Here is a 72,089-nt window from a genome sequence, read left to right on the forward strand (position 1 = left end):
CCTAACTGAGTTGACTCCTGACTTTGCCTTCCCAGTGGTTCAGGTCCCACTGGACCCCACTGCTCTCAGTAATAAGGTGGGAATGAGGTATATAGTCTAGGCTTCAGATTTGTTTGGAGACAAAATTTATTAAAACAGGAGTACAAAAAACCCATGAAGGGAATTGGCATGAACCTCTCCAGAACACTTAAGAAATCATCTGCTGTTTACCTCCTCTCCTGTCATGAAAGTGGAGGGCCTATTTAATCAATTAATTCTGTGCTCATCACACTCTTAAAAAATGTATTTATTTATTTGGCTGCACTGGGTCTTAATTGCAGCATGTGGGATCTAGTTCCCCAGTCAGGTATTGAACATGGGTGTTTGCATTGGCAGCATGATGTCTTAGCCACGGGACCAATAGGGAAGTCTCTCATCACAGTCGTGGGGAGTGTAACGGGTCATAGACCTCCTCTGAGGCCCCCTCAGAGTTGAAGTATGTGATGGCTACAGTAATCCTCCTGCAGCTAAGATATGGTTTATTGGTAATGACTTACTCAACTTCCCTGCAAACATAGGACTTCTCCCCTGTGTGTGTCTTCTGGTGTCTGATGAGATATGACTTCTGACTGAAGCCTCCCTCACACTCCCTGCAAACAAAGGGCTTCTCCCCTGTGTGTGTCCTCTGGTGCTTGATGTGACTGAAGCCTCGCTCACACTCCCTGCAAACAAAGGGCTTCTCCCCTGTGTGTGTCCTCTGGTGCTTGATGTGACTGAAGCCTCGCTCACACTCCCTGCAAACAAAGGGCTTCTCCCCTGTGTGTGTCCTCTGGTGCTTGATGTGACTGAAGCCTCGCTCACACTCCCTGCAAACAAAGGGCTTCTCCCCTGTGTGTGTCCTCTGGTGCTTGATGTGACTGAAGCCTCGCTCACACTCCCTGCAAACAAAGGGCTTCTCCCCTGTGTGTGTCCTCTGGTGCTTGATGTGACTGAAGCCTTGCTCACACTCCCTGCAAACAAAGGGCTTCTCCCCTATGTGTGTCCTCTGGTGTCTGATGAGAATTGACTTCTCACTGAAGCTTTGCCCACATTCCCTGCAAACATAGGGCTTTTCCCCATTGTGTATCCTCTGGTGTGTGATGAGACTTGACCTATCCTTGGAGCCTTGCCCACACTCTCCATGCTTAACTCTTATAATTCTTAAGACACCTGCCCCCATACATAATTTGCCTGTGCCCTCTGTATTCAGTTTCTGGCCTGTGCTGGGCTCCTCCATCATTCTCTCGCTTACCCAGGAATCCCCCATTTGTCCTTTGGGTGAGTAGGAAGAAGCCCTTGAAACCCTCCTCATGCTTTTCAGCAAAGTTTGGGGCCTTTCCCTGACCTCTCCATCCTCAGGTTTGTCACGCCAGCTGTGTGGATCACAATATTGCTGCTCATGATTTTGATTGCCTGGGCAGGAATCCTTTGTTCGGAGACGGTCTCTTGCAGATGTCCTCAGGAGGATCTGAGAGGGGTGATTGCATTCGACATGTTGCCTGAGGAATTTCTGACTGGAGAAGGCCAGGGAGCAGGAGGCACATGGGTGGATTTTGGGCTTTGGTTCTGCTGAAAGAGGAAGCTTTTGGTCAGGTAGCTGCTAAGGCCTGTCCCAGATGTCCAAGGAGCGGTGGCTACATGGGCGCAGGAGGGTCTAGAGGAGCTATCCCACGTTAAAGGTCAGAAAGGGGGGCGGTGAGGAGATAACCCTTGTCCAAGGTAAGGAGCAGCGGCTGCACTTTGCTGGAGCAGCCATGAAGAGATAACCCCACACCCAAGGTAAGAGAAACCCAAGTAAGATGGTAGGTGTTGCAAGAGGGCATCAGAGGGCAGACACACTGAAATCATACTCACAGAAAACTAGTCAATCTGATCACACTAGGACCACAGCCTTGTCTAACTCAATGAAACTAAGCCATGCCCATGGGGCAACCCAAGATGGCCAGGTCATGGTGGAGAGGTCTGACAGAATGTGGTCCACTGGAGAAGGGAATGGCAAACCACTTCAGGATTCTTGCCTTGAGAACCCCATGAACAATATGAAAAGGCAAAATGATAGGATACTGAAAGAGGAACTCCCCAGGTCAGTAGGTGCCCAGTATGCTACCGGAGATCAGTGGAGAAATAACTCCAGAAAGAATGAAGGGATGGAGCCAAAGCAAAAACAATATCCAGCTGTGGATGTGACTGGTGATAGAAGCAAGGTCCGATGCTGTAAAGAGCAATATTGCATAGGAACCTGGAATGTCAGGTCCACGAATCAAGGCAAATTGCATGTGGTCAAACAGGAGATGGCAAGAGTGAACGTTGACACTCTAGGAATAAGCAAACTAAAATGGACTGGAATGGGTGAATTTAACTCAGATGACCATTATATCTACTGCTGCGGACAGGAATCCCTCAGAAGAAATGGAGTAGCCATCATGGTCAACAAAAGAGTCCGAAATGCAGTACTTGGATGCAATCTCAAAAACGACAGAATGATCTCTGTCCATTTCCAAGGCAAACCATTCAGTATCACAGTTATCCAAGTCGATGCCCCAACCAGTAACTCTGAAGAAGCTGAAGTTGAACGGTTCTATGAAGACCTACACGACATCTTAGAACTAACACCCCAAAAAAGATGTCCTTTTCATTCTAGGGGACTGGAATGCAAAAGTAGGAAGTCAAGACACACATGGAGTAACAGGCAAATTTGGCCTTGGAATGCAGAATGAAGCAGGGCAAAGACTAGTAGAGTTTTGCCAAGAAAATGCACTGGTCATAGTAAACACCCTCTTCCAACAACACAAGAAAAGACTCTACACATGGACATCACCAGATGGTCAACACCGAAATCAGATTGATTATATACTTTGCAGCCAAAGATGGAGAAGCTCTATACAGTCAGCAAAAACAAGACCAGGAGCTGACTGTGGCTCAGATCATGAACTCCTTATTAGCAAATTCAGACTTAAATTGAAGAAAGTAGGGAAAAGTACTAGACCATTCAGGTATGACCTAAATCAAATCCCTTATGATTATACAGTGGAAGTGAGAAATAGATTTATGGGCCTAGATCTGATAGATAGAGTACCTGACAAACTATGGAATGAGGTTTGTGACATTGTAGAGGAGATAGGGATCAAGACCACCCCCATGGAAATGAAATGCAAAAAATCAAAATGGCTGTCTGAGGAGGCCTTACAAATAGCTGTGAAAAGAAGAGAGGTGAAAAACAAAGGAGAAAAGGAAAGATTTAAGCATCTGAATGCAGAGTTCCAGAGAATAGCAAGAAGAGATAAGAAAGCCTTCAGTGATCAATGCAAAGAAATAGAGGAAAACAACAGAATAGGAAAGACTAGAGATCTCGTCAAGAAAATTAGAGATACCAAGGGAACATTTCATGCAAAGATGGGCTCGATAAAGGACAGAAATGGTCTGGACCTAACAGAAGCAGAAGATATTAAGAAGAGGTGGCAAGAATACACAGAAGAACTGTACAAAAAAGATCTTCATGACCCAGATAAACATGATGGTGTGATCACTCATCTAGAGCCAGACATCCTCTAATGTGAAGTCAAGTCACTAGAAAGCGTCACTACAAACAAGCTAGTGGAGGTGATGGAATTCCAGGGGAGCTGTTTCAAATCCTGAAAGATGATGCTGTGAAAGTGCTGCGCTCAATATGCCAGCAAATTTGGAAAACTCAGCGGTGGCCACAAGACTGGAAAAGGTCAGTTTTCATTCCAATCCCAAAGGCAATGCCAAAGAATGCTCAAACTACCGCACAATTGCACTCATCTCACATGCTAGTAAAATAATGCTCAAAATTCTCAAAGCCAGGCTTCAGCAATACGTGAACCGTGAACTTCCTGATGTTCAAGCTGGTTTTAGAAAAGTCAGAGGAACCAGAGATCAAATAGCCAACATCTGCTGGATCATGGAAAAAGCAAGAGAGTTCCAGAAAAACATCTATTTCTGCTTTATTGACCATGCCAAAGCCTTTGACTATGCGGATCACAATAAACTGTGGAAAATTCTGTAAGAGATGGGAATACCAGACCACCTGACCTGCCTCTTGAGAAATCTGTATGCAGGTCAGGAAGCAACAGTTAAAACTGGACATGGAAAGACAGACTGGTTCCAAATAGGAAAAGGAGTACATCAAGGCTGTATATTATCACCTTGCTTGTTTAACTTCTGTGCAGAGTACATCATGAGAAACGCTGGGCTGGAAGAAACACAAGCTGGAATCAAGATTGCCAGGAGTAATATCAATAACAGATATGCAGATGACACCACCCTTATGGCAGAAAGTGAAGAGGAACTAAAAAGCCTCTTGATGAAAGTGGAAGAGGAGAGTGAAAAAGTTGGCTTAAAGCTCAACATTCAGAAAACTAAGATATGGCATCCGGTCCCATCACTTCATGGGAAATAGATGGGGAAACAGTGTCAGACTTTATTTTTCTGGGCTCCAAAATCACTGCAGATGGTGACTGCAACCATGAAATTAAAAGACGCTTATTCCTTGGAAGAAAAGTTATGACCAACCTAGATAGTATATTCAAAAGCAGAGACATTACTTTGCTGACTAAGGTCCATCTAGTCAAGGCTATGGTTTTTCCAGTAGTCCTGTATGGATGTGAGAGTTGGACTGTGAAGAAGGCTGAGCACTGAAGAATTGATGCTTTTGAACTGTGGTGGTGGAGACTCTTGAGAGTCCCTTGGACTGCAAGGAGATCAGCCCTTGGATTTCTTTGGAGGAAGTGATGCTGAAGCTGATACTCCAGTACTTTGGCCCCCTGATGCAAAGAGTTGACTCATTGGAAAAGACTCTGATGCTGGAAGGGATTGGGGGCAGGAGGAGAAGGGGACGACAGAGGATGAGATCGCTGGATGGCATCACTGACTCGATGGATGTGAGTCTGAGTGAACTCCAGGAGTTGTTGATGGACAGGGAGGCCTGGAGTGCTGCGATTCATGGGGTCACAAAGAGTTGGACATGACTGAGCGACTGAACTGAACTGAACTGAAGGCCTGCCCCACTAATCATCTTAGTGCTGACAGTGCAAGATCTGTCTCCCACCAAGTGTGCCTTTACAGTCCACTTTTCCATTCCATTCTTATTCTCTGCATCTTCTACAGAAATCCAGGAAGCCTGTGTCAAGGACCTTTTCTTCATATTGCCCAGACTAGGGACCTTCCGGTAGCGTCAGAGGCAGTGTTTCTCCTGATAGAGGTGGATCTGCAGGGACCTTTCCCTACGTATAAGTATCTGAAAATTCATGTCGCAGTGGTCACAGGTATTTTATCCTACTGAGAGATAAGATTCTTGATGACTTAGGTGGAATCATCCTGAGTGGCTCCCTGTGAGGGGAAAAGGTCTATTAAGTTAGGGGTGCCTGTCCTGGAGCTCTCTGAATATGGGAGGCAGCACAGGGGGTGATGTTCTAGCATGTGCAAGTAAAGCTGAATTTGAGGGTCCTCATTCAAAGAGCAGCCTTTGTATCTGGGTCTCTACACGAAGTGGGATGCAGACTGGATGAGACCGAGTGGCCCAGGTCCCATGGACTAGAGGTCTCGGGTTCCTGTTGCCCCCATTAGTTCATGAATTGCTTCTCTCTCAGTTTTCCATAAATCATAAAAGATGTGTTTTTTCTCAAGCCTCACAGGTATTCATATCTCATTTATTTCATTGAGTCTAGTCCATTTAAAATGTACTAGGAAATCCTGTTTAAAAATACATCTCCACCCAGACTCTTCACATCCTGCTGCTGCTGCTACTAAGTCGCTTCAGTTGTATCCAACTCTGTGCGACCCCGTAGATGGCAGCCCACCAGGCTCCCCCATCCCTGGGATTCTCCAGGCAAGAACACTGGAGTGGTTTGCCATTTCCTTCTCCAATGAGTGAAAGTGAAGACTCTCAGTTGTGTCCGACTCTTAGCGACCCCATGGACTGCAGCCTACCAGGCTCCTCCGTCCATGGGATTTTCCAGGCAAGAGTACTGGAGTGGGGTGCCATTCTTCATACCCTGACTCCCATGTGTCTTTAGTCAGCCCACTGTCCCCTCTCATCTGGTAATGAACTGACCTCTGAAGGGATTCCCCACTGCTGTCCCTTCCCAAAAGTGAACCGAAGCATCGTCTTAGAACAGAGAACATGCCACTTGCAGCTGAAAGCTGCACTGTTGTTCCATGTCACCCTGGAAGATTCCAGGTGCCTGCAAATAGACATGGGCCCTGAGGCTTCCATGTTCCATCCATCCTCCTTCATCTCCCTCTGTACTTCCTCCTACAACCACTGGCATGGCCTCTCTTCCCGATCCTTGGGCTATGGCACTGGCTGATCCCCTGCCTTGAATCCTTTCCCACAGGTGTTACCTCTGGAGAGACCCTGCCCCACCATCCTCTGCCACACCCCACCCGCTGCTCACACTGATCCGAGGCCCTTTTCCTGGACTGATTTTTCTCATAGCAACCAGCAGCCTGTCTGGTATTAATTATGTTGCCCCAGAAGGTGGTTCCATCTATTTCAGGGCATGGAGCCCAGTCTGGCACAGAGTATGAACTCACATGACAGTGAACTGAAACAGTGACTGAATGCAAATCATTGCACACCTGTCACTTAGAAATGTGGAGGAAATGAGGAAGAAACAGCTAAAGATGAGAGAGCTGGTAGGTGCTAGAAAATTTGCTTTTTGCCTCTAAGCCTTTCAGCAGAATGTGATGTCATGTATTTTTTGCATGAAATATTAAAAATGAGAACAAAAAGTTTTCATATAATTTTTTCCTAAAAGTCATATGAAATGAATCAATTTCTGAGGCATTTTAATTGAGACTTGACTGACTTTACACTGGATTGCACTCTGCTTCAGAGCCAGACCAGGGAAGCTTCCTAGGATGGGGTGGGGTGACTTTACACTGGATTGCACTCTGCTTCAGAGCCAGACCAGGGAAGCTCCCTAGGATGGGGTGTGGTGACTTTACACTGGATTGTACTCTGCTTCAGAGCCAGACCAGGGAAGCTTCCTAGGATGGGGCAGGGTGACTTTACACTGGATTGCACTCTGCTTCAGAGCCAGACCAGGGAAGCTCCCTCGGATGGGGTGTGGTGACTTTACACTGGATTGTACTCTGCTTCAGAGTCAGACCAGGGAGCTCCCTAGGGTGGGATGCTTGAAGAGTAGCGCTCCCCTCTGCTGGCCATGAGCTCACTCTTCCACCTGCTGCCACACTTGATGCTGAGGTCTTGGCTGTACTTGTCCCTGTACCAGACCAGCAGCTCACAGCCTGGCCTGACCACCCGACAGGTTCAGTAGAAGATCTGCCTGTGAGTCAGGAAGGCTACCAGGTTCTGCTCCTTGTCGTCCCGGGCACCGTTCACATACCTGGAGTTGAGGCCAGGAAAAAGAAAGAAACCACAAGTGAAGAGTCCCCTATAGCTGTCAGACCTGATCCCAGCGCCTGGCCTTCAGTCCCTGAGGCTGCCACAGCCCCCACCACCCCTCCTGGGGACTTTCTGTTCACACTTTTGACCACACCATGTGAATTCTTATCTCCAGATCCTATTTCCGGTCCTATTCCTGGCTGGAACGCTTTTCTCTCCTTACCTAATTAGCCATTTTCCAGAGCCCAGTTCCACATGTGTCTTCACCTGGACTGACCATAAGACTGGTGACCTCTAGCTCCTCTAAACTCAAAGTTCTCTTTCATTCCACAGAACTTGGTACTTCTAGGCTAGCATACACTCCTTAGCACTCACCCCAGCCTCCCTTCTTTTCTGAGGCTTTTCTCCAGTCTCCCCACACGTATACAGGGTCCCATTCGCTTGCCGACCCTTTCCTGTGGAAACTTGGAGCGTGCTGTGACTTAGCTTGAGACACAGAACAGTAATATATGCTTTCTGCCTCCCCTGATGAAAGGCCCTCAGAGAAAGGTCCTGACCCCTATTCCTTCCCAGGCCTCAGGGCCCACTTCTCACTAGAGCTTAGCCTGGGGAGGTTGCTGCCCTCATGGGCTCAAGGTCCCTCATGCTAGGTTATCTTGGCACTGTACAGTTCTTCAAAAGTAGAAAAATTAAGGTTACGTATTCCTAAAATCAATTGGTTAATTTCTATCTGAAGTATGTCCTCCAAAAGGACATGGGTTGTGTGATCTGCTTCAGTAGTGAACTCTACTGTCTTGGAACACAGAAAGTGGTTGGTAAGGGTCAGTTAGGTGAGTTTAAAGTGTCCCTGGTGAATCTAGACTCAAGTTGTTTTCAAGTACCCCAGTTTTGTTGAGCATAGAGACTTACATTTTGAGGGCATATGAAATGGCAACCCACTCCAGTATTCTTGACTGGAGAATCCCATGGATGGAGGAGCCTGGTGGGCTACAGTCCACAGGGTCACAAGGAGTCGGACATGACTGAGGGACTTCACTTTCTTTCACTACATTTTTATTTCTTTGATTCTATTGTTTTTTAAAGGAAAGAACATAGTATGGTGGAAAAAGAGGAAAGATGTGAAAGCTATTGAAGGAGGCTAGTTGAGAAGGAAAAGGGTGTGGGCTTGGAGGAGCGACCTTTATACCTGCAGGCTCACTGCACTCACCTCAATCCAGTTGGCCCAAGACCTTTCCTTTCCATCCACATACTCATAGCAGTTTCTCCCTTTGGTGATCTGAGTGTCAGAAAAAGGGTTTAAAACTTCTCTCTCTTTTTTGGTGGGAGGTAACAGAAGAATTATTTCCCTCTGCTATCATCAGTGCTCTTCAGCCTCCATGAATTAGTTGTCAGTTGTGACCACGTGGTAAGCTCCTGAATCATCACCTCCATGTCTGAGTCTGTTGGTGCACTCAGGGCAAGGACTCCACACGGGAGAAGCCACTTCTGTGTGCCTGTACCACTGTGCTCCCACCTCTCCTCTGATCTTTAGATAGAAGTCCCGTGTTCATGCACAGTGTACACAGTACACAGGGCTGGCCATATTATCCTCATCCACGTCCTCACATGTAGATGTGAGGTCCCCCGCCACATGCACCAGTGATTGGAGGTCAGAGGAGAGGGGATGAGGGGTGTTCTCACCAGCCAGGAGTATCCACTCTTGGCAGCCTCTTCATCGTCTGTGATCTGGCCCACGTAGGAGCCAAAGTGCAGGCCTAGCAGCAGATCAGACACCTTGTTCCACACTCCAAGCCCAGCCTCAGGGATGCCTGATGGTCTGATACTTAACCCAGGGGGCAGACTGAGGGCTGAGTGATTGGCATGCCCTTTCTCCTCTGCACAGTCCTTTACAAAGGTCGGGAGCCCGTGACAGCACAGCTGTCAATGAAGTTCTCCGCACTTCTCACAATCTGGAGGTGAGAGCAACGGGGATGAGGGGAGGTATAGTGATGTTGCTGGTCATAAAGAACTTCAGAATGAAACGGGGCACTCATGGCATTTGGCCTTGATCCTGTACCTCAAGTCGTAAGAGGAAAGGGATGATTGGGGAACCAAATGGTGAAGTTATTTTATTGTGCCAAGGCCTCATAACCCCTTCTCCGTGAGTGGGCCCATGGGGTCACTCACAGAGGTAGTCATCCTGGGGCTCACTTGGTACACATGCCTCACTCTTTCTCGTAGGCTGTATATCTTCACTTCAGTCTCCTTTCTTCTGAGTTCTGAGTTGGAGAAGAGAAGCTGACCAAGGCTGGTGGGGTCTGGAGAGTTAGATCCCGTTTGATCAGAAACTGGTATTGCCCACCTGTTCATTTGTATACTTCGTTAAAAAATTTTTTACATTTATTTTAAAAATTTTTATGTGTGTATTTTTATTCATTAATGTTACATTATTTATTTATTGGCCACACTGCATGGCATGTGGGATCTTAGTTCCCTGACCCAGAATGGAACCCAGCCTCCTGCAGTGGAAGCACAGAGTCTTAACCACTTAACCACCAGGAAAGTCTCTTCTCTATACTTTGTTTTTTCTCCCTTTAACTACTGGTTCAGAGAGACTGAGGCTACACACTGACTAAAGATGCCCAGTTTAATGTTAGCATCCTGTACTTCCTGTTAGTAGGTTTAATTTCCAAACGTTCTTACTTAGAAAATAGTTCATGGACACATCTACTCAGAAAATATATGTTGAGGGCACGTTACAGATAAGGCATTGTGCAAAGGCCTGGGCATAAACACTAACAAAGCATGTTCCTATTATTACAGCTAGATTTATTGAACAACTTCAATGTGTCAACGCTTTTATATTTAATGCTTTCAAACACTTTACAGTGTGCTTGAAAGTAATAAGAAGATTGCTTATTTTCAGTTTATAGATAAGCAGTCAGAACCTCAGAAAATATGTAAGATTTCCCTTTCCAAAGGCCACAGTGCTAACTTCAGGTCTCAGATCAGTCCAGCTTAAATCCATACCTACCCAAAGTCTACCCTACATACCTGGGCCATAGTTATTAGCCTTTCTAGAGGAATTAGAGGAAGTGAAGTACCCAGTTATTTCCCACTTTTTGTCTAGGGTGCTGTTCAGAGGTACTTGGTTCTCTGGGAGGGGGCACTGGTATCTGGGCCTGCTTGGGGCCACATGTCTTCAGCAATTTTGATGCTCCTGGCAGTTCCTTCAAACTAGATTTGTTACTTACATTTGTTTGACATTCCCTCTGTGTGAGAGTCACATAGTAAAAGACAACATACATTTCTTTAGTTCTTTAGGACTTTATGAAGTGTTTTCCCAAGCATGATTTATGTTAATACTTTGACAATTCTTGGAAATATCCAGTGTTGCGAGGGGAGGAGGAGTGGAAAGGGGATCGGAACACTGGAGTGTAAATAAAGGACCTAAGTGGGTAGTGAATCAAAACTAGAACTCATATCTTAAGGTTTTTTCCCTTAAACTTTCTCCATAAAAGTGAGAGCAAGGCAGGGAGAATAGCTGGAGAATCCACAAGGTCAGGAAAGAAGAGGGTAAGGGCTCAGAGAAAACCGGGGTGGGGCGGGGTTTCTATTAAATAGTGCCCCTTTGATGAATGAGGCAGTGTGGAAAAGTACAGAGGAGACAAAACACGTCTGGAAAATAAGGTGACGAAGCAGTGAGTTTGGGAAGGAGAAAGACGATTGGCAGAAACATACATAGACAATAAAGAAAATAAGCTGAAAGTTGCAGATCGCCATGTTTGGAATTAAAGTAGCTGGTCCCATCAATTCTGCTTGAATAAGGTGGTACAACTAGCTGGTTTTCCTCCGTTTCCTGATCCATAAATTGGTATACATGCTAATTCTTGATGTTATAGTGGACATGAAGTTTAATAACATTCAACAAAATGCCTGTGAGCTATTTGATACAGTATGAATGTGAGAGTCCATCCCTGCTATCAGTTTACCCCCTCAGCTGTCTCTGTATTTGAAGTCCGGCTCACAGATACTATCTTCAGCATTCCTTGACCTTCTTCCTCCTAGATGAATGTTTAAATATGGAGTCACTCATTCAGAAAACATTCAGAGGGCCCTCAGGGGCTTTTAGCTGGGCCTGAACTTCTAAGAATTAACAGATACGGCCTAGGCTCTCAAAGCTCGCGACACAGGGGCAGGCTAAACAAATGATTCTGTTTGGTAGTTAGAATAGGAAAAAAGAGTCCAGAATGGCGGTGGATAAAAGACAAGGATGGGAAAAGCCCACAAAAACAGAACAAAGGAAGGTCCGAGGACCGGAGTGAGGACCTCGGGTAGAACAAACAACACTCTTGGCTAGCCCAATTTACATAGGGCAGGCCGAGGGGGAGGAAAAAAGAGAAAAAGAGGAGCCAAAGGGCTGGGAGGGTCTTTCTCCCCCCGCGCTTGTTCTCTCTCTTCTCTTGGCATCTTCGGGCCGGCATGCCCTCACGCCTCGATGATGTATTTTCCTGTTATTTTCTAAATAAAACTGAGTTGTTTTCTAAATAAAACATGTTGTCCAAGAGCTACAACATGGTCTGTTGGAGACCCAAGAGCTATAACATGGTCTGTATGAGAGCTGAGACATGCCAAGAGCCTTAATGTCCATCGCTTCAAATTTTTGTTGAGATGAGACAGAACCAAGTCTCCTCGGTAATCTCTTACACTCCCCTGATATCTATGGTGCCGTGACGTGGGTTTAACCTGGCTGAAACAACCTCAGCGTGGTCCCCTGCAAGGACGAGGCCAAGCACAGCAGGAGCCCAACTTGGCGAAAGCTCCTGAGGTAGAGCAGAATGCGAAGAAAACCCAGCGCAGGGGAAGTGACAGGAGGCCCATCATGCTGGAAACCGGGACAGCGAAAAACAAACTCAGCAGAAAGCTCACATGGCTCAGTCTCAGATTCCAGAAGACCTCCAGTTAAGGTAGGAGATTTTTGCTCCTGTGGCTGGAGGGACATATGCCTAACAAAATCCTAATTCCTTTACAGTTTCTTGTTTCCTCAAACCCTTTCTCGAACAGGTGGGTGGCAGTGGGCTCAACTGAGGGACTCTGGAGAGGCTACTCTTCGGTATGTTCCAAAGGCACTACCTGCTGAGCCCCGCTAGCCATTACCCAAGCCAGTGGGGGGTTCTTCTGTCCTTAATCTTTGTGCCAAGGATCAGGCCAATGAAAACTGTGAGCATAGGTCAGCTATTTAGCAGATTTTCGGGCAGGCTATGAAGGGGATTCCTTGGCACGTTTTTCCCACTGCCTTTTCCTCCTGTCCTTTAGCTCTCTCTCCTGGGACTCGGAGCCTGGCCAAAATCCAGGATGCCTGGCTTCAGAACCTAATGAAGCTCAGGCTCTGATGTCTCATTGCAAAAATTCAGTGAAAGTGATTGGTAAGAGGTAGATTTGTTAGGATTCAGAGAGAAGCACACTGCACTGCAGGATGTGGGCTATTGCAGAGGGCTCTGAACATGGAATGTGGCCCGGCTGGGTTTGGCCAGCTGAGTGAATTAATATGCTAATGAGTGGGAGGATCATCCCAGCCATTGGGGAACCACCCACTCCTCTGTCTTTTGACAGTGCCTTGGAGCTGTCCTCCCACCTCTGGGTGTGTCATTTAGTTTACAGATTGGGGATTAAGGTTTGCTTGAATTTGACTTGTCATCTTAGACGCAATTGATTTTAATCAGTTTATGTTATGCCCTTGTGCTGTGTCATTCTTTCAAAGGTTGTGCTCTGTCCCCTCACCTCCTGTTTCATACTTTTTTCCTGAGCCCCATCCAGGCTCACAATGTTGCCTCTACAATCTTCTGGAGGGACAACTAGAAAATAGCTGGCCCTTGGGAGGGAAATACTGTATAATACCCAATCCTTCTAGATATTCAGCCCTTCATCTTCCGTGTTTCCTACAGCATGTACAACACCAGCATCTCTCAGTGAACCCGCTAGGGCGGGCGACAGGCACACAGTGCCTGCTAGAAGTCCACCAGGTGGCATCCCTTCAAAGGCAATTGGGCTTCCAGGGATAATGTTTGCCACTTTGGGAGTTAGCCCTGCAGGCTGTTTGGGCCCAAACCCTTACCACCCTTCTCCTAAAGTTATAAACATACCCCTGGATCAAATCTCCACTCTACTCTTATGGAATATCTGGTCTGTTGCCTCTTAACAAATTTGTTCTTAAGCCAAGTACTAACTCCTACAGTCAAGACCCTGCCCCCTTGTATGCAACCCTGCCCCCTTGTTGCTCTACCCAGTCTATTATTAAAACACCTTAATGCCCCTAACAGGGCCAGATAACCCACTCCTTTGTCATTACTTCTGTTATTACATAAAGTGGGTCTATGACAATAGAGCTTACCAGGGGAGACACCCTTACCTGCTCTTATGGAGGAGTAGGGGAAGAAATCAATGACTTAAATCCCTTAGAGTAGTAAGAGGATAAAGCTTATAACTGTTTCACTGTCTCCCAGTCTCAGGGCAAAGGCTTGGATTGCTTTACATCATGATATCTATTCCCATCTGAACAAAATGAGTTAAAATTACAACCCCTTAATCCTACCCAGTACTGGTCATGCTGGAGACCTTGGGGATGCCCAACTCCAGTCCAGGGGTCCCAGGAGGTCAACCTGCCTTGACCTGCCTCGGGATCTTGTCCTTGAAAGATTGTTACGCCTCAACCAACTTGGGGATTCGCCAGTCCAGGGGTCCTGGGAGGTCATCACTCCTTGATCTGCCCAGGGACCGAATTCTCCAGAGGCCAACCTGCCTCTACCTGCCCGGGGATTTGATCTCCAGGAGACTGTCATGCCTCAGCCTGCCTGGGGATTTGCACCCTGACCCGGGGATGCCTGGCTCTCAGGTTGCAAGAGTGCTGGGTGAGATAAGCTTCAGAAAGACTCACCTCTAAGGAAGTCCACCCATGGAAATAGAAGGAAGTCTATTACTTGTGGGACTGTGCCCAGTCTCAGTAATAACTGAGGAGCCCAACGAGTTAGTCTTCTGGAAAGACTAAAGAGGCCCTCCAAAAGTTTACCAATCTGGACTTAGACTCTTATGAGGGACAGGTGATTTTAAAGGACAAGTTCATGTCCCAGTGTGCATCAGATACCAGAATAAAATTACAACAGCTACAGCAGCAGGACCCTGCTTCCTGTTTAGATGAGATGGTCCACATAGCCAGCAATACCTTTTATAACAGAGAACAGGAGAAGGAGGCCAAGGCCCAGGAGAGGGAGAGAAGGAAAGACAAGGCATGCCCTGATGCTGGCCGCCCTCCAGGGAAGCCCTGTGGCAAACCCTGAGTCTTTAAAGGACAAGGCATGAAGCAAATGCGTAATCTGTAGACAGGTGGGGCATTGGGCCAAAGAGTGTCCAAACCATTATGTCTCCTAAAATGACTTGCTTCAAATGCCATCAACTGGGACATTGGGTGGCACTCTGCCCTTGGGACCCAAGAGCCTCAAGGTCAAGCGCCAAGCCTTCCCTCACGATGGTTCAACAGGACTGAAGTGGCCCACTCCAGCTAGCCCGCCTGTCACAGATAACCGTCACAGGGCTAGAGCCAAGGGTGCAACTGGATGTGGCAGGTAGGTCCGAGAATTTCTTGGTTGACACGGGGGCTACCTACTCTGTCTTGATCTCCTACTCCAGAGCCTTCTCCTCCCAAACCTGTACCATTTTGGGTGCTACAGGAAAAGCAACTACTAAAAGATTCACCCGAGCACTTCTTTGTTGCTGGGATGGACAAATATTTTCCCACCAGTTTCTAGTGGTCCCTGAGTGTCCTACTCCTTTATTGGGAAGAGAAATACTCACTAAATTGGGGACCACCCTTGTGATGGGAAGTTTTTCAGCCCCTAGAGCCCTACAGCTTCTGGTTACTACTGAAGAACCTATTACACTTTCTCCAATAGAGAGGGACCAAAAACTATGGGAAGACAAAATTAACCCCTAGGTGTGGGACGAGGGGACTCCTGGACAAGCCCTCCAAGCTGAACTGGTCATCATTATCCTCTGAGATCCCACTCGGTTTCCCAATCAGAAACAAATATCCCCTCAGAAGAGAGCCTTCTTCTGGGAGGGACTACAGCCTTTAATAAATAAATTCCTTGTTTGTGGGCTATTGGTACCCACCAATCAACCATGTAACACCCCACTTCTGTCAGTAAAGAAGGACAGAACCTGGCGAATGGTTCAAGATCTCCAGATCATAAATGAAGCTGTAGTCTCCCTCCATCCCACAGTATCCAACCCCTGTGTAATCTTGGGAGAAATCCCACCCAGTGCCAAGTGGTTTACAGTCTTGGATCTCAAAGATGCTTTTTTTTTTTTTTTTTGGCATACCACTGGCTAAAGAATCCCAGTATCTTTTTGTCTTCAAGTGGGAGGCCCCAGGAGAAAAACACTAACAGATGACTTAAACAGTATTACCTCAGGGGTTCAGAGATAGCTCCCACCTATTTGGACAGGCCTGTAGCGGGATCTCCTAGATCTGGACCTGGACCTAATGGGAGAATATTACAATATGTAGATGACCTACTAATCTCTCCAGATGAGAAAAATGCCCAACAACATGCAATTCAGGTTCTAAACTTTTTGGCAGAGAGAGGATATAAAGTCTCCCGTGCTAAGGCACAGATGGTTGAGACAAAGGTCACTTACCTGGGAGTTCAGTCCAGGAGGCTGTCCTCTGAGCGGGTACAAGGAATCCTGCAGTTGCCCTCCCCCACAACTCGAAAACAATTGCAATCTTTCCTGGGGCTAACTGGGTGTTACAGAATGTGGATACCAACTATGGTCTAATTGCCCAGCTTAAAGGGGCAGGATGATTCAATCCCACTGACGTGGGGAACTCCTCAAAACAAGCCTTAACTCAGGCACCTGCCTTGAGGTTGCTAGACCCAGAAAAAGCATTCCAACTTTATGTCCATGAAAGAGAGGGAATAGCCTTGGGCATGTTAACTCAAAGTTTGGTATCTGAGCCCCAGCCTGTTGCTTACTTATCCAAGAGTCTCGACCCAACTGCCTGAGGCTGGCCCCGCTGCCTTTGAAATCTTGCAGCTGTTGCAGTCATGATAGAAGATACTTTAAAACTCTCTTTTGGGGGCAAACTACCTATTTTTACCAGCCGCCAAGTGAAACAACTCCTAAATAGAGACCATTATGGATGTCTGATAAAAAAATCCTCAGATATCAAGTAGTGCTGATGGAAAATCCAGGCCTCACTATATCCCCTTGTGAGGTTCTTAATCCAGCCACCCTCCTGCCTACCCCCGAGGGCTCTCTCCCCTTTCACTCTTTCCTAGAAACCTTGAACCACTGGACAAAACCCCGAGAGGGATTGTTCGAAGATCCTCTGACCAACCCTGAGGAAATCTCATACACTGATGGAAGCAGCTTTGTCTTGGATGGAAAAGGAAAGGCCGGATATGCAGTAGTCTCCAATTTTGAGACCATGAAGGCTAAGCCTCTGCCACCAAGTACTTCAGCCCAATCCGCTGAGCTCATAGCCCTGACTCGAGCTTTAGAGCTGGAAAAGGAAAAAAAGTAGCCATCTACACTGACTCCAGGTATGCCTTTCTGGTGCTACATGCATATGCTGCTCTTGGGAAAGGGGCCACTTGACCACCCGAGGGTCCCCAATCAAATATGGTGATCAAATTCTTAGACTCTTGGAAGCAGTCCATCTGCCCACTGAGGTTTCAGTCTCCCACTGTAAAGAACACCAAAAAGGGAGCACAGAAGTGGCAGGAGGGAACCAAGCAACTGATCAGGCAGCTAAGAGAGCAGCATTACAGAACCATGACCTAATAGGGGTTGCCACCTTAGTTCCACAGACTAATTTGCCAAAAACTGCTTCATATACTGAAGGTGAGACTCTTAAAGCTAAGAGTGAGGGCTTTCAAGAAGGTCATATGGGGTGCTTGCAAAAGGAGGGACTCCTTTTTCTGCCTGGAAACCTCCAGTGGAAGTTGGTTAACTCATACATGCCACCACTCGTTTAAGGGAAAAGGCCTTCCAAAGATTACTAGAAAGGTCCTTCAGAGGAACAGGCTTCCAAATGACTAAGGCAAGTGGTCTCCCCTTGTCCCACTTGCCACTTAACCCCCAAGGAGCTTGAAGACCCCAGCTGACCCAGCCCATCCAATGACTTGGGGCCTACCCAGGAGAAGACTGGCAGATGGACTTCACAAAGATGCCAGTTTCTCAAGGGTATAAATACCTATTAGTCATGATAGATACATTCACAGGTTGGATTGAAGGCTTTCCCAACCAGACTGAGAAAGCTGAGAAAGTGGTAAAAAATCTCCATGAGATCATTCTGAGATTTGAACTTCCCAGGTCATTACAAAGTGACAGTGGGACATCATTTACTTCTAAGGTCACCCAAGGGGTCTCTAAAGCATTGGGCATTACTTATTATCTCCATTGTGCCTGGAGGCCTCAGTCTTAGGAAAAGCAGAAAGAGCCAACCAATTCTTAAAATCAGTGATAAAAAAGATAACCCAGGAGACCTCCCTGGGATGGAAGCTACTTACCAATAGCTCTCCTCTGCACCTGTATTGCCCCTAAGGAACAGGTTGGTCTTAGTCCTTATGAGATGCAATATGGGAGACCTTTTGTTTATGTCAATGACCTCCTCTTAGATCCAGAGGCTCAGACCCTCCAGTCTTATACCACAGCCATTGGGCAATTCCAACAGGATATATGCTTGTGCGGTGTGAAACAAGACCCAAAATATTCTAAGGAGTCAGCACTATATGCTCCAAGGACTCAAGTCCTCATTAAAGTCTGGGAAGATGGGTCCCCAAAGGCTCAACTCCAGCCCACATGGAAGGGCCTCTACCCTATAATACTTTCTACCCCCACAGCAGTCAAGGTACCAGGACATGACACCTGGATTCACTACTCACGAGTTAAGCTGTGGAAGAAAACAGAAGAGGACACTCAATATACCTGTGAGCCCCTGGGAAATCTCAGATACCTATTCAGAACTATATATAAGTGCCATTCTAATGAACACCCCCAAAATCTAGTTTCTGGGGATAGGATTTCTCAGGACAGCTCTAAAGAGCCAACACAGCTTGCCATGGGTTGTACTCCAGAACAGACAGGAGATAGATCTGATCCCTGAACAAGGAGGGATTTGAGCCATCCTGGCAATGGGAATTTGGAATTGGCTAATGCCCCTGCTACTCCTTGTTATGCCATATTGATGCTGCTTACGATTGTTCCATGTATTATCAATTGTCTAACCTGTTTTGTCTCTGTCCAGGTCAACAAGCTACAACATGCAGTGCCAGTTCAACAAAGATACATAAAACTACAGCCGGCCACGGAAAATATATCACTCACCCTTAGATGGACACTGCTATAAGGACTCTCTGAGGCCTAAGACCAGCAAGAGGGGGAGGCCCAATACCCCTCGCCGTCCCAGTTCAGCAGGAAGTAGCCAGAAAGACCTCGACGCCCCTGCTCCCAAATAATTGGGCCTCCCATCTCTTGAGAGGGTAATGTTAGGTAGTTAGAATAGGAAACAGGAGTCCAGAATGGCAGTGGCTAAAAGACAAGGAAGGGAAAAGCCCTCGAAAACAGAACAAAGGAAGGTCCAAGGACCAGAGTGAGGACCTCGGGTAGAACAAACAGCACTCCTGGCCAGCCCAAGTTACACAGGGCAGGCCCAGGGGGGAGGAAAAAACATATAAAGAGAGGAGCCAGAGGGCCGGAGTTCTCTCTCTCCCCCCACGCGCTCATTCTCTCTCTCTCCCCTCTTCGCGACTTTGGGTCAGCATGGCCTCACGCCTCGAGGATGTATTTTCCTGTTATTTTCTAAATAAAACTGAGCTGTAACACAGAGCTGTAACACTTATCTGTCCAAGAGCTATAACACGGTCTGTTTGAGACCTGAGAGCTGTAACATGGTCTGTCTGAGAGTTGTGACATGCTGAGGGTTTTAATGTCCATCACTTCAAATTTTTGATGAGATGAGACAGAACCGAGGAGACTACCCTCCCCTGACAATTCCACGTATAAGAGTTGCCTAATCAGAGCTCAGAGGAAGGAGCTGTTACGTCCTCCTACAAGAATGAACATTTGAAATCAGTTCCAGGTGGTGAATTTTTACTTCTACCTATGTGAAGTCCCTTCAGTTATTTTCTTACATGTTGGTTTTCAGTCATAAAATCTGAGGCTTGTCAGAGTTGAGAGTTGATTCCTCTTTCTTACTGGAGTAGGATGCTCTGAGGTTGGCGATCCTATCTCCTTCATCTTGGACCACCTGCTCTATAAATTTCGCTTTGTATCTGTAAGCTTCCCTTAGGGATATCTTAACATATCCCTCACTTTAGCACAGCACAAAAGAACTGAGGTTGAAACCATCCCTCGAATGAGTGATAAAAAGATGTATGAATAAGACAGTGTAAACTTTATAGAATTATGGAAGTTTTAAGTAGCTTGTAAGGGGTTTAGAGAAGGTGCTTTGGATTAGATTACATGCAGTACCAGTGATACTGTGATCTCAGGCATATAATCAAACATTTCTTTACCACAATTTCTTGATGTATAAATGGTGATAGTTATAGTACCTACCAGTAAGTGCTGTAGGATTGTTTTAAGGTTTAAGTAAGTTTACTCAGGTAAAATGCTTAAAGTTTGAAATTCTGTGAAAATAATGTAACGATATTGTTGCTGTTCTTCAGTTCAGTCACTCAGTCGTGTCAGATGCTTTGCGACCCCATGAATCGCAGCACGCCAGGCCTCCCTGTCCGTCACCCACTCCCAGAGTTCACCCAAACTCATGTCCATCGAGTCGGTGATGCCATCCAGCAATCTCATTCTCTGTTGTCACCTTCTCCTGCCTTCAATCCCTCCCAGCATCAGAGTCTTTTCCAATGAGTCAACTCTTCACATGAGGTGGCCAAAGTATTGGAGTTTCAGCTTTTAGCATAAGTCTGTCCAAAGAACAGCCAGGACTGATCTCCTTTAGAATGGACTGGTTGGGTCTCCTTGCAGTCCAAGGGACTCTCAAGAGTCATCTCCAACAGCACAGTTCAAAAGCATCAGCTTTCTTCACAGTCCAACTCTCACATCCATACATGACCACTGGAAAAACCATAGCCTTGACTAGACGGACCTTTGTTGGCAAAGTAATGTCTCTGCTTTTGAATATTCTATCTAGGTTGGGCACAAGTTTCCTTCCAAGGAATAAGCGTCTTTTAATTTCATGGCTGCAGTCACCATCTACAGTGATTTTGGAGCCCCCCCAAAAAGTCTGCCACTGTTTCCACTGTTTCCCCATCTATTTCCCATGAAGTGATGAGAACAGATGCCATGATCTTAGTTTCTTGAATGTTGAGCTTTAAGCCAACTTTTTCACTTTCCTCTTTGACTTTCATCAAGAGGCTTTTGAGTTCCTCTTCACTTTCTGCCATAATGGTGGTATCATCTGCATATCTGAGGTTATTGATATTTCTCCCGGCAATGTTGATTCCAGTTTGTGCTTCTTCCAGCCCAGTGTTGGTGATGATATCAGACCTTGTACTAAAGACAGCACAGGAAGGCAGTGGTCTCTAGGATCTCTGTGTATTCTCCTATTCTTACCTCCACGAGGAGGATTTTCTTGTCACAGGATTTGGGAAATATTTACCTTCTGGTGTTTACTGTGCTTCACTCTGAAGGTCATCCAAGAAGGTTTACCTAAAAAATGATGAGAATCAGTGTTTTGGTTGGTAAATGTTTACAAACTCTGGGCATTCTAATTAAGAACACAGAATTCTGAGCTAGAGAGTGACAAGGACGAGGATTACCAAAGGAGGAATAGTAAGTAATTTCTGTACCATCAACTGCTATGTTTCCACTAGGAGTATCACATAATTTAAAAAGAAAAACACACAAAACTTCATCTATGCTTCATCTGATGTTCATAAAGTATCTAATAAATTTACTAGCCTTTCATGACAAAAATACTCAACAAAGTAGGAATAGAAGGAAGTGGCCACAATACAATAAAAGTCATATATGAGGAGCCTACCTCTAACATCATATTCATCAGTGAAAAGCTGAAAACTTCTAAGATCAATAAAAAAGGCAAGGATGCCCATGCTCAACACTTTTGTTCAACATAATATTAGCAATCCTAGCCAGGGCATTAGATTAGAAAAGGAAACAAAATGCTTCCAATTTGGAAAGGAAATAAAATTACATCTGTTCACAGAAGACATGACTTTATGTGTAGAAAAAGTCTTTAAAATTCCACAAAAAACTTGCACAGAAAGTTTCAGGGTACAAAATCAACATTCAAGTATCTTTCCATGCATATTTGAATGGAAAATTCATTGTTCACTGACCATTCCAAAATGGAAAATAAGCAAACAGTCCTATTTACTTTTAACTTTTTTAAAGCTATAGTCAAGAGCTAAGTTTAAATTTTTTAAAAAAATATTTATTTTTATTTATTTGTGCCAGGTCTTCATGGTGACGTGTGGGGTCTTTAGTTGTGGCATGTGGGATCTAGTTCCATGACCAGGGATTGAACCCAGGCGCTCTGCATTGGGAGTGTGGAATCTTAACCACTGGACCATCAGGGAAGTCCCAACAATCTTATTTATAATAGCATCAAAAAGATGAAATAATTAGGAGTAAACTTAAGGAGGTGAAAGGCTTACACAGGTGAAAACTACAAAGTATTGCTGAAAGAAATCTGACGCAAATAAATAGAAAGGCCTCCCATGTTTTGGATTTGAAGACAATATTAAGCTGTTCATACTATCCAAAGAAATTAAAAGATTCAATGCAACTCCTATAAAAATATCAATGGATTTTTTTTCAGATATAGAAAAATCCATCCTACAGTTAACATGGAATCTCAGAGGACCCACGAATAACCAAAACAATCTTAGAACAGCAAAACTGCAGGCTGCTGATTTCAGAACATATTACAAAGGTTCAGTAATCAAAAGAGTGTAGTAGTGGCATAAAGTGCGTGCTAAGTTGCTCAGTCGTGTCTGACTCTTTGTGGCCCTTTGGACTAGCCCACCAGACTTCTTTGTCCATGGTATTTTTTCAGGCAGGAATACTGGAGTGGGCTGCCATTTCCTTCTCCAGAGGATCTTCCTAACTCACGGATTGAACCCGTGTCTCTTGTGTCTCCTACATTGAAGGTGGATTCTTTTATCTGCTGAGCCATTGGGGAAGCCCGCTGACATAAAGACAGATTTATCAATCAATGGAATGGAAGAGGTAGCTAGAAGTAAACAAATAAACTCTTGGATACATGATCTAAAGATCTTCATCAGGGGTGTCAAGACAATGGGGAAAGCTTAATCCCTGTAGTGAATGGCACTGGGAAACAAATATCCACATGCAAATAATGAAGCTCTTACATCATGTAGAAAAATCAACTCAAAAATGTAAGACTTGGTAAGACTCTTAGAAGAAAACAAGGGCGAAACGTCATTAATTTAATCGGTAATGATTTCTAAATATGATACTAAGTGCACATATATTAATAACGTAAAATTAGACAAATGGAACTTACTAAGCTTAAAACTTCTTTGCAGCAAAGGAGACAATGAACAGAGTGAAAAAGATGGTAGAAAATATTTGTAAAATACTTATCTGATAAGGGGTTAATAAGCACATACCTATATCAAGGCTGCCTATAAGCCAGGAAGAGAACTTGATTAACCATGATGGCACCCTGATATCAAACTTCCATGCTCCAGAATTGTAGGAAAACAAATTTCTGCAGTTTAAGCCACGTGATCTGTTCTGTTACGGCAGCCTGAACTGACTAACGGTGGGAGAAGGAATTAAATAGACATTTCTCCAAAGAAGATAACACAAATGGCCAACAAACATATGAAAAGATGCTCAGTATTACTAATCAATGGGGAAATACAGAACACAAGCACAATGGAAATTATCTCGTTTTATGATGGTCAGTATGAAAAAATATTAGCAAGTTTGGTAAGGATATGGAGAAACTTACACACTAACACACAACGCACTATTGTTCGAAGTGTAAAATGTTGCAACCTTTATAGAAAACTATGGAGTTTCCTGTGAATATTAGAAACAGAACTGCTATATGACCTAGCAATCCAACTCCTAAGTATATATTTATAAAAAATTGAAAAGATCTTGAATAAATATATGCACATGTATGGTCATTGCAGCATTATTCACAATTGGCAAGATGTGGAAGCAACCTCACAGTTCACTGGTGGATAAAAAGATACAGATTATATATAAAATATATCTCGTATGCATATTATACGCACATCACATAATGGAATATTTTTCAGCCTTAAGAATGAAATTCTGTCATATGCTACATCAGGGATGGGCCTTGAGAACATTATTAAATGAACCAATAAAAAAAGACATATTGCATGATTTCACTTGGGTATCTAATCAAATTCATGGAAACAGAATAGAATGGTGGTTGCCAAGGCCTATGAGGAGGAGGAAGTGGAGAATTGTTGCTCAATGGGTACAGGGTTTCAGTCATGCAAGATGAAAAAGTTCTACAGATTTGTTGTACAGCAATGTGTATATAGTTAGCAATAGTGCACCACACACACAAAAACTGTTCAGAGGGTAAATGTGTAAAGTTATGGCGAATCGTGGGGTACCTGTTCCCTATGAAGAGTATCTCTTCATACCAAAACCTTTGCAGACATATGTTTGGTTTTCATGTCTCTTACACTACTATTAATAACCTAAGGGAACAAATGGACTTCTCTGGTGGCACAGTGGATGAGAATCTGTCAATACAGAAGACACAAGTTTGATCCCTGGTCCAGGAAGATTCCACATGCTGTGGGGCAACTAAGCATGTGTGTCATAACTACTGAGCCTGTGTGTGCTCTGCAACCAGAGAAGCCACCACAAGGAAAGCCTGTGCAACCCAAGTAGAGAGTAGCCCCCACTCACTGCAACCAGAGAAAGTTGATGCACAGCAGCGAAGACCCAGCGTAGCCAAGAATAAATTAATAAGAAACTAAGAGAATAGAAATCCATATATGGAGCATCATGGAACTAATCTAAATTGTTTTCTCCAGTCTAGGCAGATTAACTCTTCTAAACTCTCTACTCTGAGCAGCAGAAGAGGAAGTGAGCTGCTCACTTCTATTTTACAATGAGTATACTTCATTTTGTTTACCTGACGCTGTCTCTGGTCAGCAGTGAAATGTGGGAAAGATCAGGGAGACTAAATAGTTATCTCAAACCCTTTCCCAGAATCAAGACAAAGAATTAGGTTCATCTTAGCATAAGAAGATCATGTGGTGTGGTTAAATATATATGCATAAATAATGTATCTTGACATAATATGTTAATATCTTTCCTCTTCCAAGAGATTTAACACAGTGACTGAATCATTATGAGCTTAGTATTAAAAAGTTCTCTGGTGAATTTATAGTTTAATTAAGGTGGCTTTAATTGCCCTTTCATTAAGAATGTTTAACAAAAATAATCATTTTTTAAAAGAGAATGATAAATTTTAAACATTATTGAGAATTATACTGGAAAACCTATACATCCACCTTCATTCAGGCTTACATCAATACTCTGCCACAACCACGTCAGGTCTTTTAATTTCTATTTCAGAATTCAAAACTAAGATAAAAACAAAAAAACTAACCAACACACAGTGAAGCCACCTGCCAGCCCTTACTCCTCTGGTGCTGAATTTGATGGTACTTATTCACATTTAGATTTTTTAATATTCTCCATTTTTTGGCATTTTCAATATAAATTTATTTAATTGGAGGCTAATTACAATATTGTATTGGTTTTGCCATACATCGATACGAATCTGCCATGGGTGTGCTCGTGTTCCCCATCCTGAACCGCCCTCCCTCCTCCCTCCCTGTACCGTCCCTCTGGGTCATCACAGTGCACCAGCCCCCGAGCATCCTGCATCATGCATCGAACCTGGACTGGCGATCCGTTTCACATATGATAATATACATGTTTCAGTGCCATTCACCCAAATCATCCCACCCTCGCCCTCTCCCACAGAGTCCAAAAGACTGTTCTATACATCTGTGTCTCTTTGGCTGTCTCGCATACAGGGTTATCGTTGCCATCATTCTAAATTCCATATATATGGGTTAGTATACTGTATTGGTGTTTTTCTTTCTGGCTTACTAAAGCCATTCTTTTTAATGGCTGAGTAATACTTCATTGCGTATATGTACCACAGCTTTCTTATCCATTCGTCTGCTGATGGACATCTAGGTTGCTCCCATGTCCTGGCTATTATAAATAGTGCTGCGATAAACATTGGGGTACACGTCTCTTTCAGTTCTGGTTTCCTTGGTGTGTGTGCCCAGCAGTGGGATTGCTGGGGCGTATGGCAGTTCTATTTCCAGTTTTTTAAGGAATCTCCACTGTTCTCCATAGTGGCTGTATTAGTTTGCATTCCCACCAACAGTGTAAGAGGGTTCCCTTTTCTCCACACCCTCTCCAGCATTTATTGCTTATAGACTTTTGGATCGCAGCCATTCTGACTGGCGTGAAATGGCACCTCATTGTGGTTTTGATTTGCATTTCTCTGATAATGAGTGATGTTGAGCATCTTTTCATGTGTTTGTTAGCCATCTGTATGTCTTCTTTGGAGAAATGTCTGTTTAGTTCTCTGGCCCAGTTTTGATTGGGTCGTTTATTTTTCTGGAACTGAGCTGCAGGAGTTGCTTGTATATTTTTGAGATTAATTATTTGTCAGTTGCTCCATTTTTAATGTATAAATAATTACATATATATGCCTATATATATATAATTTGTTTCAACAAAAGTTCTCATATTTATTACTGAGCCAAAGCACCAGTGCAGAAACACTGACACAAAGAAATCATTTTTTCAGTGAAACAAATGGATGCATTAATGATGTTTTCAGAGTCATATGGTAAGATGCAAGTGACCTCGACAGCACAAATATGTGTGCCACCTCATGTGTGGCTCCTTATAGACCTATAGCTTTGTTTTTCTGCAATGTCTTCCCTTGGAGTTTTATCTGGTTTTATTACCAGTTTTCATTAGAATCCATTAGGGAATGGGATGATTCTGCTTTTGTTTCTTGGTGAGGTATCACCTGATCCTGAAAGTCTTGTCAGAAGACATGGTGAGGAGCAGAGTAAACTGCACATAAAATGGCAGAGAAGGGGAGGCTAATTATTTCACGTATTTAAAAACTTCATATGGATAGTCTCACTGTATAATATATTGTTATGCATCTTGCTAGTTTTCTGAAAATTATGTTTTCGTTGCTAATGTCTGAGATGCAACTAAGACATAAACACAGGTTAGTTTCAGGAAGACACCTCTAAATCCTCCTGGCCCCTCACCTTGCTGCCTTGGTGTCCATTCTTCATCAGAATCCTCAATGTCATCTACCTGGGGTTTGATGACCTGCCTGCAGTGATGCATGAATGCTAGTTGAGTGGCCCTGAGACCCAGAAAGAAGCAAAATTTTTGCTTTAAGAAGGAAGAACAAAGCATAGAGGCAATGGAAAGTGTCACAAAGTCAGGCCAATTAGTAGGGCTTGGAGAATCTAGAACAGGGCAAGAGGTGAGCTGTGCACTGCCAGGGCCAGCCCCACATTGATAAAAAAGAACAAAAATTTCCTCCAGGTTAGTCTCCACACAAAAGGAGACTGTGAGCAGATGTAGCCACCTAAGAGAGGGCCAAGTTAACATGGAGACTGAAGACCTGTTTCATGTTTCCCAGGCTCACAGGCGCCCAGCATTTCCTGTTACCTATAGTAATCAGTGCTTCACAGTTCCTTTTTGCATTCCTATAACAGATTTTTTCCCATTCTCCCATCTCTGCGCATTCTTCCTTGGAGAAGTATATGGAAATGTCTTTGAAAGCATCTTTGACCTTAAAGAAAATCATAGACTTCATCAGTGACTTACTAATATGAGTCAGCCCTTAGAGCTGGGCCTTCTCCTCTACCTATGGGCAGGGAGTAGCCTGATGCCACTGGGTGTCTGTGAGACAGGGATGAAGACTTTCCTTACTGACTGTGCCCTGCTTAACTGAGCAAACACTGAGTATTTCCTAACTATTCCTGGACACAAAGCACTTGACGATGCTAGTATCCTGTTCTGCCCCACTCCACCCCACCTGTTCCAGACAGGGCCAGGCACTCCCATCCTGTGTATCTTCACAGAGAAGTTCACTCAGCAGTGCAGGCAAGCAGTCTATGGTCTTTAAGGGACAAGCTCCACATCCTTCCTATAGAGCCGGCTTAGAGCCTGGCTTTGCCACCTCCACCTCTCACCATGGGCTTCCACTCTGTTCTCCCAGCATCTCCCTCAGTGCTCTCCTCTGGGGATATGTAAGGGTTCATGGCCTTGGGTGCCTGTGGAAGACGCTGACATAGACCAGACCACTATCCAGAGCCAGGCCTGTCTTCCTTGGATGGAGTGTTTGGGGCAGGAAGGTGTGGGGAAAGTCAGGGTGGGGGTCTTGGTGGGATGGACAAATCCTGATAGGCTGTGACAGACCAGCCTAATGTGAGCAAGATTTTGCTGCCCTACAACTCGACCCCTCTGAGGAAAGGCACTAGGAGGGATGTGTCTGTGGGTGACAGAGGAAGTCCTAAGGAGACCTGGAAGTTCCTAACTGCTGGACTGGTGTCAGGCTGAAATCAGGGCTCTGTTCCAGTGCGAGAGGGAATGTTTTTCCAAGGGTTTTGGTGGCTCTGCCTGGGGACTCTGGGAAAATCTGAGCATAATGTGTGTTCTGCATCTAAGGGACAAACCACTTGACTTGAGATCAGGGTCACAGGGCTGGGGGAACTAGGGTTCCTCAAACAAAGGGGACTGGGGGGTCTTTTGGCTGATGTAGAATGCTCAGGTTGAGAGAACTTGGAATCTCTTGAGGCTGAGGAAATCGGGGATTTCTCATTAAGGAGCTTTAGGTTTCCCTCCTACAGGATAGTTGGGGTCTTGAGTATGAAGGGATTAAGAGTTCCCAGGCTGAGGTATTCAGGGACTCTGAGGTTAGGGAAATTTGGTCTCTCTGCGGGTGCTATTTTTAGGGTGCCTCAGGCTGAGGGGAATTGGGGTTACTTCAGGTATTTAGGGATCTCAGCACTAGGGCATTTCTTGTTTCTGTGGGTGAAAGGATTTGTTGTCCCTGAAGCAGACGAGACACGAGTTCCCTTCAGTTTAGGACCTGGGTTCCTCAAAGCTGTTGGGATTTGGGGCCTTCCAGCCTGGAATTTGCGGAGAAGGCAATGGAAACCCACCCAGCACTCTTGCCTGGAAAATCCCATGGATGGAGGAGCCTGGTAGGCTGCAGTCCATGGGGTCTCTAGGAGTTGGACACGACTGAGCGACTTCACTTTCACTTTTCACTTTCATGCATTGGAGAAGGAAATAGCAACCCACTCCAGTATTGCCTGGAGAATCCCAGGGACGGGGAAGCCTGTTGGGCTGCCGTCTATGGGGTCGCAGAGAGTCGGATACCACTGAAGCGACTTAGCAGCAGCAGCAGCCTGGAATTTGAAGATGTCAAGCAAAGGGTTTACGAGCGTTTCGCAGGGCGCGTTCCTGTCAGTCTCCCCGCTGTCCTCCGGCGCTGCCCACCCCGGTCAGGCGAGAGCTCGGCGATAGGCGTCATCCAGTCCTCCCCGGCTGAGGCGAAGCGAAGGGTGAGCAATTGGCTTGTACAGTCGCGTCAGGCACAAGCCACCAATCTGCGTTGCGACTGAAGCAGTCCAGCCAATAGGAGCTGGGAGGATGCGGAGCGCGCAGAAGGTCCCGCCCCACCGATTGGGGATTGGCTGCTCTGGGTCCCGCGCTTGTCTGCCTAGAGACCTCCAGCGCGCAGGCGCACCTTGGTAGGTTTCATAGCTTGTTTTCAGGCAACGCGTTTTAATCTTGCGCTTTAAGTGGGCGGTGCGTCCTCAGGGTGGATGTTTTCGTTCAGTGCCCTGAATTAGAATCTTGGCTCTAGGAGACTGTAGTCGTGCTCCTGAGCTTTCTCCTGGCCCACCTGTGCCCTACCTTGTAAAATCCAGTTTTGGCAAGAACTGTATGTGATGAGTACTGCTTTATTCTGGCGACAACTGTGTAATTAACTAAATTCTGATGAAACACGAGAGAAATAGCATTTGGTCAAACATTTCAACGCAACGAATGGAATGGTAAGTATATTAGAAAAAACTTGGAGGATTTTTAACCTCAAAGTAGAAGTGGCACTGATGAGTAATCTGTATGTTTAATGTAGGTATTAAAAGGCTTCAGAAATGAGATATAAATAAAACCCCAAAGCCCTGCTAGTGTTTTCCATAGAACAAGGCATTGAATTGGGTCTACAGAGGTGAGTTTGCTTGAGACCTACTGGCTTCAGAAGATAAAATAGGGACACTGTTTCTGGCCCTTACATATCTTTTCTCATAGAAAAATAACATGATTTCCATGTATTGGAAGCAAGATGACTGACTGGAAATTATCAAGTGGGGCTGTTGCAGGTAGAAGGACCACTTCTAGGGCTTGAAACTGGGCTCTTGTCTAACAGCCGGAAATGAATTGTGCTGACAAAGCAAAAGGATTTATTGGGAAGCAGCACCCGGATGGAGAGCAGTAGGGGTAAGGGAACCCCAGAGAACAGCTCTGCCAGGTGGCTCGCAGTCTCAAGTTTTATGGTGATGGGATTAGTTTCCGGGTTGTCTTTAGCCAATCATCCTGACTTAGAGTCCTTCCTGGTGGTGCACACCTTGTTCAGCCAAGATGGATGCCAGTGAGAAGGATTCTGGGAGGTGGTCGGACATGTGGTGTCTCATTTTGACCATTCCCTAACTCTTCTGCTTGGTAGTGGCCTATTAGTTCCCTGTTCCTTACCAGGATCTCCTGTCATAAATCAGCTCATGCAAATGATTACTATGGTGCCTGGTCAGGGTGGGCGGTTTTAGTCCGTGTGCTTCCCCTAACAGGGTCATGAGTGCTGGTTAGGAGTCTGGATGGAAAGGTGTTACCAGAAAAGTGGGTTTGCCTCTGGGTGGTGTTGAGCCGGAAGATACAACCCAGCCAAAGCTCATGGGAAGGAAAGGTATATTACTTGCAGAAGTATGGAGAATGCCAGGGAGTTTTCCAGAGCAATCTCTCTCCAAACGGCAAAATCAGGGAAGCTTTAATCTATGGGAACAGGCATGTTGAGGCCTCCGTTGTGGCTCAGATGGTAAAGAATCTGCCTGCAGTGCAGGAGACTGGGGTTTGATCCCTGGGTCGGGAAGATCCCCTGGAGGAGGGCATGGCTATCCACTCCAGTATTCTTGCTTAGAGAATCCCATGGACACAGAAGCCTGGTGGTCCACAGAGTCGCAAGGATTCAGACACGAGTGAGTGACTAGGATTTTCACTTTACAGGCGTGTTCATGCAGGGCCTCTGCCCATGGCAGAGTCCAAGCTTCAGTTGATTGAAGTCTTGAGAGTCAGAACCAGTCACCATCAGCATGGGTTACATTCCAGCTGATCTGGTCTTGATATAGGTATAGATATCTGTTCTTTATAATCTTTCCCCTTTTAAGTTATTACAAAATATTGAGTGTAGTTCCCTGTGCTATAGAGTAATCCTTGTTGTTTATGTTTTACTCTAATTTTTTAAAATGTTGATTTTTATTCGTTTATTTTATTTATATTTTTGGTTGTGCTGCGTCTTTGTTGCTGTGCACAGGTTTTCTCTAATTGCAGCAAGTGGGGGCTACTCTTTGTTTTGTTTCTAGGATTTCTTACTGCTGTGGCTTCCCTTGTTGTGGAGCACAGGCTTTAGGGCATGCGGCCTTCTGTATTTGCAACACAGCAGTCGTGGCTCCGAGGCTCTAGAGCAAAGGCTCAGTAGTTGAATGAGAAGCCCTCACACTGCAGTGAGGAGAAGTCCCCGCTCTCCTCAACTAGAGAAAAGTCCACGCAGCACGAAGACCCAGCACAGCCCTCTGGTTTATTGCACTGCAGCCTTCTTTCTGAAATGCAAAAAGAAAGAAAACTGCAAGGGGTGGTCTGCTGTAAAGGTAAGCACCAGGGTGTAAGTAGCATGGAGTTAAAGGCAAATAGATGGAGGATGTAGCTCACGCAGAGTTACGGGGACAGAAAAGCAAATTTATTTGCAGACTACAGATTAGGAACAGTGAAGTAAAATCTAGGAGGGATCAGGCCTGCTCAGTGTTCTCTTTATCTTCTTTATTCTCAGGAAAGAAAAGAAAATCATTCCTCTTTTTTTTTCTTTTCGCTGTGACATTGATGGAAGTAGCTTAGACCAGAAGGACTGGCCTTCAGGAGCCCAGCTTCATTTTCCCGTTTTTTTTCATAAAAGCACTGTAGCAGAGTTTGAGACAACACCAGGAGAAAAACAGAAGTTTAATAACTTGTATATGTCATGTGTATAAGGGAGCTACCCAGGAAACCTGAGTCACTTCCTGAGATGTCCAAAGCCATCAACTCAAATACCATTTCAGATAAAAATAAAAGAAAGACCTTGGGGAAGCGGGGGAAGTCCATTATGACAGGTTATCATGCAAAACACAGTAAAGAAGCATATGATTTTTGCAGATTTAAGTCAGGACCTCTCCATTGATAAGTTCTTTGAGTTTTAATTATCCTTCTATTTCTGGTGCAAAGAGGGTAAGCCCTTAAATATGGAGATTTCTCTTTTGTAAATGTCCTTCACAAAAGGGCAATCACTTCTTTTTCTGAGATTCCTGTTTTTTTTTTTTTTTTTTTTTTTTCATTAGACTGAATAATCCTTATGCCAGAGAGGCGTATTTTGGGGTGGCATATCCTACTCACCTTGATATGGATATACCCTACTTTGCTTATGCATTCATCTGTTGAAGGATATACTGTTTTTTTCAAGATTTTAGCTATTATAAATAATGCTGCTGTGCATAATTCCATTCTTGTTTGAATTTGCGATAAATTTTCAAAGCATTTGAGTCAATATTGAAAGCATGATTGTTGGATTACATTGTTTAGCTTTGGAAAACACTGCCCAACTGTGTTACAAAGTGGCTGTATGTACATGCCAGCAGCAGTGAGGGAGACTTCTTTTTCCTCACCCTCCAGCAGTTGATATTGTCATATATATGGAGTTTAGCAGTCCTAAACGGTCTGGTGTGATATCGCATGATTTTAACTTGTTATTCTTTAACAGTATGATTTTTTTTAATCTAATTCTTGTAAGATATTTACTGTCTATATATCTTTTTTGGCCAGGTGTCTGTTCACATCCTTACCCAATTTTTTATGGGGTTGTTTTAGAGGTCTTTATCTGTTTTGAGTCCAGACGCTTTATTAGGTATGTAGTTTACAAATATTTTTCTCCCAGTTCATGGTTTGTTTTTTGACCTTATGAATCAGGTCTTTCGGAGTCAAAATATTTAATTTTATAAAGTCCACAATATTTTTTTCTTTTATGCACTTGCTTTTTGTGGACTAACCTCAAAGCTCATGATCTGCAAACCAAAACCAAGGTCATGAAGATTTTCTTCTTTGTTTTTCAGTAATTTTAATAGTTTTGTATTTTAAAGTTTGTGTTTATACTCATTTCATTTCATATGGTTTCCAGTTAATTATTCTGTAACAATTTTGGAAAAGTTATGGGCTGTTTGGTTCTGTTTCAGTTTGATTTTCCCCAGTTTCATGGAGGCAGCAGAACTGCCCCCAGGGGGTAGGGCCTCAGCTGAAGGTGAGAGTGGCTTGATCTGTGCTTTCCCATTGGCTGGCAGGGAACGTGAGCCCACCTCCTTGAGCCACCCTGGGGCTGTGCGTTCTGCCTGAGGACTTGGCTCCCAGCATAGCTGATGGGAGCCCCATCTCCTCAGAACCTGCCCTGGCTTTGGTTTCTGGAACAAGGGTAGGGGTGGTCAAGTCCATGCTAATGGGAGCTGGGTCCCCTCAGGACCCACCAGGGCTTCAGCTTTGGGACATTGTGGGGTCCTGTTCACTCAGACAGGAGCCTGGTCTCCTCAGGACCTGCTGGTAGGAGGTCCTGCTGAAGAAAAAGGTGAAGAAATGTGAGGAAAAGTGGGGAAAATGTGCCTGTGTGTGGCTGACTGCTGAGGAGTGTCTGTCTTCAGAGGGCCAGGTGGGGAAGGACTTGGTGTGGAGAACCCAGTGTATGGCCGGTTTTGTGTGTGTGGTGCGGGTAAAGTACAGTGCTGCTCTTCGGCATGTGGTGCGCAGTTTGCTGAGCACCATTTATTGAGGGGACTTTTCTTTCCATGGTGTTTGTCTTTGGCTCCTTAATTCTTGTGAGTTAACAAGAGTACATGCTCTTAGAACTTTTCTGGGTTCTCTATCCTGGGCCTCTGGTCTGTGTGCCTGTTTTTGTGCCAAGTCCACACTTCTTTATGATAGCTTTGTAATGTAATGTGAAGTCTGGAAGTGAGATGCTTCCAGCTTGTTCTCCTTTCTCAGGTTTGCTTTGGCTATTCTGGGTCCATTGTGGTTCCTCACACATCTTAAGATTGTTCTGTTTCTGTGAAAAATGTCATTGGAATTTAGGTTGTTGTTATTTAGTTGTTCAGCTGTGTCCAACTCTTTACAACCCCATGGACTGGCCTGCCAGGCTCCTCTGTGCATGAGATTTCCCAGGCAAGAACACTGGGGTGGGTTGCCTAGCTCTTCTCCGGGGATATCCCTCACCTATCACCCTCTAATTCTGCATGAGCTACACTCTGCATCTGTTATCTTTTAATTTTATGCTAGTCACATCCTGATGCTTAACTTTACAGCACTTTATCTGTAAACACCCCTTGTAGTTTGTTTTTCCCTCTTTGCATTAAGGAAAGAAAGCTGTAGTGCAATCCACAAAAGACAATGGACCTAACTGCTGGGACAGAATGCCAGACCCAAGTTACCGGGCTACCTGAAGCCAGCCTATTGACTGTTTTGAAACAATGCAGAAAGAAAGAATGCAGGATCCTTACACCTTTGCTCTTTATCTCCAACCTCTGACTGTGAGTCCCGACTGTATGATCTCCTTGATTCCCCGTGGCGGGGGCACAGTTCCTGAGGCACTAGCCTACTGTGTTCTCTACTCTGCCAGCTTGGGGATCAAAGCCATTTTTCTATTTCCTCCAAAATAAAAATTATTTCCCCAAAGGTGTAAGGATCATGTATTCTTTTTCCTTTTTGCATTGTTTCAAAACAGTCAATAGGTTAGTCTTCTGAAAAGAAGAAAACTTAGTTATCAATTCAGACTAGATTAGGAACAGTTAAAGCAGAAAGGGACTCAAAAGGCAAAAGAGAAAAAGAAAACTCTTATTTCACTGCAACAGAAGCAATATCTTTTAAGTTTGCTGTTGTGGGAAATGGCCACAAGGAAGTAGGATTTCTTCATGCCCTACTCCTGTTACTGCAGTAACCAGAGCCTCAGGGTTACTACTAGGTCACGGTTGTAAGATAGAGTGGCATGTGCCAGAAGAAACCATCAAAAGTTGTGTCACATTAATCCTTGGTTTGGCTTTTTTTTTTTTTTCCCAGTTAATGTTTACCTTTTTTTTGGGAGGATAGTTGACTTACGTTTATGTGATTAACAACCAGATATGATATTACTACACTACCTAAGGGGCTTCCAAGGTGGCTCAGATGTTAAAGAATCTGCCTGCAATGCAGGAGATGCATTTTTCATCCCTGGGTGGGGAAGATACCCCTGGGGAAGGAAATGGCAACCCATTCCAGTATTCTTGCCTGGAGAAATACATGGACAGAGGAGCCTGGTGTGGTACAGCCCATGGAGTCACAAAGAGTTGGACACAACTTAGCAACTAAACAACAACAACAATGCTGGCCTGGATTCTTAAAAAAAACTGTGAATTGGTCTCTTCAGCCTTTGCATGTTCCAGTCCCCTACACTTAAACACTCTTGGATGCCTCTTCCCACGTGTCATTTTCTGCTCAAATATCTATAATGGTGGGATTCTATTGTCTGCTCTTCAGCATCCCTTAAGGCTCAAATCTGCTCCCCTAAGAGTCTGTTATGCTCCAAAACACTGGCTCACTCATTTGTTAAGTACACATATTGCTTTCTCTTCTTTGGAGCTTTGTTTATGCCTGAAAATGTTCTCTGTTCTGCATTACTACTGTTAAAAACCTTACCTATCCATTTCAAGCATTATCCATGTTCATAATTCTAATTTCCTCCTACCATCTCCCCACTCACAGCAGACGGCTCTTACTTGAGTTCTCTTAACACAGTGCACTCCTTTGACCATTTCCTTCTTGTTTGCCTTTAAATGTATGCTGCCTTCAACCATTTTTCCACTTTCAACTGGATTTTAACCCTACTTTTGAAAGGGGATTACATGGTCCTCAGTTCTGGACCATCCAAAACTTCCAACACAATGCTTTGCAGGTCGTGGACATTCAGCAACCTTCACATTGGAGAGACAGTAACACCAAGTAGGAATGTGTAAACTGTAGAGTCAGGTGGACAGGGATTCCAGTCTCAGGGAAATTTCTCAGTAGCTCTGAAATTTGGACAAGGTAGTTAACTTCTTTGAGACTCAGATTCATTTTCTATGGGTATAACATTGTATCTGATACCCAGGAAAATACATGTAGAGTTTAACATTCATTAAGTATCTAATATATGGCAGTGGCAAGTGTTTGTTTCACTGAATTTTTCTTCTGGAATACCTTTACTTCCTTCTAACTAAAGACACTTTAACTCTCTTTTTTAGTCTTACTTATGCTTACAATAATTTGCCAGCAAGGCAAAATTGGCACAAAGAAAGCCATTTTATAGATAGACCTGCTATTTTATTTACAATAAGGTCTATGTTTATTTTGAAAATACTGTGAAGTGAAAGTCGCTCAGTAATGTCCAACTCTCCAGGCCAGAATACTGGAGTGGGTAGCAGTTCTCTTCTCCAGGGGATCTTCCCAACCCAGGGATCTAACCCAGATCTCTTGCATTGCAGGAGGATTCTTTATTAGCTGAGCCACCAGGGAAGCCCTGAAAATATTGTAGTACTTGTGAATTAAATAGAATCATGTATATTTATTGAGCACCTGTTGTGCATCACTGTTGTAGGTATTGGGGGTACTGCAGTGAATAAGATACAGCCCTTGCTCTCTACTTTCATTCTAATGTGTGAAGTGATTCCATAGACATCTAAGAAGCATGGTGAAAAGCTTGTGTAAAAATGGGGCCAAACCTGCTTTTTAGAATCCTAAACTCCATTTCTGGGTCATAAAACTCAACTTTTATGGCAGTTTTGGGGGAGTCCAAGAATGGTTACCCGGATTTTTATTAATCTTTTTTCTTTTGTAATTGAAGTGTAGTTGATATACGTTTGTTACTGAGCCTTACCACAGAAAAACCAACTACTGACACCTGGCTGTGGTAAAGGAAAGTACAGCATTTATTGGAAGGCACCATACCAGGAGTCTGGACAGCTACTGCTTAAAAAGCCTGCAGTTGCCAATGGGAAGGTGAGGGACGTAAGCCAAAGGGGACATGACCAGCCCATGCACAATTCTCCGACTGGTTAATGGCGAGGTAACAGGGCGCGTCACAGTAGTTAACCTTAGAGTTAGGCATGTCCTTAAGCATCATGGACTCAATGGACATGAGTCTGAGCAAACTCTGGGAGATAGTGAAGGACAGGGAAGCCTGGTGTGCTGCAGTTCAAGGGGTCACAGAGAGTCACACTTGACTAAACCACTGAACAGTATTAGGCTCCAGTAGACCTGGAGGCTATGTACTCTGGTCATGGAGTAGTGAACTAGTTAGCATCTTCCACCTGGGGGTTTTAGCATCTAAACTCAGGAAATAAATGTACATCAGCTGTTACCATCTAGGCACTTATCAGAGGAGCTAAAGCAGAGGATATGGGTGAGGGAGTCTGTCCCTGGGAAGGCAGCATTATTTGGTTTTGCTTGGTTACACATTATATGGTACAGGTGTGCAATATCGAGATTCACAATGTTTAAAGGTATACTCCATTTATAGTTATAAAATATTGGCTATATTCCCCGCGTTCTTGTAGCTTATTTTACATAATAGTTGGTACCTCTTAATCTCCTACCCTATAATGCGCCCCCCTCTTCCCACTGGTAACCACTAATTTACTCTCTAGATCTGTGAGTCTGCTTCTCTTTTGTTATATTCAGTAGCTCCTCATATTTTTTAGATTCCATGTACAAGTGATATCATGCAGTATTTGTCCTTGTCGAACTGACTAATTTCACTAGCATATGCAGGGTGTTTTGTTACCCAGGCTTTTAAAAGCTAGGACTCGAAGAAGCAATGTCGTGGAGGCAAGCTGAATATGTATTTATTTTTTCCTCTGGTTAAAACTAAGGGTAAATCTTTAAGTCTTTGTGTGTGGCAGCTGGATCTGTGCTTTTTCTATTTCTATTCAACTAACCTAAAGTAGTTGTCAGGGAGTGAAAGTTGTTCCTTGTTGGCACGTTGACAGGAGCTCCCAAAACACTGACACCCTTCCTTCGCAGCCACTTAGGTGAGTCCTGTCGATGGCACAAGGGTGCTTAGTCCTCTGTGCCATCCGCTTCCTGGGAGCCCAGGTCGAGTATGGGGGGCGCCTAGTGCGGGAGGAGCCGGGGCGTGGAGGGCGAGGTTGGGGCGCAGCTCGGGGCGTAAAGGGCGTGACCGGAGCGTGGTGGGGGTGTGGTGGGCGTGGCCAGGGCAGAGCACGGGACATAGAGGACCTGGCCCCGGCGGGGCGAGCCGCAGTTTGAATGCTTCCACGAGTCTGCAGCATCTGGCTCCGGCGAAGGGCGACCTGAAGATTTCGAGGAGCCCGAGCGGTCGGCTGGCTCAGCATAAGCCCAGCGCCGCCGCCGCAGCTCGAGTCCAGGTAAATACGAGGGGAGGTCCCCCATCCAGGTGCTTGCCAGGGGGTTGCACTCGCCGGGCCGCCGCCTCTGCGCGCCTTCTACAGCCTCCCGCTCCGGGGTCCTTAGCTTTCGAAGCTGCAGGCTCCGAGTACCCCTGCCTCAGCCCCATCTGGACCTTGGCCTCGGCCCCCTCCCAGGACTCCTGCGTGCTCCGCGGCGCCTAAGAGCGGCCAAAGCGCCCCTGAGGCAGCCCCCTGCTGCAGATCTTCCAGTTAAGCCAGGAGGCGAGCGCAGAGGAGGGAGAGAGAGAGTCATAGTGACATCACCTGGGCGCCCACCTTCTGCGCTGGGAGAGGCATTCCGGGCCGCACCCCTCCCGGCCACCAGCTAACTCGCAGAGGAAGGGTAATGAATGGATGCTGTTTGGGTATTTTCAGTTGTCTGCAAAGCTGGTAGATGCTGTTGTTACCCGCCAAGTCGAAGGATATGCACTTACAACAAGGCATTAATTAAATCTATTCTCAGGCTATGAGCGTATTTTTTGTTGTTAAAGTTTTAATTTTTAATTTTGACCATGCAGCGCAGCTTGTGGGATCTTCTGTTCCCCAACCAGGGATTGAACCCTGGCCTCTGGAAGTGAAAGCACTCAGTCCTAACCACGGGACTACCAGGGAATTCCGTCCCCTCCCCCTGCCTTTTTTTTTTTTTTTTTTTTTTAAGATTTAGATCATTTGCAGTGAACTTTGAGTGATGGTTTTAGTTATTGAATTAGGGTGGAATTAGTGGTGATGGGGAAAGAGTTCGCAGGGCAAAAAAATAGGAATACTAATAATAATAGAAAAAGAGGAGGAGGAGAAGAAATAACTTTTCTTTGCTGTTCATTACTTGCCAGGCACAGTTTTAAGCTCTTCTGCTGATTCTTTTACTTGGATGGTAAGGATGGGAGTTTACTCAACTCCAAGAGGGGCTGAAACACACGTTGCGAGAATTGAGACATCTGGGCGGATGGATGGAGATGAGTCATGGTGAAACAAGGGGATAAAGGGTGAACCAGGGAAAAGAAGGAAATCAGGACAGTGGAAATTTGAGAAAAGTTCTCGGGGTTGGGAATGGGGGTGTAGCGTTCAGAGTACATGGAGTAGCTGATTTGAACTTTGAGATTTCTGTTGTCAGGTAGGGGTAATTGGAGGATGAGAAAAGAAAGAAAAGATTTGAAGAGGGGCTGTACTTAGTAAAGCTGGAGAACCGCAGGAGAAAACTGCTAAGATGCAGAGGAGAGGAAGATGGATCAGGCAATGCAGATAGGTTTGAGGGGATGTCACTCAGTTCAGTTCAGTCGCTCAGTGGTGTCCGACTCTTTGCGACCCCGTGAATCGCAGCATGCCAGGCCTCCCTGTCCATCACCAGCTCCTGGAGTTCACTCAAACTCATGTCCATCGAGTCGGTGATGCTGTCCAGCCATCTCATCCTCTGTCGTCCCCTTCTCCTCCTGCCCCCAATCCCTCCCAGCATGACTCTAATGGAAAACAAATTCAGAACATGGGCTCTGTAGGGGGCAAACTAGGCAGGCATCGTGAAAGTCTATCTACTGACCTGGCCTGGAGCTCTAGCAGGACCACGGTAAGTGTTCCTAAGCCAGGTTAGAGTTGAGCTGGGGTTGGCTGGTGGGTGGGAGAGTTGGTTGACAATCAGACAGGGAGGAGACGTATAGGTGGGTTTGATTTATCTGCTTTTAACCCCTTGCTAGTTGTAAATGAGAAACCAGCTTTTTATGTGTGTGAAATGAGTATTAATTAGCAGCAGGTAGCTCTGACTCTTATTTTCTTAAACTGAGAGCATCAAAATTACTTTTGCAATGACCTGCATTATCCCCAGGAAGCTCCATAACTCATGTCCCCAAGCCTTGCTCCTTGTGCTGGGAGATTTAGTGGGGCTGACTGGCAAGGCCCTCAGGAAAGCCTGTGGAGTTCAGCGCTGACACTGCATTTGGTGCCACTGTTTAAGCCATTTCACTGTGTATAAAGGTCCATTCATTTACTCTAATGTGTACTTTCCAAAGCTTTTATGAGGTGGTCTCTTGAGCTTTCCTATTCTCCCAGGGGTTGATGCAAAGTAGTTTGGAATAGATCCAAAAATCAGTAAGTGGAAGAAACTCCATAGCTGTCATTTTTTTTTTACAATCTTTTATTTTAAATTGGAGGATGATTACTTTATAATACTGCAACGGTTTCTGCCATACATCAACATGAATCCTCCATAGGTACACATATGCCCCCTCCCTCTTAAAAACCTCCCTCCCCATCCTATCCCTCTAGGTGTCACAGTTTGGGTTCCGTGTGTCATACAGCGAATTCCCACTGGCTATCTATTTTACGTATATACAACACTACTCTCTCATTCTTCCCACCCTCTCCTTCCCCAGCTGTGTCCACAAGTCTGTTGTCTGTGTCTGCGACTGCACTGCTGCCCTGCAAATAGGTTCATCAGTACCATCTCTCTAGATTCCTATATGTGTGTTAATATACAATATTTGTCTTTCTCTTTCTGATTTGCTTCACTTTGTATGATAGGCTTTAGGTTCGTCCACCTCATTAGAACTGACTCAAATGCATTCATTTTTATAGCTGAGTAATATTCTGTTGTATATTTGTATTACCACTTCTTTATCCATTCATCTGTTGGTGGACATGTCCTAGCTGTTGAACATGCTATAGGACATGCTTCCATGTCCTAGCTATTTTAAATAGTGCTGCAATGAACATGGAGGTACATATCTTTTTCAGCTATGGTCTCCTCAGAATATATGTCCAGTAATGGCATAGCTGGGTCATATGGTAGTTTTATTCCTAGCTTTTTAAGGAATCTCCATACTATTCTCCATAGTGGTTGTATCAGTCTGCATTCCCACCAAGAGGGCAAGAGTGTTCCCCCTTTTCCACACCTTCTCTAGCATTTATTGTTTGTGGACTCTTTGATGATGACCATTCTGACCAATGTGAGATGGTACCTCATTGAGTTTGGATTTGCGTTTCTCTAATAATGAGCAGTGTTGAGCATCTTTTCATGTGTTGATTAGCCATCTCTATATATTCTTTGGAGAAATGTCTTTTTAGGTCTTCTGTCCACATTTTGATTGGGTTGTTTGTTTTTCTGGTATTGAGTTTCCTGTGCTACTTGTATAGTTTGGAGGTCAGTTCTTTGTCAGTTGTTTCATTTGCTGTTATTTTCTCCAATTCTGAAGGTTGTCTTTTCACCTTCCTTATAGTTTCCTTCATTGTGCAAAAGCTTTAAGTTTAATTAGGTCCCATTTGTTTATTTTTGTTTTTATTTCCATTACTCTAGAAGGTGGGTCATAGAGGATCTTGCTATGGTTTATGTCAAACAGTATTGTGTCTATGTTACCCTCTAAGAGTCTGATAGTTTCTGGTCTTACATTTAGGTCTTTAATCCATTTGGCATTTATTTTTGTTTACTTAGTTTATTTTTGTTTGGTGTTTATGGTGTTAGGAAGTATTCTAATTTCATTCTTTCACATGTAGCTGCCCAGTTTTCCCAGCACCACTCACTGAAGAGACTGTCTTTTCTCTATTGTATATTTTTGTCTTCTTTGTGCCTGTAGGTGGGTGGATTTATCTCCAGGCTTTCTATTTTGTTTCATTGGTCTGTATTTCTGTTTTTGTGCCAGTACCATACTGTCTTGATGACTAGAGCTTTGTAGTGAAGTCTGAAGTTAGAAAGGTTGATTTCTCTAGCTCCATTCTTCTTTGTCAAGATTGCTTTGGCTATTCAGGATCTTTTGTTTCCATACAGATTGTGATATTATTTACTGTAATTCTGTGAAAAAATACATGGGTACTTTGATAGGGGTTGCATTGAATCTACAGATTGCTTTGGGTAGGATAATCATTTTCACAATATTTATTCTTCAACCCAACAGCATGGTATATCTCTCCATTTGTTTGTTTTGTCTTTGATTTCTTTCATCGATGTCTCAGAGTTTTCTGCACACAGGTCTTTAGGTAAGTTTACGCCTAAGTATTTTTTAAATTAAATAATTTATTTTAAAATGAAACAAAGATGAATATTTGTAATGCTAAAAGGAACAATTCACAAATAAGATAGACATAAACCATCAGACAGCTAACAACAAAGAAACAAGAATACACAAAGCAAAAATCAGAAGAAATATAAGCAAAAAGAAAAAAATATACAATCATAGACATATCATTTTTCTGAGAATATCAAGTGCAGAAAAAAGTAAGAATAGAAGCATCTTGAATGATGTCATTAATAATTTGAATATAATGATTTCTATTTATATTAATCTTATATCCTACACAAATAAATTTCAAATTTTATATTTCATATGTTGTTATTAGGTGTCCATAGGGCATTTAGAAAAACTAGCAAAAAGATAAGCATGACTACATTTGAAAATGTGAAATTCTTTTTTTTGTAATTCATTTATGCCAGTACACATATGTTGGTTTTGAAATTTCCATTATATGTAATTGTAAAATATTGACTACAGTTCCTTGTGCTATACAGTTAACCTTTGTTGTTTATTACATATCTATTTTTAAAATTAGAAATCTAGCATTCTATTCATAGTCGAACAAGTGGAATCAAAATGTCATAAATTTTTTAGTTAGGCAAAAGTTCATAAATTTTCTAAATATATATATTATGCATATTATTTATATGTATATGAGAGCTTTTCTACTATGCTTGATAAAGTCTTGAAAAAGAACATCAAAAAGAAGAGATGGAAAAATTGGAAAAACATAAGGTGAATGAAATGGGAGCACTGAATATGAAATAGAAAAAGTAAACCAAAATAGGTAAAAGTAAAAGATCCCAATATAATCCAGTGGCTTTTAAGCATGGCTGCTCATTAGAAACATATCTGGAGCTCTGCTGGAAAAAAAGCAGTATATGGGCATTTGTATTTTTCAAAAAAACCCAAGATAATTCTGATATGCATATGGATTTTAAAAAGTGATTACAGGTTTTTCTATTAAATGGTAGTTTTGGTGATACAGAATTCTGTTATTTTTCTGTTCACCACTCATGATACAGTGGTACTAACTGAGTGATCATGATGGTGTGATCACTCACCTAGAGCCAGACATCTTGGAATGTAAAGTCAAGTGGGCCTTAGGAAGCATCACTACAAACAAAGCTAGTGGAGGTGATGGAATTCCAGTGGAGCTGTTTCAAATCCTGAAAGATGATGCTGTGAAAGTGCTGCACTCAATATGCCAGCAAATTTGGAAAACTCACCAGTGGCCACAGGACTGGAAAAGGTCAGTTTTCTTTCCAGTCCCAAAGAAAGGCAATGCCAAAGAATGCTCAAACTACCACACAATTGCACTCATCTCACACACTAGTAAAGTAATGCTCAAAATTCTCCAAGCCAGACTTCAGCAATACATGAACCATGAACTTCCAGATGTTCAAGCTGGATTTAGAAAAGGCAGAGGCACCAGAGATCAAATTGCCAACATCTGCTGAATAATCGAAGAAGCAAGAGAGTTCCAGAAAAACATCTATTTCTGCTTTATTGACTATGCCAAAGCCTTTGACTGTGTGGATCACAATAAACTGTGGAAAATTCTGAAAGAGATGGGAATACCAGACCACCTAACCTGCCTCTTAAAAAACCTATATGTAGGTCAGGAAGCAACAGTTAGACCTGGACATGGACCAACAGACTGGTTCCAAATAGGAAAAGGGGAGTATGTCAAGGCTGTATATTGTCACCCTGCTTATTTAAGTTATATGCAGAATACATCATGAGAAACATTGTGCTGGATGAAGCACAAGCTGGAATCAAGATTGCTGGGAGAAATATCAATAACCTCAGATATGCAGGTGACACCACCCTTATAGCAGAAAGTGAAGAACTAAAGAGCCTCTAGATGAAAGTGAAAGAGCAGAGTGAAAAAGTTGGCTTAAAGCTCAACTAAGATCATGGCATCTGGTCCCATCACTTCATGGCAAATAGATGGGGAAATAGTGGCTGACTTTACTTTTCAGGGCTCCAAAATCACTGCAGATGGTGATTGCAGGCATGAAATTAAAAGATGATTACTCCTTGAAAGGAAAGTTATGACCAACCTAGACAGCATATTAAAAAGCAGATACATTACTTTGTCAACAAAGGTCCGTCTAGTCAAGGCTATGGTTTTTCCAGCGGTCATGTATGTATGTGAGAGTTGGACTATAAAGAAAGCTGAGCACCAAAGAAATGATGCTTTTGAACTGTGGTGTTGGAGAAGACTCTTGAGAGTCCCTTGGACTGCAAGGAGATCAAACCAGTTAATCCTAAAGGAGGTCAGTCCTGAGAGTTCATTGGAAGGACTAATGTTGAAGCTGAAGCTCCAATACTTTGGCTACCTGATGCGAAGAACTGACTCATTTGAAAAGACCCTGATGCTGGGAAAGATTGAGGACTGAAGAAGGGCACAACAAAGAATGAGATGGTTGGGTGGCATCACTGACTCAATGGACATGGGTTTGGGTAGACTCTGGGAGTTGGTGATTTACAGGGAGGCCTGGCGTGCTGCTTCCCTGGTGGCTCAGAGGTTAAAGCATCTGCCTCCAATGTGGGAGACCTGAGATCAATCCCTGGGTTGGGAAGATCCCCTGGAGAAGGAAATGGTAACCCAGTCCAGTATTCTTGCCTGGAGAAGCCCATGGACGGAGAAGCCTGGTAGGCTACAGTCCACGGGGTCGCAGAGAGTTGGACATGACTTCACCATTCACTATTCACTGGCGTGCTGTGGTTCATGGGGTCGCAAAGAGTCAGACACGACTGAGCAACTGACCTGACTGACTGACTGAATCACAATAGTAAAAGATGTTTATCAGTTTTCACAATCAATAGCCAGATAAAAAACAAAAATAATTACAGTTGTGCACCATAATGGGAACATGTTTAACCTAATAATATAAAATAATTGCATACAATTTGTGGAGTCAAGCAGAGTGATGTGGTAAGTGAAAGTGCATACATGCACATGTTTTCATTTGCTCAGCCAATCTGTTTTTTGGTTGGTGCATTTAATCCATTTACATTTTTCTTAATTGTTTTGGATTTATTTTCTCTACATAGGCCTTGAGAAGTTCCTTTAGCATTTCTTGTAAGGCTGGTTTGGTGGTGCTGAACTCTGTTAACTTTTGCGTCTCTGGACAACTTTTTATTCCTCCATCAAATCTGAAGGAGAGTCTTACTGGGTACAGTATTCTTGGTTGTAGGCTCTTCCCTTTCATAGCTTTAAATATATCATGCCTTTCCCTTCTGGCTTGTAGAGTCTCTGTTGAGAAACCAGCTGATAGCCTGATGGGAGTTCCCTTGTATGTTATGTGTGGTTTTTCCCTTGTTGCTTTTAATATGTTATCTGTCTTTAATTTTTGTCAGTTTGATTACTGTGTGTCTCGATGTGTTCCTCCTTGGGTTTATCTTGCCTGGAACTCTCTGTGCTTGCTGGAGTTGGATGACTATTTTCTTTCCCATGTTAAGGAAGTTTTCAGCTATTATCTCTTCAAATATTTTATCAGGTCCTTTCTCTGTCTCTTCTTCTAGGACCGCGATAATGTGAATGTTGGTGAGTTTAATGTTGTCCCAGAGGTCTCTTAGACTGTCTTCATTTCTTTTCATTCTTTATATTCTGTTCCGTGGCAGTGATTTCTACCATTCTGTCTTCCAGGTTATTTATCTGTTCTTCTGCCTCAGTTATTCTGCTACTTATTCTTTCTAGTGTTTTATTCGCCTCGGTTTGTTTGTTCTTTAGTTCTTCGAGGTCTTTGGTGAACTTTTCCTGCGTCTTCTTAATCTTTGTGTCCATTCTTTTTCTAAGGTCCTGAATCATCTTCACTGTCATTATTCTGAATTTTTTTTTTTTCTGGAAGGTTGCCCATCTCCTTTTCATTTAGCTGTTTTTCTGGCATTTTATCTTGTCCCTTCATCTGAGACAAAACTTTCTGCTTTTTCATTATGAGTACCTTTCTGTAATGTGGTTTTTGTATTAGTTGCTGTGGGACTGTGGTTCTTGCTTCTTCTGTCTACTCTCTGATGGAGGATGCTAAGAGGCTTGTGTGAGCTTCCTGGTGGGAGGCATTGGTGGTAAGAAAAACTGGGTCTTGCTCTGGTGGACAGGGTCTCAGTAAAGTTTTAATCCAATTGTCTGATGATGGATGGGGTTGTGCTTCCTCTGTGGTAGTTTTTTGGTCCTTGGGGACCCAGCCCTCAGGTCTATGAGCTCTGTGGTTGGGTTAATAGTGGCCTACAAGAGGGTTTACACCAAGGGGGACCTTCCCAGACTGGTGTCCCATCCCTGTTGTGAACCCCTGCTAACCCACACCCACAGGAGACCCTCCAACACTAGCAGGTAGTTTAGGTTCAGTCTCCTGTGGGGTCTGAACTATACAAAAAAGATCTTAATGACCCAGATAATCATGATGGCATGGACTCAATGGACATGAGTTTGGGTGGGCTCCATGAGATGGTGAAGGACAGGGAAGCCTGGCATGCTGCAGTGTATGGGGTCGCAGAGTTGGACACGTCTCATCAACTGAACAACAACCTGTGGGGTCACTGCTGCTTTCCTCTGAGTCTTGGTGCGTGCAAGTTTTATTTTTGCCCTCTAAGACTGGAGTGTCTGTTTCCCCTAGTCCTGTGGAAGTCATGTAATCAAATCCTGCTGGCCTTCAAGGTCAGATTCCCTGGGGATTCCCAGTCCCTTTGTCCGATCATTAGGCTGGGAAGCCTGACCTGGGGTTCAGAACCTTCCCAACAGTGGGAGAACTTCTTTGGTATTATTGTTCTCCAGTTTGTGATTCACCCCCCCTGCGGGTATAGGACTTGATTATATTGTGATTGTGCCCTTCCTACCATCTTGCTCTGGCTTCCTCTTTGTCTTTGGACATGGGGTATCTTTTTTTTTGGTAGGTTCCAGTGTCCTCCTGTGGATGGTTGTGATTTCGGTGCTCTTGCAGGAGGAGAGTGCAAGTCCTTCTACTCCGCCATCTTGAACTGGAAGTCTTCTCATAAGAATTTTATTCTTTTTGTTACAGTGGTGAATGGGATTATTTCCTTAATTTCTTTTTCTGATTGTGCATTGTTAGTGTATAGGAATGCAAGGAGTTTCTGTGTGTTAATTTTATATGTGACTTTACTGTATTCATTGATCAGTGCTAGTAATTTTCTGGTGGTATCTTTAGGGTTTTCCATGTAAAGCATCACGTCATCTATGAACAGTGAGAGTTTTGCTTCTTCTTTTCCAATCTTGATTCCTTTTATTTCTTTTGCTGTGGCTAGGACTTTCAAAACTATGTTGAATACTAGTGGCGAGAGTGGAACTTTGTCTTGTTCCTGATTTTAGAGAAAATGCTTGCTGTTTCATTTTCATTTCAAGAGTAACTAAAAAAAAAAGCACAATGGAGCAAAATATCCTAATATTGATGGCCTTATTTGAACAGCAGAGACATGAAAAGAGGGCTTTCACCATTGAGAATAATGTTCGCTGTGGATAGACCGTATATGGCCATTGTTTCGTTGAGGTATAGTCCCTCTATGCCTACCTTCTGGAGAGTTTTTTTTAATCATAAATGGGTGTTAAAGTTTGTCAAAGGCTTTTTCTGCATCTATTGAGATGATCATATGGTTTTTATCTTTCAATGTGTTAATATGGTGTATCACATTGATTGATTTGCATATATTGAAGAATCCTTGCATCCCTGGGATAAACCCCACTTGACCATGATGTATGATCCTTTTAATGTGTTGTTGGATTCTGTTTGCTGGAATTTTGTTGAGGATTTTTGCATCTATGTTCAGTGATACTGGCCTATCTTTCTTTTTTGTGTGTGTGGTATATTTGTCTGGTTTTGGTATCATGGATTGAGTTTGGGAGTTTTCCTTCCTCTGCGATTTTCTGGAAGAGTTTGAGCAAGGATAGGTGCTAGCTCTTCTCTAAAGTTTCAGTAGAATTTGCCTGTGAAGCCAGCTGGCCCTGGCCTGCTGTTTGTTGGAAGATTTTTTTATTACAGTTTCAATTTTCATGTTTGTGACTGGTCTGTTCCTATTTTCTATTTCTTCCTGATTCAGTTTTGGAAGGCAAAACATTTGTAAGAATTTGTCTTTCTTTCCAGTTTGTCTATTTTATTGGCATATAGTTGCTCATAGCATCATATTGATCCTTTGTATTTCTGTGTTATCTTTTGTAACTTCTTTTACATGTCTACTTTCTCTAACTTCTCCTTTCCCCATTTTATTGATTTGCATCTTCTCCCTCCCCCTGCCTTTTTTTCTTGATGAGTCTAGCTAACAGTTTATCAGTTTTGTTTATCTTCTCAAAGCACCAGCTTTTAGTTTTATCGATCTTTGCTGTTGTCTCCATTTCTTTTTCATTTATTTCTGCTTTGATCTGTATGATTTCCTTCCTTCTACTAACTTTGGGGTTTTTTTCTTTTCTTTTGTTTGTTTGTTTCCTAAGTGCTTTAGGTGTAAGATTAGATTGTTTAATTGGTAGTCTTTCTTGTTTCTTGAGATAGGTTTGTTTTGCCATAACCTTCCCTCATATTATTGCTTTTACTGCATCCCATAGGTTTTGCATTGTTGTGTTTTCATTGTTAATTGTTTCTATGCATATTTAGATTTCCTTTTTGATTTCTTCAGTGGTCTGTTGGTTATTGAGAAGCATGTTGTTTAACTTCCATATGTATGTGTTTTTTTTAATAGTTTTTTTAATTTTTCTGTAGTTGATGTCTAATCATATTGTTGTGGTCAGAGAAGATGCTGGAAATGATTTCAGTTTTTAAAAATTTACCATGGCTTGATTTGTGGCCCAGTATCTGATCCATCCTGGAGAATGTTCCATGTACACTTAAGAAAAAAGTGAAATCTATTGTTTTTGGATGAAATAGTCTGTAGATATCGATTAGGTCCAACTAGTCCAGTGTATCATTTAAAGCCTGTGTTTCCTTATTTTCTGTCTGGATAATCTGTCCATTGGTGTGAGTGGGGTGTTAAAGTCCCCCCTGTTATTGTGTTAACTGTCGATTTCCCCTTTCATAGTTGTTAGCATATTGAGATGCTCCTACTTTGAGTGCATATATATTTATAATGGTTATATCTTCTTGGATTGATCTCTTGATCATTATGTAGCATCCTTCTTTGTGTCTTTTTTTTTTCTTGAGAAATGTTTAAAATTATATTTATGTAAAGCAGTGAATATACATCTCCACTTCCATTTAGATAACCTACAAAAGCATCATTGTTTCAGCTCAGTTCAGTTCAGTTCACTCGCTCAGTCGTGTCTGACTCTTTGCAACCCCATGAATTGCAGCACGCCAGGCCTCCTTGTTCATTACCAACTCCCATAGCCAGGCCTCCCTGTTCATTACCAACTCCCGGCATTCACTCAAACTCATGTCCATCGAGTCGGTAATGCTATTCAGCCATCTCTCCTCTGTTGTCCCCTTCTCCTCCTGCCCCTAATCCCTCCCAGAATCAGAGTCTTTTCCAGTGAGTCAGCTCTTCACATGAAGTGGCCAAAGTATTGGAGTTTCAGCTTTAGCATCAGTCCTTCCAATGAACACCCAGGACTGATTTCCTTTAGGATGGACTGGTTGGATCTCCTTGCAGTCCAAGGGACTCTCAAGAGTCTTCTCCAACACCACAGTTCAAAAGCATCAATTCTTTGGCACTCAGTTTTCTTCATAGTCCAACTCTCACATACATGACCAATGGAAAAGCCATAGCCTTGACTAGATGGACCTTTGTTGGCAAAGTAATGCCTCTGCTCTTGAATATGCTATCTAGGTTGGTCATAACTTTCCTTCCAAGGAGTAAGTGTTTTTTAATTTCATGGCTGCAATCACTATCTGCAGTGATTTTGGAGCCCCAAAGAATAAAGTCTGACACTGTTTTCCTATCTATTTCCCAAGAAACGATGGGACCAGATGCCATGATCTTCGTTTTCTGAATGTTGAACTTTAAGCCAACTTTTTCACTCTCCTCTTTCACTTTCATCAAGAGGCATTTTAGTTCCTCTTCACTTTCTACCATAAGGGTGGTGTCATCTGCATATCTGAGGTTATTGATGTTTCTTCAGCAATCTTGATTCCAGCTTGTGCTTCTTCCAGTCCAGCATTTCTCATGATGTACTCTGCATAGAAGTTCAATAAGCAGGGTGACAATATACAGCCTTGATGTACTCCTTTTCCTATTGGGAACCAGTCTGTTGTTCCATGTTCAGTTCTAACTGTTGCTGCCTGACCCGCATATAGGTTTCTCAAAAGGCAGGTCAGGTGGTCTGGTATTCCCATCTCTTTCAGAATTTTCCACAGTTTATTGTGACCCATGCAGTCAAGGCTTTGGCATGGTCAATAAAGCAGAAATAGATGTTTTTCTGTGCATGGGGATGACCCAGAGAGATCTTGTGGGGAGGGAGGTGGGAGGGGGGTTCATGTTTGGGAACGCATGTAAGAATTAAAGATTTTAAAATTAAAAAAATAAATAAATAAATTGAATGGAACTGAACTGAGTAAAGTAATGATCAAAATTCTCCAAGCCAGGCTTCAGCAAAATGTGAACCGTGAATGTCCAGATGTTCAAGCTGGTTTTAGAAAAGGCAGAGGAACCAGAGATCAAATTGCCAACATCCACTGGATCATGGAAAAAGCAAGAGAGTTCCAGAAAAACATCTATTTCTTTGTGTCTTGTAACAGTCTTTAAATTTTTTTCTCTGAGATGAAATTGCTACTCCTCTTTTGATTCCATTTGCATGGAGTATCTTTTTCCAGCCCCTCACTTTCAGTCTGTATACATCCCTGGGTCTCAGGTGGGTTTCTTATAAACAGCATATATAGGGGTCTTGTTTTTGTATACATTCAGCCAATCCGTGTCTTTTGGTTGAAGGATTTAGCTCTTTACATTTAAGGTGATTATTGGTAAGTATGATACTTTATCATTTTGTATTTGTTTTTGTAGGCCTCTGTTTTTGTGTGTTTCCTGTCTAGAGAAGTTCCTTTAGCGTTTGTTGAAGAGCTGGTTTGGTTATGCTGAATTCTGCTAGCTTTTGCTTGTCTGTAAAGCTTTTGATTTTTCCTTTGAATCTGAATGAGATCCTTGCTGGAAAAAGCAATCTTGGTTGCAGGTTTTACCCTTTCATCACTTTAAGTATGTTCTGCCATTCCCTTCTAGCCTGTAGAGTTTCTATTGAAAGATCAGCTGGTAGCCTTTTGGGCTGTATTCCCTTGTATATTATTTGTTGCTTTTCCCTTGCTGCTTTTAATATTTTTCTTTGTATTTCATTTTTCTTAGTTTGATATGTGTCTTGGCATGTTTCTCCTTGGGTTTATCCTATATGGGACTCCTGGGCTTTGTGGACTTGGGTAGCTATTTCCCTCCCATTTAAGGGAAGTTTTCACCTATAATCTCCTCAAATATTTTCTCATGGCCTATCCTTTTGTCTTTCTCTTCTGGAACCCTTATGACTCTAATGTTGTTATATTTAATATTGTCCTGTAGGTCTGTGAGATTGTCCTCATTATTTTTTATTCTTTTTTTGTTTATTGTGCTCTGTTTCAGTTACTTCCACCATTGTCTTCAGCTGACTTATACATTCTTTTGCCTCAGTTACTCTACTGTTGGTTTCCTCCAGTGAATTTTTTTCCTTAATTTACTTATGTTTAGTTGAAGGATAATTGCTTTACAATATTGTATTGTTTCTGCCATAGATTAACATGAATCAGCCTTAGGTAAACGTATGTACCCTTCTGCTTAAAAACCCCCCTCCCACCCCTCACCCCATCCCACTCCTCTAGGTTGTCATAGAGCCCTACAGCATGCAGTATGTAGAGTCATACAGCAAATTCCCACTGGCTGTCTATTTCACATATAATAGTGTATATGTTTCCACATTACTCTCTCCATTCATTCCACCCTTTCCTTTCCCATGCCTCCGTGTCCATAAGTCTGTTCTGTATGTCTTTGTCTCCATTGCTGACCTGCAAATAGGTTCTTCAGTATCATCTTTTTAGATTCCCTATATATGCGTTAATATACAGTATTTATTTTTCTCTTTCTTGCTTACTTTACTCAGTATAATAGGCTCTAGGTTCATCCACTTCTTTAGCACTGATACAAATGCATTCCTTTTTTATGGCTGAGTAATATCCATTGTATATATGTATCACAACTTCTTTATCCATTCCTCTGTTGATGGACGTTTAGGTTGCTTCCATGTTTTAGCTGTTGTAAATGGTCCTGCAGTGAACACTCGGGTACATGTGTCTTTTTCAACCATGGTTTCTTCAGTGTATTTTTTTATTTCAGTTATTGCATTGTTGATTGTTTATTCTTTAATTCTTCAAACTCTTTGTTAAACATTTCTTTCATCTTCTCTATCCATGCCTCCATTTTCTTTCCAAGATTTTGGATCATCTTTACCTTCATTCCTCTGAATTCTTTTTCTGGGAGATTGCCTATTTCCTGTTCATTCGGGTTGGAGAAGGGTTCTTTATTTCTCAGTGCTTCCATTTGTTAGTTTCCAGTTGAAAGCAGAAAAGAGACAAATATAATCACTGATCATTGATGAGAGTCTTTTCCAAACTCACTTTATTTGAAATTTCTGGTACCATCACCACTAGGATCATCCTTACCATTAAGATTAAAAAATCTCTTTCAGATAAATTTTCCCAAGAACATGTCATGGTGTTACCTCCTAATTCATGTGTTCACAAATGTCTTTTGCATTGAAAAGAGAAAGTGCCAGGATAATCAATATTGCATTCACTATGCAAATAAAAGTTTTATAGAGATAAGGTTGTATGGAGATGAAATTAACTGTGACAGTTCAGGAGGAGTTTTACAGGAAAAGAAGATTAATGTTTAGGTCTTCAGTGGCTATCTTGACTAATGTGTATAATGTTGGGCAAAATGAAATCCCTATGTGCCCAAGCTCAGTGGAGGAATGTTTATTGAGCCATAGAAATTTGAGTAGGCCATGTCTCTAGAGTTTATGACAGCCCATTTTCTTTTCTCAGTGTGAGGATGAATGAGTCTATTCTTGTCTAAATTGGAAATCATGATAATTGTTGTTTTTGATTCTTTTATTATTTACTTTTTGTATACTTGTTAAGAAACTTATATAGAAAAAATGTGTTACCTGTTCTAAAATAAGTTGCTATTATTCTTTAGGCCAGAGTAGATTATAACATTTTTTTTCAGATATTTATGTGTATAAGGAAAGAGATGATTTTATATAGAGGGAGACTGGATCAAACTTAATTTATTGGATTCTTCAACAGAGGCTAAGATGTACAATCTTTCACTGCTCAAAAGTTCTATTTTCAAGCTTGATTTCCTTTTGAATGATTTTTGCAATGACAATACAGAAAAGTTATTTTGTGTATTCACTTTTTTCTTCTTTTACTCGAAGGAAACAGATGTCTAACAAAAGTGAGTTAAAGCTGAGCTACAGTGCAAAAAATAGCACTTAGCACAGCAAAGGGAACATTGGAAACAGAAGGAAGAGGAGAGGAAAAAGGATGATGAGGAGTGGAAGATGAAGGAAAAGGGGTTGAGAAAGAAGAAAGAGGAGTGGAGAAAGATGAAAGAGTAGAGGCAAAAGAAGAAAGACGAGAGAGAAAAGAAAGACGAGAGAGAAATGAAAGACCTAAGTACCGGGTGTTGTGGTGTTGTAGGGGGAAAGGAAAACCACTTGATTCTGAGAGGCTGGTCAAATGGATAAAGAGAAGCCTGTAAAAGAATGCCTTTATGATACCTGAATAAAATGAGTGATGTCTAACATACTCAGAGTAGTAAGGGCATTGCCATCTGCTGTGTACTGGTCAGGTACCACATAAATGGTAGATAGCCTTTGGTCTAAAAGTCCCCATTCCCAGGTTTATCCCAACTCCAGACTTCAACAGGACTCTGAAAATGGTCTGTGATATCTCTACTTTTCAGGGTGTCAGATCCCTATGCTTGACTTGGGAATAGCAGTGTGCAGTCATGAGGTTTAAAGAAGTTAGTCTTATAAAACACTCAACAATACCTGGGATATAGTTGCTCCTTAATAAGTGTAAAGAATCTGCCTGCACTGTGGGAGATGTGAGTTCAATCCCTGGATCAGGAAGATACCCTGGAGGAGGAATTGGCAACCCACTCCAGTACTCTTGCCTGGGAAATCCCACGGACTGGGGAGCCTTGGCCGGCTACAGTCCATGGTGTCGAAAAGAGTCAGATACACCTGAAGCAACTAAGACCAGTAAGTGTTAGTGTCGTGGGAAGGTTTTAGAAAAACGACTGGCCAGAACATTTAAGGAGGAAAACAGAAAATGATGCAGTGGACTACCATGATTTCCTGAGTGTATATTTGTCAGAGTAAATAAGAAGTCTGGGTCTGCCGAAGGGAGAGCTCTATTTCTCTCCCTTAGTGACAGTGGGGATTGTATAGCAGACCCTGCTGTAGGAGACATGATATCTAGAAAAAAATGTTAGTGATCTTCCTTTGAGGCCCCTCTTCATGCCAGCAAGGCAGCAGAGACCCAGAGTGGAAGTGGAGCTTTTCTGCCTGCGAGACCTGAAATCCAAGACTCTGCTTTTTCCCCCCTCATCTTTAGACAATTTAATAAGCACACTGTAATGGAAACTCTGCATTCAGATGCTTATATCTTTCCTTTTCTCCTTTGCTTTTCACTTCTCTTCTTTTCACAGCTATTTGTAAGGCCTCCTCAGATGGCCATTTTGCTTTTTTTGCATTTCTTTTCCATGGGGATGGTCTTGATCCCTGTCTCTTGTACAATGTCATGAACCTCTGGTCATAGTTCATCAGACTAGATCTGTCTATCAGATCTAGTCCCTTAAATCTATTTTTCACTTCCAGTGTATAATCATAAGGGATTTGATTTAGGTCATACCTGAATGGTCTAGTGGTTTTCCCCACTTTCTTCAATTTCAGTCTGAATTTGGCAATAAGGAGTTCATGATCTGAGCCACAGTCAGCTCCTGGTCTTGTTTTTGATGACTATATAGAGCTTCTCCATTTTTGGCTGCAAAGAATATAATCAGTCTGATTTCGGTGTTGACCATCTGGTGATGTCCATGTGTAGAGTCTTCTCTTGTGTTGGAAGAGAGTGTTTGTTATGACCAGTGCGTTCTCTTGGCAAAACTCTATTAGCCTTTGCCCTGCTTCATTCCGAACTCCAAGGCCAAATTTGCCCGTTACTCCAGGTGTGTCTTGACCTCTTACTTTTGCATTCCAGTCCCCTGTAATGAAAAGGACATCTTGTTTGGGTGTTCTAAAAGGTCTTGTAGGTCTTCATAGAACCGTTCAACTTCAGCTTCTTCAGCATTACTGGTTGGGGTATAGGCTTGGATTATCGTGATATTGAATGGTTTGCCTTGGAAATGAACAGAGATCATTCTGTCGTTTTTGAGATTGCATCCAAGTACTGCATTTCGGACTCTTTTGTTGACCATGATGGCTACTCCATTTCTTCTAAGAGATTCCTGACCACAATAGTAGATATAATGGTCATCTGAGTTAAATTCACCCATTCCAGTCCATTTTAGTTTGCTGATTCCTAGAATGTCAACGTTCACTCTTGCCATGTCCTATTTGACCGCTTCCAGTTTACCCTGATTCATGGACCTGACATTCCAGGTTCCTATGCAATATTGCTCTTTACAGCATTGGACCTTGCTTCTATCACCAGTCACATCCACAGCTGGGTATTGTTTTTGCTTTGGCTCATCCCTTCACTCTTTCTGGAGTTAATTTCTCCACTGATCTCCAGTAGCATATTGGATACCTAACGACCCAGGGAGTTCCCCTTTCAGTATCCTATCATTTTGCCTTTTCATACTGCTCATGGGGTTCTCAAGGCAAGAATACTGAAGTGGTTTGCCATTCCCTTCTCCAGTGGACCACATTCTGTCAGACCTCTCCACCATGACCCGGCCATCTTGGGTGGCCCTACACGGCATGGCTTAGTTTCATTGAGTTAGAGAAGACTGTGGTCTGTGTGATCAGATTGGCTATTTTCTGTGATTATGGTTTCAGTATGTCTGAGAGTTCCAAAGAATAGCAAGAAGAGATAAGAAAGCCTTCCTCAGTGATCAATGCAAAGAAATAGAGAAAAACAACAGAATGGGAAAGACTAGAGATCTCTTCAGGAAAATTAGAGATACCAAGGGAATATTTCATGTAAAGATGGGCTCGATAAAAGACAGAAATGGTATGGACCTAATAGAAGCAGAGATATTAAGAAGAGGTGGCAAAAATACACAGAAGAACTGTACAAAAAAGACCTTCATGACCTAGATAATCACAATGGTGTGATCACTCACCTAGAGCCAGACATCCTGGAATGTAAAGTCAAGTGGGCCTTAGGAAGCATCACTACAAACAAAGCTAGTGGAGGTGATGGAATTCCAGTGGAGCTGTTTCACATCCTGAAAGATGATGCTGTAAAAGTGCTGCACTCAATATGCCAGCAAATTTGGAAAACTCACCAGTGGCCACAGGACTGGAAAAGGTCAGTTTTCTTTCCAGTCCCAAAGAAAGGCAATGCCAAAGAATGCTCAAACTACTGCACAATTGCACTCATCTCACACACTAGTAAAGTAATGCTCAAAATTCTCCAAGCCAGACTTCAGCAATACATGAACCATGAACTTCCAGATGTTCAAGCTGGTTTTAGAAAAGGCAGAGGCACCAGAGATCAAATTGCCAACATCCGCTGGATCATGAAGAAGCAAGAGAGTTCCAGAAAAACATCTATTTCTGCTTTATTGACTATGCCAAAGCCTTTGACTGTGTGGATCACAATAAACTGTGGAAAATTCTGAAAGAGATGGGAATACCAGACCACCTAACCTGCCTCTTGAGAAACCTATATGCAGGTCGGGAAGCAACAGTTAGAACTGGACATGGAACAACAGACTGGTTCCAAATAGGAAAAGGAGTACGTCAAGGCTGTATATTGTCACCCTGCTTATTTAACTTCTATGCAGAGTACATCATGAGAAACACTGGACTGGAAGAAGCACAAGCTGGAATCAAGATTGCCGGGAGAAATATCAATAACCTCAGATATGCAGATGACACCACCCTTATGGCAGAAAGTGAAGAGGAACTAAAAAGCCTCTTGATGAAAGTGAAAGAGGAGAGTGAAAAAGTTGGCTTTAAGCTCAACATTCAGAAAATGAAGATCATGGCATCTGGTCCCATCACTTCATGGGAAGTAGATGGGGAAACAGTGGAAACAGTGTCAAATGTTATTTTTCTGGACTCCAAAATCACTGCAGATGGTGATTGCTGCCATGAAATTAAAAGACGCTTACTCCTTGGAAGGAAAGTTATGGCCAACCTAGATAGCATATTGAAAAGCCTAGATATTACTTTGCCAACAAAGGTCCCTCTTGTCAGGGCTATTGTTTTTCCAGTAGTCGTGTATGGATGTGAGAATTGGACTGTGATGAAAGCTGAGCACCGAAGAATTGATGCTTTTGAACTGTGGTGTTGGAGAAGACTCTTGAGAGTCCCTTTGACTGCAAGGAGATGCAACCAGTCGATTCTAATGGAGATCAGTCCTGGGTGTTCATTGGAAGGACTGATGCTGAAGCTGAAACTCCAGTACTTTGGCCCCCTCATGTGAAGAGTTGACTCATTGGAAAAGACCCTGATGCTGGGAGGCATTGGGGGCATGAGAAGAAGGGGACAATAGAGGATGAGATGGCTGGATGGCATTACCGACTCGATGGAGATAAAGTTGAGTGAACTCCGGGTTTTGGTGATGGACAGGGAGGCCTGGCATTCTGTGATTCATGGGGTCGCAAAGAGTCAGACACGACTGAGTAACTGAACTGAACTGATAATGGAAAAGTCATTCTTTCTAAATCTTTTCTCAATTGCTTTCACTATTTCTAAAGAAATATTAAAGTATATTCTTTTTCTGTTATATTCTAAAATATTAAAAAAAATTTTTTATTGAATATGGTTGTTTTATAATGTTGTGCCAATCTCTGCTGTACAGCAAAGTGACTAGCTATACACGTACAGACATTCTTTTGTATATTCTTTTTCATTATGGTTTATCACAGGTATTGTATTATAGTTCCCTGTGCTATACATTAGGACCTTGTTGTTTATCCATTCAGAATGTAGTCATTTGCATTTAGGAACCACAAGCTCCCAGTCCATCCCTCTCCCTCCCCTGTTCCTCCTAGCAATCACAGTCTGTTCTCTTGGGAGTCTGTTTCTGCTTTTTAAATAGGTTCATTTGTGTCATATTTTTGATTCCACATTCAGTGATATCATTATTTGTCTTTCTGACTTATTTAGTATGATAATCTCCAAGACCCTACATGTTGGTGCAAATGGCATTATTTCATTTTTAAAATGATGGAGCAGTATTCCATTGTATACTTGTACCACATCTTCTTTATCCAGTCATTTGTTGATGGACATTTACGTTGTTTCCGTGTCTCGGCTACTGTGAATAGGGCTGCTATGACCATAGGGGTTCATGTATTTTTCTGGATTATAGTTTTATCCTGGGTGTATTCCCAGGAGTGGGGTTGCTGGATCATATAGTAATTCTACTTTAGTTTTCTGAGCAAACTCCATACTGTTTTTCATGGCACATGCATCAGCTTACATTCCCACCAGCAGTGTCAGAGTGGAATCCAGGACTCTTGAGTCCCAGTTCAATGCCTTTCTGTCATATCATGTTTTTTTCCTACTATCTCAATCCAAAAATAGTTTGTTTTTTAATTCTCCAATTTGTCGTGGCAGTGTAGAAATAGCGTACATCTTGTACAAAAACCAGATGCCAAAGGAGTAGTTTTCTAAGAAGGACAGTTTGTATAGTGTGATATGCTATGTGTATAGACAGCAGACCTGCTTCCCTCCTCTTGAGTTTTTCTTTAAAGGATAAAAAAATGTATTTTGAAGACTTACAAGCTAGGTGCTCTTTCCACTATAAGGCTAAAAGACCAAGGTAAAAAGGTGTTTTCTAACAAATTATTTTTCAGTAAAGTTTAAGCTGGTTTTCGAAAAGGCAGAGGAAGCAGAGATCAAATTGCCAACATCCGCTGGATCATGGAAAAAGCAAAAAAGTTCCAGAAAAACATCTATTTCTGCGTTATTGACTATGCCAAAGCCTTTGACTGTGTGGATCACAATAAACTGGAAAATTCTGAAAGAGATGGGAATACCAGACCACCTAACCTGCCTCTTGAGAAATCTGTATGCAGGTCAGGAAGCAACTGTTAGAACTGGACATGGAACAACAGACTGGTTCCAAATAGGAAAAGGAGTACGTCAAGGCTGTATATTGTCACCCTGCTTATTTAACTTCTATGCAGAGTACATCATGAGAAACACTGGACTGGAAGAAGCACAAGCTGGAATCAAGATTGCCGGGAGAAATATCAATCACCTCAGATATGCAGATGACACCACCCTTATGGCAGAAAGTGAAGAGGAACTAAAAAGCCTCTTGATGAAAGTGAAAGAGGAGAGTGAAAAGTTGGCTTAAAGCTCAACATTCAGAAAACGAAGATCATGGTATCTGGTCCCATCACTTCATGGCAAATAGATGGGGAAAAAGTAGAAAGTGTCAGACTTTATTTTGGGGGGCTCCAAAATCACTGCAGATGGTGACTGCAGCCATGAAATTAAAAGACGCTTACTCCTTGGAAGAAAAGTTATGACCAACCTAGACAGCATATTGAAAAGCAGAGACATTACTTTGCCGACTAAGGTCCGTCTAGTCAAGGCTATGGTTTTTCCAGTAGTCATGTATGGATGTGAGAGTTGGATTGTGAAGAAGGCTGAGTGCCGAAGAATTGATGCTTTTGAACTGTGGTGTTGGAGAAGACTCTTGAGAGTCCCTTGGACTGCAAGGAGATGCAACCAGTCCATTCTGAAGATCAACCCTGGGATTTCTTTGGAAGGAATTATGCTAAAGCTGAAGCTCCAGGACTTTGGCCACCTGATGTGAAGAGTTGACTCATTGGAAAAGACTCTGATGCTGGGAGGGATTGGGGGCAGGAGGAGAAGGGGACGACCGAGGATGAGCTGGCTGGATGGCATCACTGACTCGATGGACGTGAGTCTGAGTCAACTCCGGGAGTTGGTGATGGCCAGGGAGGCCTGGCTTGCTGTGATTCATGGGGTCGCAAAGAGACAGACACGACTGAGCAACTGAACTGAACTGAAAACATAATTGCATTGCCCTCTATCCTCCTGGCATTCTCTTGGTACATTACGCTTTGACTGATGCCATAGTTTATTTGCCCTTGACAGTAAGCAGTGCTTTTCTTTGGAGATATTTGCTGTTGTCCATGCCTTTTCCTTCTCTAGGAGATCTTCCTGACCCATGGATCGAGTCCAAATCCCCTGCATTGCAGGGAGATTCTTTATCATCTGAGCCACCTGTGCCTTTCTGCATAGGATATACATGATAGGAAGTTACAGAAAGTTATAGATAATATGCCTCGAGTTTATTCAAAAGGAAAAGATTAGACAGATCTTTTTCTGTTCCTTCTATATGAGCTTCATTAGAACTTCTCATGTTCATTACCACCAGTACCCTGCTGTCCTTGAAACGATGAAGAAAGGTCAGATTTTTGTTGTCGTTGCTGGAATATGGAAATGGTTTTGTCATGAGCACTGGATTGCTGGTAGTTTAGATGATGCCTTGTCATGGTTGTGTTGTAAAGGAGCTTTCTGAAGCAGGTATAACTGGTGGGAGTGTCCCAAAGGGTATATAATTCTTAGATTTGACAGCTATAGAATAACAATTTCCAAAGGCAGAACATTTATTCATTGAACACATTTCTTTTGTGTGTGTGTGTGTGTTTCTCTATGTATTTATTTTTAATTGACATAGCATTCTACATTAGTTTCAAGCATATAACATGGTGATTCAACATTTACATGCATTATGAGATGATCATAATGATAAGTCTAATTACCATCTGTCACCATTTAAGATATTACAGTATTATTGACTATATGGCCTACTCTTTGTATTAGACATACACATGACTTATGGCCTACTCTGTATATTACACATACACATGACTTATTTATTTTATAGCTGGAAGTTTGTGCTTCTTAATCTCCTTTGCTTATTTCACCTATCCCCCCAGCCTCCTCTCTGACAACTAGCAGTTTCTTCTCTGTATCTGTGAGTGTGTTTTCGTTTTGTTTTGTTTGTTTCTTTGTTTTGTTGTTCAGATTTGACATGTAAGTAAAATCACATGGCATTTCTCTTTCTATGTCTGTCTTATTTCACTTGCCATAACACCCTTTAGGTCCATTCACATTGTCACAAATGATAAAATTTCATTTTTCATGATTAGTATTCCATTGTGTATATATATGTATATATGGTATTATATATATAGAACACATATTCTTTATCCATTCCTCTATCAGTGGACACTGAGATTGCTTCCATATCTTGACTAATGCTGCTGCAATGAAAATTGGGGTATGTATATCTTTTTCAATTAGCAGTTTTGTTTTCTTTGGGTAAATATTCAGAAATGAAATTGCTGGATCATATAACAGTTCTACTTTTAACTTTTTAGGAATTTCCATATCATTTTCCACAGCGTCTGTACCAATTTACATTCCCACCAACAGTGTACAAGAGTACTTTTTTCTGCATATCCTTACCAACACATTATTTTTTGTATTTTGAATAATAGCCATTCTGACACAGGTATGAGGTGATATCTCATTGTAGTTTGATTTGTATTTCCCTGATGATTAATGATGTTGAGCCTTTTTGTATGTGCTCATTGGCCATCTATATGTCGTCTTTGGGAAAATATCTATTTAGGTCCTCTATGCATTTTTTAATCAGATTTTTTATTTTTGTAATATAAAGTTGTATGAGTCCTTTATAAATCTTGGATGTTAACTCTTTATTGGATATATGATTTGTAGATATCTTCTCCCACTCAGTAGATTGCCTTTTATTTTTGGTTGTCTTTGCTGTGCAAAAGCTTTTTATCAATACTTTTATGTAATCTGACTTGTTCATTTTTGCTTTTGTTGTCTTTTGCATGAGGAGACATACAAAACAGAACTGACAGTGTACACTTTCTTCTAGGAATTTTATGGTTTCAGGTCTTACATTCAAGTCTTTAATCCATTTTAAGTTTACTTTTGTATATGGTGTAAGAGAATGGTCCAGTATTTTGTATGTAGCTGTTCAACTTTCCCAACACCATTTATTGAATAGGTTGTTTTTCCCTATTGTATATTCTTGCACCTTCACTATATATTAATTGACTATATGTGCACAGGTTTATTTCTGGGCTCTCTTCTGTTCCATTAATCTATGTGTTTGTTTTTTGTCCAAATACCATACTGTTTTGATTACTATAGCTTTGTAGTATAATTTGAAGTTAGGGTGCATGATGCCTCAGTTTTGTTCTTTTTTCTCACAGTTTATTTGGTCATTCAGGATTTTTTGTCCACTTCTGTGAAAAATGCTATTGGTATTTGATAGGGTTTGCATTGAATCTGTATATTACTTTGGTATGGACATTTTAGCAATATTAATTATTCCAATCCATGAGCGCAGTATATATTTCCATTTATTTGTGTTCCATTCAATTTTTTTCATATGCAGCCAGAAAGAAAAACACCAATACAGTATACTAACGCATATATATGGAATTTAAAAAGATGGTAATGATAACTCTATATGTGAGATAGCAAAAGAGACACAGATATATAGAACAGTCTTTTGGACTCTGTGAGAGAGGGCAAGGGTGGGATGATTTGGGAGAATGGCACTGAAACATGTATAATATCATATATGAAACAAATCGCCAGTCCGGGTTTGATGCAGGACACAGGATGGTTGGGGCTGGTGCACTGGGATGACCCAGAGGGATAGTACGGGGAGGGAGGTGGGAGGGGGGTTCAGGATGGGGAACACGTGTACACCTGTGGTAGACTCATGTTGATGTATGGCAAAACCAATACAATATTGTAATTAGCCTCCAATTAAAATAAATAAATTTATATTTTAAAAAAAAGCTTGGGAAGAAGAAAGAATGGCAGGGTGTAAGAAAGGGAGTGGAGCAAGGAAGGAAAAATATCAAAGACCCTATGAATTCCACTTAAAATGTACACTAATGGAAATTAATGGCTTAGGTTGGTAAGCTTAGGAAAGTAAATCCAGAGGAAGGAAATAATTTAAGAAAAATATTTTTTTCACTTTTCTATAAGTGAAAAGTTTTGTTTTATTATGTTTCTAAGCTGTTCTCACAAAGTTTTTCTATTGATAGAATTTTGGAGGAAGTAATAAAATACTGGCTCAGAGGTATGAAATGTAATGTTCATGGGCACACATTGGGATGGAACTGTATTGGGCCTTTAGATCTCCTAATGCCTAAATTGGGGTTCTTTCTACTGTATCACACCAGTTCTAAAAATGCTTTCCAGTGCAATGCATCACTATTTTTAAAGGGCAGCTTGGTTTACATATAATCGAATTGTCTACAGTGTGGCTTCTGGTCACCTGCAATCACAGTTCTGTTCTCTGACCAGCCCATCTTGTGGATGAGATTGGGAGAAATAACTGGGCAAGTGCAACTCTGTTCCTTCCTCCTTCTGGTATCTGCCTGCAGAAAACTGAGTTTCCGTGGGAGAGGCCTGTGGCAGGCAGGCATTTCTCCTAAAGGCCTTGATGAAGTATCAAGAAGCCTAGTCTGCATATGCTCAGTTGCTCAGTCATGTCTGACTGTTTGTGACCTGATCGACTGTAGCCCACCAGGCTCCTCTGTCCATGGGATTGTACAGGCAAGAATACAGGAGTGAGTTGCCATTTCCTCCTCCAGGGGATCTTCCCCACTCAAGGATTGAACTGGTGTCTCCTGCAGCTCCTGAATTGGCAGGTGGATTCTTAACCCGAGCCACTGGGAGTCACCTATTTAAGCTTCATTCTTCAAACAGCTTTAGCAATAACAAAGCTGATAGTTTTATCTCATCTGTTGAGTCCTACAAGCTCAAATACTAGTAGAAGACATCAGAAAATCTATCTGTGATTGGGCTTTCCTTTGTGAGAAGTTTGTAAATTATTCATTTAATCTCTTTAAATGTTTACCTCTATTCAGATTTTCTATTTCTTCTTGAATCATTGTTGGTAGGTAGTGTCTTTCTAGGAATTTATCTGTTATGCCCAGTGTCCGAGTCCCCAAAACTGAGAGAATAAGACATCCACAGTAATGCAAAAGCATAAAGGGGTTTATTGCTAGCTCGAGCCAGGGCTCCTGTCACATCCAACACGGTGGAGTAGAACAAGAGCCCCGAGCCCAGATTTACAGCAGTGTTTATAAGTTTAGAACAAAAACAGGGAGTTGGCAAGGGTTGATTGGCTGCAGGGGTTTCCTGGTATTTACTGATTGGCCAGTTATTATCCCTCTGATTGGCCAGAGTTATCATCCCTGGAAGCCCCAGAAGCATGACTCAGGGATTATTTTTGGCCTAGTGCACCTCTCTGAGCCTGTCATGGCTCTGGTGAGGTTGTAACATTATCCATTTCATCTATGTTGTCTACTTTCTTGGTATAGTATTTCTTTATAATTCATTTTTATTTCTGTAAGATTGGTAGCAACGGTCTCTCTTTCATACCACCTTTAGTAATTTGAATCTCTGTTTTTATATTGGTTAGTCTAGTTAGGTTTGCCCATTTTGTTGATCGTTTTAAAGAGTCAGTGTTTAGTCTTGCTGATTTTCTCTACTTTGTACTCTCTTTTTCATGCAAGTCAGCTCTGATTTTTATTATTACCTTCCTTCTGCTTTCTTTGGATTTAGTTTCCTTTTCTTTTTCTAGGTCCTTAAGGTAGAAGATTAGGTTATTGATCTGAGATCCTTCTTTTTTTAAAATAAAGATGTTGGAGCTATACATTTCTTTCTATCCATGCCTTTAGCTATATCCCAATTTCATTTACAATTGCAACAAAGAGAATAAAATTTCTAAGAATAAATTTAACCAAGGAGGTAAAACACCAGTACTTGAACACATTTCTTAACTGAGCATTGACTTCTAGATGTGAGGATCTAATGGTAAACAAAGTAAGCATGTATCTGCTCAGTGAAGCTGACAGTCCAGTTATGGCTTAACTCTTCACTGTCACACGCTAACTCTTCGCATGCTATTCCATATTGGCTTCCTTGTTGGTTTTTTTTTTTTTCCTTTTGTATTCAGTAGTGACAGTGGTGATTCCCTTTTCTGTCATTCCCCTGCCCCCTTTTCCTTCAGTCCTTCTTTCAACTTCACAGTAGGTGAATGTTGATATAGATCCTTACTCTGCGAGGTCCTTCTTCTTCTTTTAGTTCTGTCTTTGGCTCTGTTGTATGCATAAACTTTGGAACTTTGTTAGTTTAAATGTTAAAATTGGAAAAGTGAACATTCATATCTTCCAAGATTAAACTGCCATTTCAGAATTCTTATGGGTTACATGAGAGAGCCTGCTTCTTCTACCTTATCGATCCCCATAAAGGGAGTTTCTCCTCTGATGACAGGTAGTCTTAAATACCCGAGCGTATTCTAAGCCTGTGCTGAATAATAACAGAGCCCAGTACTGTGTGCAAAGATGTGTTTTGCTTGTGGTCAGGGTGTAGGTATATCATCTGAGAGTCAAAGTTGCATGAACTCTTTCTGCTTTAGATGCCACCATGGAAATTATGCTTCACTGCTTTACAATGTACTTTGCACTCCCGAAAGAGATAATGTGTCTGTTAGGGAGTCCAGTTTGCCCCTGGGGAGGAAGGTGTGTCTAGTAAATGGATGATTGGCTTTTGACCACAACAGCCTCACTCCTAGAAACTCACAAAGCCTTGTTGTGAGGTGGCTGCGTGTCAAATAGGATGTTACGTGTTGCAGATGTGGGGCAAATGCTTTAAGTCGTAATTGTGTTATGAAAAAGAAAAGAAACCTGAGTATTTAAGTCTGCGCTCCCCCCCACCAGAATTCCACTAGTAACCTTCTTTAACCTGTATTTTCACTTGTTTCTATTCTATAAAAAGACAAACCGAGCATAGGATGTTACTGTCAGAGGCTTATACACGTGTGTTTCTAAGGCAGTGTGTTCTTAGTGGGAAAGAATGTCTCTCCTCAAAATAACTTTTTGTTTTATATTTTTCTACATGCGTAATTTTCTCGTTTGAATTGATATGTGTAATGGAAGCCTAAGAAAATTAGAATTAAGTAACATTACTTATATATAAGTATTGTTCACATGCCTTAGTAAACATAATTTGGATTTGGCATAATCCCAAATGTGAGCCATCAATATTATAAACACACACTCATCACGAACTAGTAATATGCCTTCCTAGAAGGGACATGGTATCTAAAATATACCAGGCAGAATTTTTGTTTAAAATCCACATCCCAGTTAGAAAATTTTTATCTTGATGGTTTCTTCTGAAACTCAGTGAGGAAAACTCTGGTATCGGTGGTAGAGGCAGGAAAAAGCCTTCAACCCAAAGAAAAGTACTGGATTAGTAATTACCAAATGGAGCAGTTACAATGTTTTTCATCCTTTCTACCCATGATTATATCCATTTAGGACCTTTGCCTGGTCTCTGCTGCCGTGCATTTATCATTTTCAGTTTCATCCAAGAGAAGCATACATTTAGCTCTGTTATGCACTTTTCTCTCTGGCATCTACTTTTGTAGGCTGATACACAGCAGAAGAAAGACCCAGTTTAGGGTGACTGACCTGGATTATAAACGCTGAGAGACAGAGGCCCTGCTGCAAAGTATGGCAGTCTGTCTGGAGCCCCTTCTAGGTACTTCAGAATGCTTTGTGTTACTGTTTTCTCAGATTTGACTTGTGTGTGATGTACCATGGGCTTCCCATTCTTTACTAGCTGATAGCCCAGCTAGTAAAGAATCTGCCTGCAATGCAGAAGACACCGGTTTGATTCCTGGGTTGGGAAGATCCGCTGGAGAAGGGATGGGCTACCCTCTCCAGTATTCTTGGGCTTCCCTTGTGGCTCAGCTGGTAAAGAATCCACCTGCAATGTGGGAGACCTGGGTTCGATCCCTAAATTGGGAAGATATCCTGGAGAAGGGAAAGGCTACCCACTCCAGTACTCTGGCCTCGAGAATTCCATGGCATGTACAGTCCATGGGGTCACAAAGAGTGATTGTACCCTGTCCAGTGTTGATACTATTCTTTTACATCTCTCTTTGTTTTCGTATTTTAAGAAATACTTTGGCTTATGGTTCAGGTATATTTACTTTTGAAACTGAGAGGCCAGAGGAGATAGGAGGACAGATTGTAGAGTTGCTGGCAATTTGCTTATTGGCTGATGCCCTGGTCAGCCTTCTCTATTGTGTTACTATTAGAGTATCTTATGCCTGTTAAATAAACTGATGTTGTTCAGTCGCCCAGTCTGGTCTGACTCTTTGCGACCCCATGGACTGCAGCACGCCAGACTTCCCTGTCTTTCACCATCTCCCAGAGTTTGGCCAGGTTCACGTCCATTGCATTGGTGATGCCATCCAGCCATCTCATTTTCTGATTCTCTCTTCTCCTTCTGCCCTCAATCTTTCCCAGCATGAGGGACTTTTCCAATGAATTGGCTATTCACATCAGATGATGTAAATAAATGAGTTACCCCATGGTAAATTCAAGAAATCTTTGAGAAAAGAAAAATGTTTTTCATTTCCATTGCTGAATCCCAGTCTCTCTTTGCCAGTGTAAATACTGTGAATCTGGTTATGAATTGTATAACCACCACAGGCACAGAGTGATGAAAAATCGAATGCTCAGTAGGAAATTTGAAGGAAGACTTAAAATGCTGACAGATTAGCAGCTGATTAACATGTTTAAATTTCATTGACTCTGCTGTATATCTTGGCTTCATTGGCATCTTTACTGCAGCACCCTTCTTCCAACTCATTATCCATTTCCTCATTTTATCCTGAGTTTGGATATTGAGCTATTTGTTTTATTTATCTTGAAGGTAACTTGTTCATTTTGTTTCTTATGTCATTTAACCATATATCACTTATTTTATTTTTCTTTATCAATTTGCTTTCCATACATTTCAGAGTAATCCTAGGATGTCTGTAAAACTATATGATATCCAATATAGTAAAACAAAAGCTTTAAAAGTAATACATACAAATAAAAACAGTATCAGATTTCCTTTTATAAATGGTTCATCTTTTAATTCCATCATTGGCTTTTATATTAAAATAAATTTTCATTTATTTCCATAATTACTTAAATTATAAATAAAAATTATCCCATCTATAATAAAATGGTGTTCATATCAGTATAAATAAGAAAAAGCTATATATAATAATCATGTAAATTATTACTGAATATCATTCAATACATACACACAAAACTAAAACACCATGGAAAAGCATTTTAAACCTCAGTTTGTAGTAGGTAAAATCATATGTATAACAATGGTATCATAAACACCAATGGGACGTTGATTGTTTTGTTAGCTTCTTTGTGGTATGGAAGAGGTAAGCTGTGGGATATTTGAGTGATGGAGCTTCTTTGAGGAGCTGACTTTTTATCACTTAGTTGACAAGTGATACATATCAGACACTGTTCAATTATATTTTTGCCTCAAAATAGCCTTTGAAGTTCTGTTGCAATGTGAACACTGGTTAAACACAACAGTAGAATATCTTCTCCCCTAACCTTCATAAAGCCAGCAATTAAACCTTAAGAGTAAAACAGGTGAAACATCCCTAAACCATGACCAAATTCTGAACTACCCCTGCATCTCTGCCAAAGGGCCTGGCCAGGGTGGACCCCATTTTCAACTTTTATCCATCTCCCTGACCTACCTTCTGACTTATTGCCGAGAGTAATCAGTGGATTAATTGTAGAACCACATGAAAATTCCTGGTATCTTAACAGATTCACCATTGTGTTATAGGATTTAGACAGAATAGTTAAACCCTTTACCTTATGAAATAAAGGAAATTGCACATGATTGAAACCAAATGGGAATCTGCACTGTGTACTGAGGTTTCTTTCTGCCCATATGTCTTCTTTGGCACGTGTGATATTGAAAACCCGTTTTCCTCTGGCCTGGAGCCACCTTAGCTGTTTGGTGCAGCTTCTATGTGAAGGACATTTGTCTTGTATTTGAAGGATAGAGTAAAAACATGTTTGCATTTTCTTTAGTGTTTTCCTTTTCTTACGCTTGCTGTCAGATTTCCAGCCTGTGCTAACCTTGATCTGTGAGTTTGTTTCTCCTGTCTGCAGAATGGCTGTTCATCTCGGTGCACACGGCGGTGCTTTCTAGAACTGCCAGCTGTGAAGGAACACAATTCCCAAGCACAGTAAACAGCACAAGGGGATGAAACTACGTGTAGAATAAAGCAGCCTGGCATTTTGCTTTGTTTTGAAAGAGATTTTTAAATGACCGGGTTCAATATTTACCCTTTTCTCTGTCACTTAGTCTCTCATAGCACATGGAGTTTATCCACGGACGATAGACTTCCCTCCAAATACAGACATAAAACAGATTAGCTGACTCTCCATTACTGTTTAAAATTGCTCATAATCACTTATTTCATAATCTTTTAAAATTTTATAGACACCTCATCTTATGTTTTTTACTAGGTCACATCTATATTAACAAAATAAAGTGGAGAATTAGAATTATCTGGATAGTTGATGCTAGAGAGGGATTTGCCTTGAATTATCTGGGTAACTGCTTTGATTTGCCACTTTACTTTGTTAAGGTGGACATGGCCTTTGAATGTCTTAAGTTAATTCTGTCTAAGCTCATTTCAAATTTTAATTTCCAAAATATGAAAAATGCACTTGATTGTTTTCCTTTTCTTTCCTCTTATTTTCTGTTATCTCAGTCTCTCCTGGCTATACAAGCACTTTAACTTGAGCATGGCTGTTTTGATTTGTCTCACACTGCTCTTTCCCGTAGTGTGGTCACTGAATTTTTTAACATGGGATTCCTGTTAGTTTCATTATTTAGTCCAAATCCCTGCATCTGTATCCTCGAAATCAGCGATCACTGCCAGTGAAGCTGGAAGCCAGGACTCAGGAGACTTGGGACCATTAACACGGTAAGAACTGTCCCTTCACAAAGGCCACGGTGGGGTAGTCAATAATACAGAATGCTCAAAAGGCCTGAAAAGCACACCATTCTGTTGTACATTGTTAACTGTGCGTGCCTCTTCACCTGTCGGTCGTTTATGGTTATATTTATGGTGGCCTGCTGTTTTTGGTGGCATAGCATCGACTTTGAACCTTGGAAGTGATAAATTTATATATCATTCTCCCCTGAATGGGCTAATTAAATCCCATGTGTCTTGTTTGACAAACACAAACATACCTTTTAGCTTAGGTCTTAAAGAGAGCAGGGCAAGACCAAAGATGAATGGACTATATATTCAGCTGCTCATTATTCTACTTTGGTTTTGGTTTCCATGTGAATCTTTATTAAGAGAACACCAAGATGTTCTAACCCTAAATTTAATTTTTCAAAAGTCTTGATTATTTGCTCTATGTGAAGTGAAGTGAAAGGTGCTCAGTTGTGTTTGACTCTTTGCAACCCCATAGACTATACAGTCCATGGAATTCTCCAGGCCAGAATACTGGAGTGGGTAGCCTTTCCCTTCTTCAGGGCATCTTCCCAACCCAGGGATAGAACCCAGCTCTCCCACATTGCAGGTGGATTCTTTACCAACTGAGCCACAAGGGAAGCCCAAGAATACTGAAGTGGGCAGCCTATCCCTTCTCCAGCAGATCTTCCCAATCCAGGAATTGAACCAGGTCTCCTGCATTGCAGGCAGATTCTTTACCAACTGAGATATCAGGGAAGCCTATTTGCTTAACAGGGTTGGCTAATTTGAAAACTCAGTCCCCAAAGTGTTTTTATTGTCATTACTAATTGTTACCATCATCAGGATTAACTGGTCTGTTTTTGTCAATTGCCTGATTTTTTAATATCGTAGGTATATTCCAGGATTATGTAACTCATTTCTCAAAGCAGGAATAGACATTCTCTAATTTGACCACTGAGGGGACATCCAAAGTGTAAAAATGTGATGAGAGAAAGGAGAAAGCTCATAAATAGGTGTGGAGTCGTGGAAGCTTCCTTAATCCAGGTGCCTTCAGCAGGATCCCACGTGCTGTGCCCATGGGCAGGAGGTAGAGGTGAGTGGGCAGTGGAGCCTCTGGCAGTAGATTAGCAAGCATTCCCTTGATAAAGTCAAATGGTCTCCTCACTGCTCAGGCTGGTTGAGCTCAGGTGAGAACAGGGACCTGGTTTTTCCAGATCTTTCCATTTTTCATGAGAAGCTAAAAATTCAAGTATGCGGTAGTCCCCTAAATGTTAAAGACTTGTTAGGAGTAGTAGTGGGTTAGATTTGGCTCATGAGCTGGCAATTTTTGGCTTCTCTCTTTGACTTTGAATTTTCAAAATATCTTAAAATATTTTCATAAAGTTTCAATGAAAGAAGCATCATCACAGCCCCACCATTCTAACAAATCAGTCTTTGGCTTGTCCATGTACCTTCCAACCTTTAGCTGCCCATGTGCATTTCTTGCTACCGTATATGTTCTTAGAGAAGAGGTATACAATTCTGCATTTTTCTCTTTTCTCTTAACACGTTATTGTAAGCATGATCTTTTGTCTGTTGTTTTCAGAAAAGTCTATGTGATTTGGGGAGAGAAAAATATGGAAACAGGAGTAGTATTAGCCTGTACTTCAGGGGTGTTTGCTTTCTGAAACCAGCTTGTAAGACTGAGATGGCCTCATCAGTATCTGCCTATTGGTGTATTTCAGACTTGAGTTTTTGGTTTTGACAGGGC

The 72,089-nt window shown here is 42.3% G+C and overlaps 1 protein-coding gene and 1 pseudogene across 1 annotated transcript; both read right to left on the reverse strand.

The window, feature by feature from the left end:
* LOC102185508 (histone-lysine N-methyltransferase PRDM9-like) lies at positions 533-27,756 on the reverse strand. Its single transcript, XM_018065917.1, is given in 11 exon segments — positions 533-1,587; positions 7,189-7,393; positions 8,601-8,663; positions 9,068-9,336; positions 9,554-9,580; positions 9,583-9,664; positions 10,486-10,638; positions 21,045-21,094; positions 26,749-26,857; positions 27,162-27,284; positions 27,688-27,756. Coding segments are annotated over 11 exon segments (2,205 nt in total).
* On the reverse strand, positions 26,375-26,524 carry LOC106503359 (annotated as a pseudogene).

The sequence above is a fragment of the Capra hircus genome, chromosome 21 (assembly GCF_001704415.2).
Source record: "Capra hircus breed San Clemente chromosome 21, ASM170441v1, whole genome shotgun sequence".
NCBI lineage: Eukaryota > Metazoa > Chordata > Mammalia > Artiodactyla > Bovidae > Capra > Capra hircus.